At 47.3% G+C, this 72,089-nt stretch overlaps 1 protein-coding gene, 2 non-coding genes and 1 pseudogene across 6 annotated transcripts; all 4 read left to right on the forward strand.

Moving 5' to 3' along the window:
• Nucleotides 1-17,103: 17,103 nt before the first annotated feature.
• Nucleotides 17,104-20,094, forward strand: LOC100282178 (amelogenin precursor like protein). 4 transcript variants are annotated; one of them, NM_001155090.1, is made up of 5 exons: nt 17,104-17,519; nt 17,650-17,767; nt 18,364-18,482; nt 19,014-19,141; nt 19,374-19,970. In NM_001155090.1, exons 2-5 carry the CDS (start codon nt 17,697-17,699, stop codon nt 19,866-19,868), a joined length of 813 nt encoding a protein of 270 aa, NP_001148562.1. In that variant the 5' UTR covers nt 17,104-17,519; nt 17,650-17,696; the 3' UTR covers nt 19,869-19,970. The 4 variants fall into 4 exon arrangements, with proteins under 4 accessions (NP_001148562.1, XP_008676027.1, XP_008676033.1 ...); XM_008677805.4 differs by having other exon boundaries at nt 17,124-17,519; nt 17,640-17,767; nt 19,374-20,094; XM_008677811.4 differs by having other exon boundaries at nt 17,267-17,523; nt 17,640-17,767; nt 19,374-20,094.
• Nucleotides 20,095-39,726: 19,632 nt separating this feature from the next.
• LOC103635757 (40S ribosomal protein S9-2-like) lies at nt 39,727-42,027 on the forward strand (annotated as a pseudogene).
• LOC111590731 (small nucleolar RNA Z161/Z228) lies at nt 41,012-41,099 on the forward strand. The gene has a single exon (XR_004855772.1). It is a non-coding gene; the product is annotated as a small nucleolar RNA Z161/Z228 (small nucleolar RNA).
• On the forward strand, nt 41,198-41,285 carry LOC111590733 (small nucleolar RNA Z162). The gene has a single exon (XR_004855773.1). It is a non-coding gene; the product is annotated as a small nucleolar RNA Z162 (small nucleolar RNA).
• Nucleotides 42,028-72,089: the final 30,062 nt, after the last annotated feature.

Raw genomic sequence — 72,089 nt, forward strand, 5'->3', positions numbered from 1 at the left:
CTTCCCAACGACGGTAGCACCTGCAGCGCAGAGCACCGGACCTCCTTCCCAACGACGGCAGCACCTGTAGCGGCCTACCAGAGAAAAGGACACCTGCTTCCTTCCCAACGACGGTGCCGCTCATCCGGTTCCCCGTCGACGCTCGTGGCCCGTGCACTCCCAACGACGGCGCAACTGCTCTAGCTCCCCTTCAACCTGGTAAATCAGCTTACAGGTACTTTTTTTCTTTAAGAAAACAAGAGTACCTTCTTCATATAAATTAGTCCAAATTAGTATGTAACAATCCACGCGGTAAACAACAGTATGTAACAATTCCTCCTTTTCAAATGACACTTGTGTTTAGTAGCATGTCGCGTGCGAGCAACCCCTTCAATGCAGGACATGGATGGCCCAGGTATGGGTCTGTGCTGCTCACCCGCTGCCCTGAGTGCGAACGTCCAGAGCCACTAGTGAGGCTCGTATCGAAAAGGTCAGAGAATGGCAACTTTGGTAGTGAATTCGTTAAGTGTGAAAGCAAGCCACGCCCAGGGAAGGTATGTCTTTGTTTTGCTGATTACTACTTTTTTGATGGTTACTACTTTATTACTGCTCAATTATGTTTATTTTTGTGGTCTAGGTTCAGGAAAAATGCAAAATTTTCATGTGGATGGATGATTACATTAAGATGGTCGAAGGGACAGGGTTTACTAGCGGCCTGGGGGAGATGATGGCGTGTAATTATGGGGACGAACGAGTGGCGGCGAACTATGACATGTTTACTGCAGAACTGAAGAAGTTGAATAACAACTTGAGCGACTTGAAGAAGATGTTTGGAGTTTTGTATGCTTCCATGATTTTTATTGCCTTGCTTTTCTTTGTTATGAACTATGGTTGCAAGCGTTAAATATGTATATGTATGATGGACCTCCTTGTGATGCCATTCTAGATGACCGAGAAGTTGTGTATTGTCCTTTTAATATGGAGAGTATATGTATTATGGACCTCCTGTTCTGGATTATGGTTCTGGACTATGCTTTTCTTTGTTATGAACTATGGTTCTGAAAAATGAGTTCTATATTGAATTTGGTCCTTTTTTGAACTTGTGATTCTATTTGTTTGTTGCCTGTAGTAGAGAACATTTGTATGGCAACACATTTATTTGCATGTAAAGATGACCTCCTGTTCTGGAAACCAACACATTCCTTATTTGTATGGCAACACATTTATTTGTAGTGGCGGCAAACACGGTTACTGATTCAGATATAGAAGCACCTGATGAGCCTATGACATAGAGGACACACACTACACCACGCAAACAGATATAAAAATAAAAAAATGGGGCAAAAAAGAGGGCTGGAACCAAGTACCTCACACAAATCACATAGAGGACACACCACTACACCACACAAAGACTATTGAAGAGATAGGGAAGTGTAGCTATTTGACATGCTTCTATTATCTGAGCTACATTTCATAGTTTTGTGTGGTTTCTTTCCAAGGAAAATGTACAATTTGTTCATCTATCCACTACAAACTTACTTCATGCAGAGACGTCCCTTTTTCTGGACTATTTACTATTTTGTGGGTTAAATGCCTTCCTAGCCAAAAATAAATAAATAAATAGCAAATTTGGTCAAAAATTAGTGAAACTTGGAATGGAGTCATGTTTTGGCCTTATTTACTTAAGGTAAAACATTCAGAGGATTATGCAAAAGTTTGAATATAGGTGCTTCACAAACGGACACATACCTCACTAAGTTTCATGACATTGGACTACAACTACATGGTTTGAGCTACATTTCATAGTTTTGTGTGGTTTCTTTCCAAGGAAAATGTACAATTTATTCATCTATCCACTACAAACTTACTTCATGCAGAGATGTCCCCCTTTTTTGGACTATTTACTATTTTGTGGGTTAAATGCCTTCCTAGCCATAAATAAATAAATAAATAAATAGCAAATTTGGCCAAAAAATAGTGAAACTTGGCATGGAGTCATGTTTTGGCCTTATTTACTTAAGGTAAAAAATTCAGAGGATTATGCAAAAGTTTGAATATAGGTGCTTCACAAACGGACACATACCTCACTAAGTTTCATGACATTGGACTACAACTACATGGTTTGAGCTACATTTCATAGTTTTGTGTGGTTTCTTTCCAAGGAAAATGTACAATTTGTTCATCTATCCACTACAAACTTACTTCATGCAGAGATGTCCCTTTTTTGGACTATTTACTATTTTGTGGGTTAAATGCCTTCCTAGCCAAAAACAAATAAATAAATAGCAATTTTGGTCAAAAATTAGTGAAACTTGGCATGGAGTCATGTTTTGGCCTTATTTACTTAAGGTAAAAATGGATAAAATATATTTTAATCGGACCTCTGATTCAGTGAATATAGTTTAATTGGACAAAATGCAAAAAAAGGCCCAAGGAAGGATCGAACCTAGCACCTCAAAAACCTAACTACTAACACAAACCACTGAGCCATTTGTAAGTCACGTATGTTTTGACAAAGCAACTATATTTGACCAATTACATGTGTGGGGATTCAAGGAACAGCAAACCGAGCACTCCATTTCAAGTCTGCACAAGCAACAGCTAAAGTCTCCTCTTCATCACCCTCTCCTTGCTCATCCACCCCCATAGCTATGTTTTCCTCCTCCTCCTCTTCATCAGCCTCTTCAAATTGTGCTCCTGTGACAATATCTCCATCATAGTCCTCAAACTCTAGCATATCCCACTTGTCAACAAACTCAGGATACTGCCTCTCATCATCATCTGGTGCAGCAACTACTTCTATTGGTTCAACCTCATCATTGAGAATAATATGATCCATCCTATTTTACAGGAAATAACGGCGTTAAGAACCCATATGAGCAAAGGGTGGCAAAACCTATACAACAACTATACAATGGAGCCACTTGCCTCGGCAGCCGAAGCGTGGGGCACAGAACACCGGGAGGCAGCTGTCGGGCAACAGAGCCACTGGAGACACGGAGCAGCAGAGGCAGCGGAGCCGCTGGAGGCCGACCGCGGATCCGTCGGCCCGGAGCTTAGGACGCGGAGAGCAGAGGCACGGAGGAGCAGTAGAGGCAGCAGGCCACCGAGCCGCGTTCGCGCGCAGGCCGCCTGCCTCTGAGCCGCGTCCGCCCGCTGGCCGCCGCGCCCAGCTGCTTCCGCGCGCGCAGGCCGCCGCGCCCGCAGGCAGCCGAGACGAGCAGCTTCCGCGCGCGCCGAGCCGCTTCCGCGCGCGCAGGCCGCCGCGCCGAGCCGCTTCCGTGCGCTGCGCAGGCCGTCGCGTCCGCGCGCCGGAGCGCCGCGCCCGCAGGTTGCCGCGCCGAGCCGCGTCCGCGCACGCAGGAGTGCCGCGCCGAGCTCGGATTCGGGGAGGGAATCGGGGTTCGGGGAATCGGTCGGATAGAGAGGAAAATGACTGAGACAAATTTGGGTCCACACGTCAGTCGACGGCAAGTGACGGAAACAGCGTGGGAGGGCATGAATGAGGAAAGGAGAGAGGCATGGGTATGGTTGAGGTCGTCCGGAAACTAAGGGTAGCAATGAGGTCTGTGCCAAAACTAAGGATACAGATGTAAAAAACCCTAATAAGAAGGATACATGTTCTACTGTTTCTCATGCCTTCTTGTTTGTTACCTAGATGACAAGGTTATAATCTGTCCCGAGTCATTGTATTTGTTTTTTTAAGGCCGAGTGGTTGGTTGTTTTTAGGGTATAATCGAATCAGATAGGATTGTATTTGTTTTTTAAGGTTGAGTGGTTGGTTGTTTTTAGGGTGTAATCGAATCAGATACTGACGAATATTGCTTGTACCATATTTGTTTTTATATTTTTCTTTTCGAATTCGGATTGGATATAAATATTATCAGTAGCGGATCTAGACAAAACAACCATTGGTGTCATCTACATTAAATTATAAAATCATCAACTCATTTAAGTACTAACAAATATACATTCTAATAGAGATTACTATAATTCATCGGTGTCAGAGGACACCACAAAAAGGGCCTAGATCCGCCCCTGAGTATTATTGTCGAGGTGTGTCGGATAAGATATGAATAGATATCAATATCTTGAATATTCAACTTTGAGTACAATAATATGAATATAAATTGAATACGGATCAGATACTGAGTACCCCCAAATCAAATACGGACTGAACACCAGTCCTCTAAGGGCTAGTTTGGCAACTACACTTTCCCAAGAGATTGTCATTTTCCAAAGGGAAAATAAACTAATTTTTTTTGGGAAAATAAAAATCTCTTGAGAAAACTGAGTTGTCAAACTAGCTATAAGACGAATCAATAAATACGGATAAATAATATCTGTATCATTTACGTCTTTAGTTGGTTTGTTTTTGCATACCAAAAGGAGACGTTGAGATGGAAGTGATATATGTCCTGTGGGGGATAGATATCCCCTGGGTCCACTAAAGAAGTAAAAGGCCTCACGAACGGCCCAAGGGCCCAATAATTCGTAAGGTCATTCTTTCGTGGGCCTAGGGAGAGACAGCCAACAAAGGAGACGTGAGACTGATTAGTGCAAACAAAGGCGGCCCACAACGTCGAACGAATGGATCACAACAGAGACCCGACTTTCCCGCGCTGAAGCCTTCATGCAACAGAGCCATGCGAGGATAAGTCGGCGAAGGTTACGTAGGGATAAACTCAGGAGGTTCACTATCTTTTAGCTACTTGTTGTTATCGTATCACATGTATTGCTCCACGGCCGAGTATATAAGGCCTAGGGGGCACCCCTTCAGATCGATCGACCCTGTTCTACAGAGCCACCCACAAAAACTCTCTGCGTCCTCTATCCAGAGAATCCTCTTGTAACCACGCTCATATACTCACCAGGACGTAGGGTGTTACGCACTTCTAAGCGGCCCGAACCTGCAAATCTTGTCCATTGTCCCTCGTGCGATCGGCACGAACCATTTTGCTACAGTCGTCGACACCGTCCTACTCCTAAAAGCACCTTGAGGGGCAACCCCGGGTGTGCGGTCGGACCCAAAACACCGACAGCTGGCGCGCCAGGTAGGGGGTGTGTCGACGATCCAAGTTAGCTCAATGGCCGTCACCTTCCACAGCAAGATTACCATGCGTCCCGGATCCACATTCTGCTTCGGGACGATCTCATCCGTGGCGGACGGAGAGGGAGTTCTACGCCGCCTCGCGGATCTACCGGAACAGAAGTCTCCTCCAACAAACTCCGAAAATGCTGGAAAAACGCTACCTCCGGCTCTTCGGAACAAGATCGTCTCCGGGGAGGCTGGAGCTAGAAGCTCGCTGACCCGGAAGACTCCGCTGTCTACTTCCCCGACGAAAGAATGGACACAGATCATGAGAAGGAAGGAGATCAAGGAGAGGCCGGTCGATCTTCCCGTTCCTCCGACCTCAAAGGAGAACGGAAAGAAAGTCGCCGCGGCAGCAATACCGCTCTACCCCGACGTCCTCTTCATCGGGAGAGCAGAGTCGCCCGCCGTCTCCGACGATGAACCGACCGCGCCTGGAGAAGAACCACCTCAGCGAGAATCCCGCCGACGAAGGAATCGACGCAGGAATGTTCGACGACATCACGCAGCTGGAGAACGGGATCCGGAGCAGCCTGTCTCGCGAGACGAGGTCTCAGAGATAGGAGAAACTCCGGAAGAACGCGTCTTCAGGGAACGAAGGAACTCCCGACGACGAGATCGCCGTCGGACTCAGGAGCAAGCCGAGCAAGATGCAAGGCAACGACGCGAGAATCCGCTCTTCGGGCGCAACCTGAACCCCGACTTCGCCCGAGCTATGAATACGCCGAGCGAGGTCGGAGGCGTTCTGGCCCGGATAGCTGACGGACTTCCTCGGACCCCCGATGCCGAGGGATACCGACGCCTGTTCACTCAGGCAGCCAACCATCTTCTACCACAAGCCCCCGACCAAGAAGGTGGATAAGTTTCAATGGACTTCAGAGGCGCAGGAAGCTCTAGACGCACTGAAGAAATTCCTGACAACGCCGCCAGTATTGAAACCGCCCCGGCGAGCTACGCCGACTCAGCCGGCTGAAGATCTGCTGTTATATATCTCTTGCACGACTCACGTGGTAAGCACTGCGTTGGTAGTCGAGCGAGTGGAAGAAGGGCATGCCTACCCGGTACAACATCCCGTCTATTTCATCAGTGAGGTTCTAGGCCCATCGAAGAAAAAGTATCCTCAAGTTCAGAAGCTATTATATGCAGTACTTCTAACTGCCCGCAAGCTGCGCCACTACTTCGACGACCACAAAGTCATAGTAGTTACTGGTTTTCCAATAGGGGACATTCTTCACAACAAGGAAGCCATTGGCCGAATAGCCAAGTGGGCTTGCGAGTTGGGGTCCCATGATATCGAGTTCCGACCTCGCACTGCCATCAAAACTCAAGCACTGGTCGACTTCGTATCAGAGTGGACAGAACAGCAAGTGCCGGATAATCCAGAAACCGCAGAAGTATGGCGAATGTATTTTGATGGCTCGCTGAAGCTGCAGGGAGCAGGAGCAGGAATTCTCTTCACTGCACCTGGAGGCGAACACCTCAAGTACGCTCTCCAATTGCTATTCCCGGCCTCTAACAACGCAGCCGAGTATGAAGCTTTGATACACGGACTAAACATCGCCATATCGCTGGGTGTCAAGAGACTGATGGTGTACGGGGATTCTCTGGTAGTCATCAGTCAGATAAACAAGGAATGGGATTGTTCAAGTGATTCAATGGGAAGATACTGCGCCGCCGTCCGAAAGCTAGAAGATAAATTCGAAGGCCTGGAGTTCCATCATATAGAAAGAGATCGGAACACGGCGGCTGATGTACTGTCCAAGCTCGGATCCGGTCGGACTCAAGTCCCGCCCGGGGTCTTCATGCAAGAAATCAATCAGCCGAGCATCTCGACGGATCAAATAGAAGAGTGCAACATCATAGACCAACCCGAGTCAGACTCTGATGACTGGAGGCAACCGATTATTAAGTATATAAAGAATGAAGAAGAGCCAGATGACAAGAACTCGGCAGAGCGCATTGCCAGACAATCAGCTCACTATACACTCATTGGGGAGGTATTATACCGGAGGGGCGCGTCAGGCGTCCTCATGAAGTGCGTTCTCCCGTCCACCGGGAAACAACTTCTGGAGGAAGTCCATGCAGGGCAGTGCGGAGTACATGCAGCATCCAGAACATTAGTCGGGAAGGTTTTCAGGTCAGGATTCTATTGGCCGACGGCAAAGAATGATGCAGCCGAGCTAGTTCAGAGATGCGAAGCTTGCCAGTACCTGTCAAAACAACAGCACATGCCAGCACAGCAGCTACAAACCATACCAGTAACTTGGCCTTTTGCATGCTGGGGATTGGATATGATTGGACCTTTTAAGAAAGCTCAAGGAGGATACACCCATGTATTGGTGGCAATTGACAAGTTCACTAAATGGATAGAGTTTCAGCCCATTGCCTCCTTAACCTCTGCTAAAGCCGTGGAATTCATACAAAACATAATATTCAGATTTGGGATACCGAACAGCATCATCACTGACTTGGGATCCAACTTCACCAGTTCATAATTCTTTGACTTCTGCGAGCAAAAAAGCATTCAGATCAAGTATGCATCTGTAGCCCATCCGAGAGCCAACGGGTAGGTTGAGCGAGCCAACGGAATGATATTGGAAGCACTTAGAAAAAGGGTCTTTGATAAAAATGAAAAATTCGCAGGAAAATGGATAAGAGAATTGCCTTATGTTGTTTGGAGCTTGAGAACTCAACCTAGCCGGGCCCTGCATGGAAACACTCCTTTCTTTATGGTCTATGGGTCGGAGGCAGTGCTACCTGCTGATCTCAAGTTTGGGGCGCCAAGATTGATCTTCGAAAGCATAGCAGAAGCCGAAGCCACTAGGCTGGAGGATATCGACGTACTCGAGGAAGAGCGACTGAATGCGGTGATTCAATCAGCACGATACCAGCAGACTCTAAGGCGCTACCACGACAAAGCTGTGCGGCAACGTTTCTTTTCGATGGGAGACCTCGTCCTCCGCCGAATTCTAACGGGGGAGGGACGGCACAAGTTATCACCCTTATGGGAGGGACCTTTCATAGTAGCAGAAGTCACTCGTCCCGGATCATATCGCCTCACCCAAATGGATGGTACAGAAGTCGGGAACTCCTGGAACATAGAGCACCTCCGAAAGTTTTACCCATAGCTGTATCTCAAAACAGCCAGGGTGACCATGTATTCTGTATAAAGGAAATACGTCATCAATAAAGAGAGATTTCAAAGATACTTGACTCATTTATGATTGACTTGCATTCTTACTTAACTCGGGGTGACCACTATGCCCTACGAACGGAGCAATCGGCTTAAGTTGGCAACGACTTAAGGCGGTGCAACATGCTCACGCTTACTTAACTCGGGGTGACCACTATGCCCTACGAACGGAGCAATCGGCTTAAGTCGGCAACGACTTAAGGCGGTGCAACATGCTCACGCTTACTTAACTCGGGGTGACCACTATGCCCTACGAACGGAGCAATCGGCTTAAGTCGGCAACGACTTAAGGCGGTGCAACATGCTCACGCTTACTTAACTCGGGGTGACCACTATGCCCTACGAACGGAGCAATCGGCTCAAGTCGGCAACGACTTAAGGCGGTGCAACATGCTCACGCTTACTTAACTCGGGGTGACCACTATGCCCTACGAACGGAGCAATCGGCTTAAGTCGGCAACGACTTAAGGCGGTGCAACATGCTCACGCTTACTTAACTCGGGGTGACCACTATGCCCTACGAACGGAGCAATCGATTTAAGTCGGCAACGACTTGAGGCGGTGCAACATGCTCACGCTTACTCTACCGGGGGTGACCACTATGCCCTACTAACGGAAGTTACCGGCTAAAAGTAATTGATGGCTTGAATCAGTATAGCGTACTCACGCTTATGCAGTTCAAGGGGTGATCTCCATATCCCACAAACAAACTTCATAATCATCATGCAGCGTAACCACAAACTTGCAAACTAATAAATTCTGATACAATAAGGGAGTAATCACGTCATTCGAATGATAAGCCGATACTTGATCATGCTAACTGCGCGCTCAGAGCACGCGAACTGTTTCTTTATTTTCTAATGTCTTTCTCAGGAACGACTGACGAAGAAGGGCGATTCGAGGAATCAGGGGCAGCATTCACGTCGGCTTTTATATCTTCAGGGACAGCCACGCCGGGTCTTCTCATCAAGATTCGTCCTGCTCGAATGGCCTTGTCCAGGGCCTTATCGCGCTGAGTTTTAAAAGTGACAGCAGCTTCTTCAGCAACTTTAACAGCCTGCTGAGCAGTTTCTAACTCCTGAGCAATGGATTTCTTAGAAGCTCGGAGTCCCTTGATGGTGGCGTCCTTTGCCGATAGCAACTGTGTAAGGCGGGCTACTTCATCCGAGGATTCTTGCAGTTGACGGCGCTGATTGTCAAGCTCCTCCATCGTAAAACGATGGCTCCTCTCCAAGATGGTCAGCGAGTTGCTGGAATCTCGGTACAATCTGTCCAAGTTATCGCGAGAAGCGGCAAGGATACGGTTTTCCTCCTACAAGCAAAAATTAACTCATTCAGAATCCAAGAGCATCATAAGGCGAAGCACAGATTCGTAAGCTACCTTCTCAGAGTCAAGCTGGACATGAAGGGAGGAACTCAGAGCGTTGGCATCATCCAAAGCCGCAGAGACCTGACTCAACTCGATCTGACTTTGAGAATACTTCTCCTCGAAGTCAGCGCATCGTCGAGCCATTTCGGCTTGATCTTGAGAGTGTTTTTCTTCAAGAACTGTGATCTGCCGAGTCATCCCTATCAAGAAGTATTCAAACAAAATGAGGTCAGAAGGTAAAACAATCCACGGGCAAGAACAAAGAAGAAGAAGAAAGGACACTAACCAGCATTAGCGGCTTCCAACTCAGATACACGACTCTGAAGCAACACCGGATTCCAACGCTCAAGAGATGAAGCCACCTCCGGGATGGAAGCACCCTGCGACTTCAGCTGGCCGACCATTCCATCCACCAAAGCCTGATAAGAAGAGCGGATGATCATAATGGCAACAATTCACGCAACATAAAGATCCAACTAAAGCACAGCACAGCACCTGGAGGTTGGAGAAAAGCGAAGGGATCCCCAAGTCATTCGAAATCGGCTGATGACCAGGTGCCAGACCCCCACTCGAAGCAGTTTGCAGCAGACCAGCAGGAACAAGCTCAGTACATTCAGCAGAGTTTAACTCCAGACCAGTGGGGATGCTGCCCTCCAAAGCGACCCCCTGATCCGGAGTCCGAGCCACCATCATGCCGCCAGAGTGTGGAGGTGAACCCACATGAACATCCATGGAAGTGCAGGAGGGAGACCCCGCTCGGACACCCTCGGGGGCTGGGTCAAGGTTGGCACTGCCCACTTGAGCCGGGTCACCCCCGGCAACACCCTCGGGGGCTGGGTAGTGGCCTACACTCCTCGCCTGAGTTGAGTCCTCCCCGGCGACACCCTCGGGGGCTGGGCACGTGTCAGCACTATTCAAAGGATCCAAGCTCTCTGCCGTGACCACCTCTAAGGTCGACGGGCCTTCAGCTGTTTCCACAGGATCAGGACGGTCCAAGTCATTATCCCGACCCTCGAGATCGTGCTCTAAGGTCGACGAGGCACGGGACGACCTCAACCCAGCATCTGGCACGGCGGCACAAGCTTCTGTTGCATCAACGTCTGCAGGTTCCATCAGCAAGTTCTCAGGGACCATATCCTCTAGAGCTTGATCAAAATTGGCCATGGACAGTTCTTGCAGACCAATAAGAGTAGACAAGGCAGGAGAAGGAACCCCACTACTACCACCGCTAGCGACGAACTGCCGACTGTTCTTCCGAGTTAATGGAGTTTCATTCTCTTCCTCCTCATCTTCCACGGCAACAGCACAAACAGCATCCTCATTGAGGTCAGCAGCAGGCGGAGCGCACCCATTGGGATCAATGTCAGCAAGACCAGTTGCAGTCATTTCTTCGGCAGTAGGAGCTAAGGTGCTGGCATCCTCATCAAAGCTAGACACTCGCCGGAGGCGTCTTCTTTTCCTTTTCTGCTCATCAGCAGAAGGCTCGGGCTGACTGGTTCGGCTGGGACGCCTCGGGCGAGTATTGGCAGGTTTCGAGACATCCAAGGTCGCATCAACCTCTGGAAGCGGCACCACTATCAATGTACCATCAGGAGCAGTATCAGATGAATCCTCAGCTAGCAGATCGAGCATGTCATTTATGTCTGCGTCACTAGGGTTCAGGGGCACTTCAAAATAAATCTGACGTTCATCATCAGGTATCTCCCCGAGCGAAGCAACTAAGGAGCGGACCTCTTCAGCAGAAGGTCGAACTCTAAGACCCAAATTGCTATCTGTCACGGGCGGATTGGACACAAAAAGAGTGAAATCTTTGGGAGAAGGCAGGTTCCAAGCCGAGTAGGCCACTGGAGCTCCAACGTTTGAAACCTTACCCCTAAGGATCATCTCAAGTCGGCTCACCAAATCAACAGAAGGAATTCTCCTATTAGTAACTCGAGTTGAGTCGGCCAGCCCTCGGTAAAGATATGCCGGATAGGCCCTGTCCTTCAGCGGCTGAATGTTTTTGAAAACAAAATCTGTGACCACGGCTTCGGCAGTCAGACCTCTCTCTTTCAGTAATCCAACCTCAGTAAGCAACACGCCCGCCTCGGCTACTTCTTGGTCCGTGGGAGACTCAGTCCAACTCGGAGTACGAACATCTGCCTGTCTCCCTGAGCGAGGAGGGAGAGAATTTCCATAATTATCCATTATAAACCACTCCAGACGCTAACCTTTAATGCTGTCCTTGAGGGGTATCTCGAGATACTCGGTCTTCCGCCCCCGGCGCATCTCTAAACTGGCACCTCCGACCAATTGATGCTGCCCCCCGGCCATTCCAGGACGGCAGTGATACAGATACTTCCACAAGCCAAAATGCGGCAGCACGCCAAGATAAGCTTTGCAAAGGTGAACGAAAATAGAGATTTGGAGAATGGAGTTAGGGTTCAAGTGAGTCAGGTTGATGTGATAAAAGTCAAGGATACCACGGAAAAAAGGAGATATGGGAAGGCCGAGGCCGCGAAGAAGAAAAGGAGTGTAAACCACTGACTCGTGGGTATCTTCGGTTGGGATAGTGGTCCCGTGGCAAGAACGCTAAGAACAGAGTTCCCGTGGAGGGAGAACCCCGATGGAAACAAGGCGGAGAAGCTCAACTTCAGAAATCACAGACATATGGTTACCTGCGAAGGGTAACTGACTGTTGGGGTCGATGGCGGGGATCACTGCAGCAGACGAGTTCGCGGTCTTCCTCTTGGGCGCCATCTTGTTTCTCGCTGGCGAAACAGAGCAGGAGGCGAGCGGCAGAGAAGACTCAGATGCGGAAATGCAAGAACTAGGGCACGGAAAGCAAAGGCGGCTAAAAGCGCGACTCTTAAGGGATATTCTTGAGCCAGATACCTTTTCAAAAGTGCCCAGTCATCACCCGGCGGTCATTTCCGAAATCCCAGCATGCCACGTGGATATCTAACAGTTATTTCCAAGAAAGCCGATGTGCCACCTCATCACTCGGCCGTTTTCCTCAAATTAACTCGAGAAGCTGGCTATCACTCGGCGCTGCCTCTAAAACGCCGACCACGTGTTCGATCGCTCGGCATTACTTCTAAAAAGCCGACGCCGACCTTCGATCACTTGGCGCTGCCTCTAAAGCGCCGACCACGTGTTCGATTGCTCGGCATTACTTCTAAAATGCCGACGCCGACCTTCAATCACTCGGCGCTACATCTAAAGCGCCGACCACACGTTCAATCACTCGGCGCTGCATCTAAAGCGCCGACCACGTGTTCAATCGCTCGGCATTACTTCTAAAATGCCGACGCCGACCTTCAATGACTCGGCGCTGCCTCTAAAACGCCGACCACGTGTTCGATCGCTCGGCATTACTTCTAAAATGCCGACGCCGACCTTCAATCACTCGGCGCTGCCTCTAAAACGCCGACCACGTGTTCAATCGCTCGGCATTACTTCTAAAATGCCGACGCCAACCTTCAATCACTCGGCGTTATTTCTAAAATACCAGCCCCGTATTTTGTCACTTGGCATTACTTCTAAAATGCCGATGCCGACCTTCTATCATTCGGCATTGCCTCTAAAACGCTGGTCTTGTGTTCGATTGCTCAGTGTTACTTCTAAAACGCTGATGTCAATCTTCACTATCGCTCGGCGCTGTTTCTACTATATCAAAAGAATCGTTTCAACATTCAGCAAAAGCAGTGACAAGTCATCAAAAAGAGGGGATAAACGACAATCTTCATTAAAGGGAAGTTGACGAGCTTACAAACCAACTCTTTATGAGTTGGTACTTCCCTAATTCTACTCTACACTACTACTACTACTAAATTATACTAATTACTACTACATTATTCTAGCTATACTATACTAATATCTAAGAAGACCAGTGGCACCTAGCCACTGGCCCTGCCCCTGCCGCCGCCGCCGCCCTTGGTGCTGCCCCTGCTGCTGCCCTTGGTGCTGTCCCTGCCGTCGCCGCCGCCTCTGCCGCTGCCGTCGCCGTCGTCGTCATCATCATCGTCGTCGTCGTCGTCGTCTTCACCCTCGTCGCCGCCGTCCGAGTCCTCCTCATCCGAGGAGTACTCCGATTCATCCGAGCCTTCGAGCCCGGCGCGCTCGACGGCCCGGATGTATGTCCAGACCTCCGCGGCTATCCCCTGGGAGTCGTCCGAGTCATCGGACGACGCCGGGGGAGAGACGGGAGCCGGAGACCCCTCGGGCTCGGAGGAGAACTCCTCCTCCGAGTACTCTGAATCACCAAACTCCTCCGATGGAGGAGTCGGCTCACGCTTGCGCTTGTTGTTCTTGCCCATGGTTAAAGCTTTGGGAGAGAAGAAAGGGAAGAGGCAGTAAGGAGCAGCGAAGAGATGTGAAGAAACCAGAGAAGCAAAGGGGTTATTTATAGAAGGGAAAGGCAACCGCTCACTTCTAACCGTGGTCATTGAACAGTCGCAAGGCATTCAATAAGCACTTCCACCCACCCGAAGACACGTCAGACGGCGGACGCCGTTTCATGCAACACTACACCCATTGGGACTCCAGTCAACAGCGCGAAGGATATGATTACACTAGCCGTCCCATCGCATTACTACTCAGAGGCAACTGGCTAAAACACTCAGCGTACCAAGCCGTCCCTTGCCCACACCCATTCGGGGGGGACGCCCAGGAATTATCGGTATATTTTTCAAACGGTCACATCTGTGCAGAGCATGCAGTGAATACCTCAAGACAAAAATGAGATATCAGTAAGGATCAGAGGAAAGCCAAATATAACCAGCAAAGTACAAGATATGGCCGACAGAAGCGACGTGAAGACTAGACAGAGAACGTCTGTCAAACGTCCAATCAATCGCAGAAGCAAATAAATTGCACTACCTAGCAAGATATGGATGGATTGCAAACTCGGCTGCTAAAGACAAAATATACGCTGACCTGGGCAGCAAAATATTGATGACATAATGCTGACCTCCAAAGCATAAATAGCCTCATGCCAGTTTCCACAGGAGAAAGGAAAACCTTCGAATGGATTATCCTTAAAAAATCCATTTGAAGGTCGGGGGCTACACCCATTGGGTGCACCGGAGGTGCACCCCATGGAATATTATTCTAAACCGATACAACGCCGACTTCTAAGGCGTAGAGCAAGATTGAAAAGACTAAATCCTCAATCGAGATACAGGAGCGCGAATGGAGATAACCTTTGGAAGAAGACCTTCGAGTAGATTATCTTCTAAAAATCTACTCAAAGGTCGGGGGCTACACCCATTGGGTGCACCTCCGGTGCACCCAATGAATTCCGGAGTCTTACAATCCAAAATGCCGACCTCTAAGGCACAAGCACAAAGCCAACCTTTGGTCGGACGAGTGATCAAAACCAGAGAAGACAGCAAGGAATCGTTTTTTGGACCTTGGATCTTTGAGTTGATTACCTCTAAATCAACCCAAAGATCGGGGGCTTGTGGGGGATAGATATCCCCTGGGTCCACTAAAGAAGTAAAAGGCCTCACGAACGGCCCAAGGGCCCAATAATTCGTAAGGTCATTCTTTCGTGGGCCTAGGGAGAGACAGCCAACAAAGGAGACGTGAGACTGATTAGTGCAAACAAAGGCGGCCCACAACGTCGAACGAATGGATCACAACAGAGACCCGACTTTCCCGCGCTGAAGCCTTCATGCAACAGAGCCATGCGAGGATAAGTCGGCGAAGGTTACGTAGGGATAAACTCAGGAGGTTCACTATCTTTTAGCTACTTGTTGTTATCGTATCACATGTATTGCTCCACGGCCGAGTATATAAGGCCTAGGGGGCACCCCTTCAGATCGATCGACCCTGTTCTACAGAGCCACCCACAAAAACTCTCTGCGTCCTCTATCCAGAGAATCCTCTTGTAACCACGCTCATATACTCACCAGGACGTAGGGTGTTACGCACTTCTAAGCGGCCCGAACCTGCAAATCTTGTCCATTGTCCCTCGTGCGATCGGCACGAACCATTTTGCTACAGTCGTCGACACCGTCCTACTCCTAAAAGCACCTTGAGGGGCAACCCCGGGTGTGCGGTCGGACCCAAAACACCGACATGTCCAATCTATCCTCTCAGGCCGTATATATACCTGTAAATCCAATGAGAGATGCTTGCAGCAGGACGACTCTATGGAAATGCCAGTTTGGAATATATATGCAATGTACGTAACTACGTACTCATCTTAATGTCGACACTTACTATCCATGGCCCTAAGATATACTCCCTCCGGTGCAGTAAATGTAGTCGTTTAGGACATGATTGTGCATACCAAGGAGTGATTAATTATCATGGAGTTTTCTCTGTTTGCCCTTATTAAATAGGGATATGGGTAACGTGTTTCACACTATCTTTGGATAGATTTTTTTTGTGTCAACTCTCATGTTTCACGCTTCCTTTGGACAGATTTTGATTTGAACTTACCTCTAGATGAGTTTGGCGCGGTTGTAGAGAACCACCGACGAAAAGAGATGACAAAAGATATGAGGAAACAAGTGTACCAAGCGTTGTTGGCTAGAAGCAATAACGGGAGACTCCACAAGAAAGATACCCAAATTGTTGCCAACCAATTTGATCTCCACCTTCGGTCAGTGCAGCGCGTATGGAACAGAGGTAAAATGCAACTTGCAAACTCGGTGCCGGTTGTGGTTGCTAGTCTAAAAAAGGGAAGAGTTGGTCGTAAAGCAATTCCTCTGCTGCTGAGTCCGGCACGAGCTCGAAGGAGTCCAGCGTGAGCTCGAAGGAGTCCGGCGCGACCTCGAAGGAGTCCAGCACGAGCTCGAAGGAGTCCAACGTGGATTCTGAGTCAGACGCGACGGAGTCCAGTGACATCTCGGAGTCCAGCGACATCTCGGAGTCCAGCGAGGACGAGACGTCATCCTTGGCCACGGCGAGCGCAGAGTCGGAGTCCATGGCGAGGCGCGAGCAAGGAAAGCGAATGCGAGACGCGAGCAGAGTCGTGCGGTGTTTGCATGTCAGGCGCGCGGTGTTTGCATGTTTGGCGTGGGCGTTAATGCATCACGTTGGTTTCCTTGCATCGTGCGGTGTTTGCATGCGAGACGGAGTAATAATGCATGGCGTGCGGTGTTAATGCATGGCAACGGGCGACGCAGAAAACGAAGCAACGGGCGACGCAATTACTCAGGGGCAGTGACGTCCAAATTCTAGACCCATGCGTGCTACGATTTCTTTTGTGCACGTTCGGTCACACGCAGAATGACTTCCTTTACTGTACCGGAGGGAGTACATGTGATCTCCGGGCATGTGGTTTATTTTACTCTGGTCTCTGGGACTCTCATGATGATGATCATGTCAGCGGTGCCAACGATTGTGGATCGCGATGACACGACAGCGTAGGAGATGTTGATGGGCTGAGTCGGACGAGACGCCAGCAGGATGGCCCTTGGCGCGAGCCAGATGCCAACAGCCCTGTGGATGTGGGTGGCAGCGTGGAGGCTCGTGGCCGCCACACCCGCTGCAGCGTTACAGGAGGCGCATGCGCCTAGCCGTGGAGGAGCACGCGGCGGCACGCGCCAGGCGGGAGCGCCGGAGGGTGCCGCCCACGCGTCCACGCGTGCCCCTCCCCCAGCCTGCCACCTCCCGCACGCCCTCCTGGCCCGCGCGGGTAGGCCGAGCCCACCGGCGCCCAACGGAACGGCACGAGCCGTTACGTGGCCGCGCCGCGCGCGACCCACCGCCTTCTTCTTTTCTGTTTCTTTTTCTCCCCCTCCAGCCGCCCGTCCTCTCGGTCTCCGACCACGACTGTGCGCCTTCCTAAGTAACCCTAGCTCGGCGCCCTCCCTCCGCGACATCCAAGCCCGGCAATCTCATCGTCGCGCTTGCACCGTTACGCAGTGCGACCTCTGCGTCTTCGAATCCAGGTAGGTAGGTAGACTTGCCTGCTGTTGGTGGCCGGAGGGCCGCTGTTGCCACGCCGCCTCAGGGGAGATGGATGGGCATGGGCTAATTGATTGGTTTATTGGTCCGCTCATGGTTCGTAGGTCTCTGCAGGAAGGTAGAGAGGAGGAGGAGGTTTGTGGCAGGATTTGACCAGCCCAATGGTTCCATCCGAGATGGGGAGCGTCGCCACCGCCGTCAGCACGCCTGCTGCGGACAAGCTGCTCCATGGGTAAGAGGCCTGTTTGGAAACAAGAGCTAATTGCTAGCTATTTAAAAATGACCCCTAGCTCCGTATCCATAGTGTATCCAAACTAACAACTGACTTAACTTTTTTAACTAGTTGTTAGCCAACCTTAGCTAATTTGAGCTAATTTCTAGTCCAATTAGTAACACTAAGTCTCCTCGGACCGGAATGGAACTTTCAAGATTCAATTCCTTTTGGGGTGTCGGTGTTTCCATTGGGTGGTACAGTATGTTGCAGAGTTTTGTCTGCGTGTGTTGTCTTGTGTCCTCCGGTGGACTATAGAGTTAATGGCACTATGCAACAATATTGGTATCCAAGAAGTTAGTTCTCGTAACAAAGTAATGGGATTAGTTTAGGATTAAGCACGGCTTGGATAGAAATGGGCATGAAAACGGCTGCTAAATTTCTGAATTCTGGATTAACTCCTATCAGTTAGGCACTTAGGCTGCTGTATAATTTTATTGCTGTTTCCTGCCAATTTGATTCTTTTCGTGGGAATGAAGTGGACATGAAAGCGGCTGCATGCTTGTGTCGACGACTTCTTGCTGAAAATGGTGTTCTGTCTACCTCGTCTCGTATAGGCCTATCTCTGGCAAGAAGTGCAAGAAACCAGGCCCGAGGAAGATTCATAAGGCTGAGAGGGAGAAGCTTAAACGAGACCACCTAAATGATCTCTTTGTTGAGCTGGGTAATATGCTAGGTGAGCACTTTATTGCGAACCCCATAATTTCAGGTGCCCAATCTGCGAATGGCCTACTCTTCTTTGTTTCAGCGTTGCAATCTTAAGTACCATTGCTTCAGAGTTCATGTTTGTTGTTTCATGTTTAAATGTTATGTATGACATGCCAGTTGTCACATACCACTTTCTGAAATGTAGCTGTTTTACATGTTGCGATTGAGGCCAGGCTCAGGTGTTTTTTTCAGTTCCACCACTGTCAAAACTTTGTTTGGTATAATAGTCTTGTCTTCCCAAGAGAGCATGAGCATGGACCATTGAGAGTATACGAATATGCCTAACATCTTATAATTTATTAGACTTGAATTTTCTTGTTTTTTTAATTGAAACTTGCATTCATGTTTAACCTTGAACCCTGACCATGCACTTTGTGTGTTTTGACTTTTGAACACAACCCTGCACCTGCTCTTTCCTTTGTACTCATAACGCTTTATACTGCTCAAAATTTGCTACGGGGCTTTTTTTTGGCTTATCACATTTAGCATGCCTTTGCAGAAGCAGATAGACAGAACAATGGGAAAGCATGCATACTGACTGACACTACTCGGATACTAAGAGACCTGCTTGTTCAAGTAGACTCTCTTCGAAAGGAACATAGCGACCTACAAAACGAATCTCATTATGTAAGCCTTTTTCTTTTAGTATGTCAACTAAGATTTGGTTTATTGGCAGTTGTGCTGTTGCCCTTTATCTAGCAAACTTTGTTATCTGATTTTATCCAGTGTAAATGCTTTATACAAATGCCTAAACCAACTCATCACTTTGTTGAATATTTGGCTTGTCACGCTACCTTTGTTGCATCTTCCAGCATGGTTCAACAGTTATTTTCATCCAGATTTCCTTTCCGGGAAACAGGTAACAATGGAGAGGGATGAGATGCAGGATGAAAACGGCGTGCTCCGCAAAGAAATTTCAGAGCTTCAAAACGAGTTGACAATGCGGGTTTCAGGCAGTCCAGCAGGTTGGGGCCATGGCACCGCCAGATCAGATCCCCCTCTTCCTCACTCAACCGCAGTGTTCTCGTCGGAGCAGGCGATGCAACCACCCACCATTGCAAGCGTTGTATTCCCGTTGCAGCAGCCACTGGCACCATCAGCAATGACCAAACCACCTCATGCTGCACCACCACTCGAACTGAAGCTCTTTCCAGAAGTGGCATCTGCCGAAGGCCATGAGCCGTGTGAAGACCACAAAGCTCCCAACCATGTGGCACGACCACAGGCAAGGTACCCAACGCAATCAGCCTCATGGCCCGTAAACCTGTTCTCTGGCCTTCCACGAATGGAAGATGAGCAATGCAGTAGCAGCACAAGCGGCAGCAGCAGAGAGGATAACACAGATATAGAATGAGTGGATCAGCTCCTACAATCAAAGAGTCTCTGTTTTGAGTCTAGTGGATGTAAATTTGAATCTCCTTTTTGGATTTCAGAACGATAGATTATACTCTGTTGGAAATAGGACCCCTCCCATTGCAAGTCTTTGTTGGAATCTCTATAAATGCGAATCAATCTTACTGGCACTTTGCATGCCGAAGCTATGGTCTGGGATAATCAATGTTTAGATACAGTTTAGCAAAGCTTGGCCAGTGGCCATCAAAACAGAATGTTGCATAACATCTGATAATTGTCAACTATAGAATAAGGGGATGTTTGGTTTTTAGAGACTAATTTTTAGTCCATTCATTTTAGTCTTTATGTTTGTCAATTTAGAAACTAAAATGGAGGGAATAAAAATTAGTCTCTATAAATCAAACACTTTGAAGTCTTTATGTTTGTCAATTTAGAAACTAAAATTAAGGGACTAAAAATTAGTCTCTAGAAACCAAACACCCCTAAGAGCAACGCTAACGGGTTATATATAAATTCTAGCTAAATATAAAGTTTAGAGAGTAAGAGCAACGCTAACGGGTTATATATAAATTCTAGCTAAATATAAAGTTTAGAGAGGGTTTTTTAAAATAGATAGCTTCCTGAAAGCTTGTATATAAATCCTAGCTAAATATAAACTTTGGAGAGGACTTTTTAAAATAGATAGCTTCCTAAAAGGCATGAGTACCAATAGACTATCTAAATTAAATGTTGACTCGGCTTTTGTGCATGCCTGGTTGCGCATGATGGCAGGAATTTCTACATTGCACACTCCGATTGCTGATTTGGAATTGGAATGCCAGGACTTTGTGAACATGCATGTCATTTTATGATATTTCAAACTGTCTGTAATATTCAAACTAAATTTATGTTGTGCTGATGATTAAAAATATTATACCCACATACAGATAATTGTTCTTGTTCACAACATATCAGTTTCCTGATGATTAACAGTAAATTACAACTTGGAATGACGTGTGATCTGTTTCAAACCCTAGATTGCAGATTGAAACTTGGAGTGCATCTCCAAGCATCTCTAGAATTACAACTTGTGTTTTTGATGGGGCATCTCCAAGCATCTCTAGAATTATTGAAGATATCAAAGATGATGCTAAATTTTGGGGCTTGGCTGGGGCGTCTTTGAGCCTTATGGCCATAGCTCAGTGAATGGGGGAGAGGTCGTCTGGATCCTTTTATGTATGCTTGTTACTTGCCTTCATAAGCTTCATAAGGAGGTGTTATATTTGGCCCATCTTTAGACCTTAAACTTTTGTTTGCTTCTTAATACAATGATATGCAGCTCCTGCGTGTTCGAGAAAAAAAAAAACTTAGTGTCAATTTCAGACTGAAACTTGGAGTGCCAGATTGCAGACTTAAACTTGCAGTGCCAGATTGCAGACTGGACTTGGAGGGCCACGACATTTCAAACCTACAGATAACCTTGGCAAAAATGTAATATTTAAAACATATGTTCACTGCATTTATTTTATGATGGAAGACAAACTCAGGCAAACATTCTAAAATGTTATATCTGGTATAGTTGGAGAGGTGTATCTTGGGGACAACACCTTACTGAAACAACTTGATGCAGCTCATAAGATCAGTATAAACCATATGTCTCCCAAAGTAGTCCAGACATTCGGGCATTCGGGCTCTAGAAAAAGGATGCGGACACAGTTACATTAGGCACATATGCAGAGATACCAGAGCATCCATTCACTTGAACATAAATGTGTGCATACACTATGAGGCTGCTGTCTGCTGACATAAAAACCAACACCTGTTATTCAACAGTTAGCTATGGACTGAAATCATGCAAAATTTCAGAAACCTACAATACATACAAGTGTTGATCATATATTGGTTACTGTAAATATTTTGTTTTGTATGTCTGACAGTAGTTCTGCATTTGTCTTTTTCTATAGTACTCATATATTGGTGGATGTAACACCTCAAAATACTATTTTGGGATTTAGGAAAAATTCACCAAAAAGGTTTCAATTAAGATACCTTTTAAAAATGATTTTATTATCTTTTTAAAAATGGTAAATGGTGATGTTATATTTTAATTATTTTAAAGTTGGATTTGAATCTCAAAAGAGGACAATTTTTTTAAGAAAAGAAAACATAAAGGAACTGGATAAGGATTGGGTTTCGAAACTTTCCCTTGTAATGTGTAAGGATTGGGTCACAAGGGACTAGATCTAGGGGAAAGGACCACATTCTTGGGGGTGGTTCAGAGCCATGTAGCCGCTTAGCCCGGTCATATACCCTACGCTTGCATGCTCCGCTATCCTAAAACAGTTGTTCCAATGTCTAGGGCTTGGCCCCTAGAGACCTAAACCTTATCCTGACCAAGGGATAGGTCTTGAAATCCTGCTCGGCAAGGTCCAGAAGCATAATCCAGAGGATTGAAGGCAATCATAACACCCCATAGGTACGGTTAAGCACCATAACACAGGGTTGTGTGCAGGGACGTCTTTTTAATCCAGGTCACCAGGCGAGGGGGTGGGTCGGAGCTGTCACAAGGAGGGACGGTCCCACCCACTACTCCCCTCACAAGGCGAGGCCCGGTGCTGCCACATATTCTACGCCACGAGACGTGAGCCATCGGGGAAGCCCGACACAATCCTCTAAAATATAGTGCGCCTTTGCATTAACTGCGAATGAGACGTATATTTGCCCGCTCCAGTGGCAAGCGGTGCGCCCGTAGTACGCAGGCCGCACAGTAACTCGCGCGTTACCAAGACAAGACCTCCGACTCTCTACGCGTCGTGGGTTGTCGCCATCATGACTCCCAAAATAGCATGCGAGGCAAAGTGTGACAGACGGAGAAGACAGGACGACGTCGCTAGAGCATCCCTACACACAGTAGCGCTTCAGCCTACGCCACAACCTACTCCTACGCTTTGCCCTGATTAGACGAGTCGAGGGCGCGACAAGCCAGGAGATCTACAAGAAGATCGGGAGAAGACATCTGTTCCCCACGAACCGCGCCAGCATCTAGCAGATGCGCTCGCGCGCACCTAGAAAGGCAAACACTCAACCAGAAAACTAAGAAATGGATTCACACCCGGTGCGTGACGAACCATCGCAGAAAAGGGTCCATCCCTTACACCACATAAACCCCCAAGCAATCCATATGGATTACTCAGGGGCTCGGGGGCTACATCTAGCAGATGCGCTTGCTCGCGTCTAAAAAGACAACCGCTCAAGAAAAGCCTCTGCGCAACTCCAAGGACTTACACAAAGGCTCGAGGCTGCTATCGGGTACTTAGGAACCGGGTGCCTGAAGAGGGCCAAAATGCATCACAAAGACGGTCCACTAAACGACCAGTCCGCCTGCCAAGTGACTCGTCATGGCGGTCCAAAAGGCCTCTCGAAGACGGCCCAACAAGCCGACCAACTCGTCTGTCGAGCAAACCGGCGAGGCAGGATTGCCGACCAACCCGCTCGACCAACCTGCCCGCAGAGCAACTCGGCGAGGCAAGATTGCCGACCAACCCGCTCGCCGAACAACACTATCGAGCAAACCCGACGAGGCGGGGCTGTCGAGCAAACCCGGCGAGGCGGGGCTGCCGAGCAACCCAACAAGACGACACCCGACTCTCTGGCGAGCACGTCTAAAGGAGGGAAGAGTCGACCTAGCACTATCAAGCCACGACAGCGCGATGAGACGGATCATCACGAGGCCATGACGAAACCGTGGGAACAGTACCGAAGGGCCTCTGTCAAGCATGACGTCGGATACGTTCTGGAGAGTATCCCCGCTGACCGGTGGGACCTGTCAACTCCAGCCACGGGGACCTCAGCATCGGGGTCTCTACAGTGACCCATACACCAGAAGGGATGCGACAATACGTCGTACCAGGCATACGCCTACGCATGATGGAAGGTGACGAAGAGGGAATGACGGAAGATGAAACTGTACTGAAGACGTCCCTAAACCTCACCACGAGCCGACTCGGCAGGACCCACCAAGCAGCACTACGTTTGTTTTAGAATAGCTACAGGAGCTCGTATGTTGAACGAATAAGACACGGCGCCATACCAGGGGTACGATAGCGCACGACCTAGCAGACGAGACCATAAGGGCTACGCCGCCAGAAATAGGAGGCCGGACTCCACCCGGCAGAATACAAGTTCTCATTATAAAGTCTAGCCTTGGGCTATAGAAGGGCAAGACAACCCCATCTTCACGACATCGACAAAACTACACACAAGCACTCAATTGTAACACACTCCGAGCAATACTACACTGAATTAGGCCTCCGGCCTGAACCAGTATAACCTCGGTCTCAAATCCACCTTCGAGCCCCCCACACCATTTGGAGTGAGACTGCGCTAATACCCGTGCCGAGCAAATCTTATTGTCCCCTGTTTTTTTAATCCACGACAACTTGGATGACAAGCGTTTCAGATTCTCAAGTGAATCACTAGAATCCCTAGCAAACGTTTTTTTCCCCGGTGAAACGATTCTCCGTAAAACTTAGAAACGTTTCTCAATCTTGAAGGAATGAGAATCACCCATATAGGTGTTTCCTACCGATTTTAATTGATTTTAACAAAAATGTGAAGGATATCCAAACGGTTTCACCAATTCTTTGCTAAGTGATTTTATTTTAACTTAAAAAATCTAGATTGAATCTAGATCCGAAATATCTCCATTAAATATATACGGCTCTCGTAAACAATACAACCACATCGAAGCCCCATGAGGATAACCAGAACAAAATGGCCCAGAGTTTGGCCCATATGGGTTATGGTTAGGCTGTCTCCATAACGTCCTCTAAATTCTATTCTCTAAAAAAATATTTTTTATCCTTTACAGAACCCTTTAAAAAATTTCGTTCTCTATATCTTCGCTGTGGGGGATAGATATCCCCTGGGTCCACTAAAGAAGTAAAAGGCCTCACGAAAGGCCCAAGGGCCCAATAATTCGTAAGGTCATTCTTTCGTGGGCCTAGGGAAAGACAACCAACAAAGAAGACGTGAGACTGATTAGTGCAAACACAGGCGGCCCGCAACGTCGAACGAATGAATCACAACAGAGACCCGACTTTCCCGCGCTGAAGCCCCCATGCAACAGAGCCATGCGAGGATAAGTCGGCGAAGGTTACGTAAGGATAAACTCAAGAGGTTCACTATCTTTTAGCTACTTGTTGTTATCATATCACATGTACTGCTCCACGGCCGAGTATATAAGGCCTAGGGGGCACCCCTTCAGATCGATCAACCCTGTTCTACTTAGCCACCCACAAAAACTCTATGCGCCCTCTATCCAGAGAATCCTCTTGTAACCACGCTCATATACTCACCAGGACGTAGGGTGTTACGCACTTCTAAGCGGCCCGAACCTGCAAATCTTGTCCATTGTCCCTCGTGCGATCGGCACGAACCATTTTGCTACAGTCGTCGACACCGTCCTACTCCTAAAAACACCTTGAGGGGCAACCCCGGGTGTGCGGTCGGACCCAAAACACCGACAGCTGGCGCGCCAGGTAGGGGGTGTGTCGACGATCCAAGCTAGCTCAATGGCCGTCACCTTCCACAGCAAGATCACCATGCGTCCCGGATCCATATTCTGCTTCGGGACAATCTCATCCGTGGCGGACGAAGAAGGAATTCTACACCGCCTCGCGGATCTGCCGGAACAGAAGTCTCCTCCAACAAACTCCGAAAATGCTGGAAAGACGCTACCTCCGGCTCTTCGGAACAAGATCGTCTCCGGGGAGGCTGGAGCTAGAAGCTCGCTGACCCGGAAGACTCCGCTGTCTACTTCCCCGACGAAAGAATGGACACAGGTCATGAGAAGGAAGGAGATCAGGGAGAGGCCAGTCGTTCTTCCCGTTCCTCCGACCTCAAAGGAGAACGGAAAGAAAGTCGTCGCGGCAGCAATACCGTTCTACCCCGACGTCCTCTTCATCGGGAGGGCAGAGTCGCCCGCCGTCTCCGACGATGAACCGACCGCGCCTGGAGAGGAACCGCCTCAGCGAGAATCCCGCCGACGAAGGAATCGACGCAGGAACGTTCGACGACATCACGCAGCTGGAGAACGGGATCCGGAGCAGCCTGTCTCGCGAGACGAGGTCTCAGAGATAGGAGAAACTCCGGAAGAACGCGTCTTCAGGGAACGAAGGAACTCCCGACGTCGTGACCGCCGTCGGACTCAGGAGCAAGCCGAGCAAGATGCAAGGCAACGACGCGAGAATCCGCTCTTCGGGCGCAACTTGAACCCCGACTTCGCCCGAGCTATGAACACACCGAGCGAAGTCGGAGGCGTTCTAGCCCGGATAGCTGACGGACTTCCTCGGACTCCCGACGCCGAGGGATACCGGCGCCTGTTCACCCAGGCAGCCAACCATCTTCTACCGCTCGCTCACCCGCCGAACGATTTGCGACACGCCATCAACAGTCGCCGAGACGCGCGAAGCTCTATCAATGCTTCGCGCGAACGGCGGCACGAGAACGAAATTCGCCGTCGGGAGGAGTATGATCGAGATCATGGCTTCCCGACTCAAAGCCAGGCCACCCGAACTGAGTCGGCGACAGCTTCAACTGGTGGAACCACCCGGGGACGGTCGAGGAACCACCACCGCCACTCCCCTCCCCGGGACAGACGACATCCTCGACGACAGGAGGACACGTGCGGAGTATCCGCCCTTACTCCGCGCCTTAGGGCCATCCAATGGCCTCCCAACTTCAAGGTATCCAATGTCGACAAATATGAACCTAAGCAGGATCCAGGGGGCTGGTTAGCCGTCTACACCACCGCTGCTCGGGCTGCCGGGGCATCCGAAGACGTCATGACTGCGTATCTGCCCATCGTCCTCGGGCAAGACGCGCTGCAGTGGCTACGACATCTACCCCGACACTGCATCGACGACTGTGGAGACTTCAGTCGACGTTTCACCGCCAACTTCCAATCTCTCTCCGACAAGCCAGCGCAACCATGGGACCTCAAATCCATCAAGCGCCGGGGGGATGAGACTCTCCGGTCATACCTTAAAAGGTTCCAGACCATGAGAAACCGCATCCCCGAGGTCACGGAGGCGGCCGTGATCGAGGACTTCTACAGAGGATCTAACGACTCGGCTTTCGTCCGAGCCATACTGCAAAAGGCGCCGACTACCTCCGAGGAGCTGTTCCGGGAAGCCGACCTCTACATCACCGCTGATGAGCGGGCCCAGGACCTCATCGGAGGAGCAAAGCCCGCACCGGCAGCACCACGACGCGACGCGAACCAGCCACCCGACAAGCGCTGGGAGAAGAGGCCTCGCAAAGAGGTACACGCCGCCGGACCACCCGCCTCTCGCGCCCGAGGAGGACCTCGTGGAGGCGAACGCACGCTGGACGACATCCTCGACGCCCAATGCCCGTACCACAAGGACATGCGACACACTCTCCGCAACTGCCGGGATTTCAAGCACTCCGTCGGGCATGGCCGACCCTTTCAACCTCTACCGCCTCCTCCGCCGAGGGGAGGACCAGATGAACCACGACAGCCTCATCAGCTGGAGGAGGGGGGAGGAGGAGCTTTCCCGCGCGTTGACAGGGAGGTCAACGTCATCTTCGGCGGGCATGGGTCGCAAGAGAACAAGAGACAACAAAAGCTCAACGACCGCCAGATACTGGTGGCGACCACCGGCCCTCCCGCCCCGTACCGGTGGTCGGAGCACCCAATCACGTTCACTCGGGAGGATCAATGGCTCAACTTCGACCACCCGGGCAAATACCCGCTCCTCGTCGATCCGGTGATCCGAGAGAGCCGGGTGAAGAAGGTGCTAGTGGACGGGGGGAGCAGCATCAACGTCACCTTCCCCCGTACGCTCCAAGGCTTGGGAGTTCACCTCAAAGAGCTCCACGAGTCGGACACTCCTTTCTTCGGCATCGTGCCGACGGAAGGGGAATACCCGCTGGGCCACATCTACATGCCGGTCACCTTCGGGACTCCGGATAACTACAGAACCGAGTTCCTGAGGTTCGAGGTGGCGAACTTCGACTGCGGGTACAACGCCATCATCAGGAGGCCGGGGCTGGCCAAATTCATGGCCATCCCACACTATACATACATGATACTGAAGATGCCGGGACCGCAAGGAATCATAACTGTACGCGCCGATTTCCAAGGCGCCGCAGAATGTTTCCGAGTGGCCATCCAAGCAGCCCTCACCACCAAGACGTCGGTGGTTCCTTCTACACCGGCGAACTCTAAGCCTGAGGAAGACCTCGCCGTGCCGGCGAACGAAGCTCAGGCCGCGACCTCTATGCGGCCGACTGAAGAAACCAAGCGGATCAACCTGGGGTTCGCTGATGAGCGCAAGACGGCCATCATCAGCTCCAGTTTGAGCGACAAATAGGAAAGCGCGCTCGTCCAGTTCCTGCAAGATAACCGAGACGTATTCGCATGGCAACCTGCGGATATGCCGGGAGTCCCAAGAGAACTGGCCGAGCACAAATTGAAGGTCTATCCCCAGGCGAGGCCGATCCGGCAAAAGCTGCGTCGTTTCACGCCCGACAAGAGAGAGGCCATTCGTGCCGAGTTAGCTCGCTTGGTCGCGGCCGGATTTATTAGAGAAGTATTACACCCCGAGTGGTTAGCCAACCCTGTTCTTGTACTCAAAAAGAATAAAGTGGATTGGCGCATGTGCGTCGACTATACTGATCTCAACAAACACTGTCCGAAGGATCCCTTCGGGCTCCCGAGGATAGATCAGGTGGTGGATTCCACCGCTGGATGTTCGATGCTGTCTTTCTTAGATTGCTATTCTGGGTATCATCAGATTAGTTTGGCAAAAGAAGACGAGGAAAAAACGGCGTTCATCACCCCGTTTGGTGCTTTCTGTTATACCTCCATGCCGTTCGGCCTCAAAAACGCTGGAGCGACTTATCAGAGAGCTATTCAAACATGCTTAGCCGATCACTGGGGCAAGCGTGTGGAGGCTTACGTAGACGACGTGGTGATTAAAACGGAGAATCCGGAAAACTTCATCGAAGACTTACAGCTGGTTTTCAACAGCCTGAGAAGATATAGATGGAAGCTCAATCCTGAGAAATGCGTCTTCGGGGTACCAGCAGGAAAGTTACTCGGATTTATTGTCAGCCACCGGGGAATTGAAGCTAATCCAGATAAGATTGAAGCTATCATGAAGATGGAAGCTCCTCGATCGCAAAAGAAGGTTCAGCGACTCACTGGATGTATGGCAGCCCTGAGCAGATTCATATCCAGGCTGGGAGAAAAAGGTCTGCCATTCTATAAACTGCTGAAGAAGGTGGATAAGTTTCAATGGACTTTAGAGGCACAAGAAGCTCTAGACGCACTGAAGAAATTCCTGACAACACCGCCAGTATTGAAACCGCCCCGGCGAGCTACGCCGACTCAGCCGGCTGAAGATCTGCTGTTATATATCTCTTGCACGACTCACGTGGTAAGCACTGCGTTGGTAGTCGAGCGAGTGGAAGAAGGGCATGCCTACCCGGTACAACATCCTGTCTACTTCATCAGTGAGGTTCTAGGCCCATCGAAGAAAAAGTATCCTCAAGTTCAGAAGCTATTATATGCAGTACTTCTGACTGCCCGCAAGCTGCGCCACTACTTTGACGACCACAAAGTCATAGTAGTTACTGGTTTTCCAATAGGGGACATTCTTCACAACAAGGAAGCCATTGGCCGAATAGCCAAGTGGGCTTGCGAGTTGGGATCCCATGATATCGAGTTCCGACCTCGCACTGCCATCAAAACTCAAGCACTGGTCGATTTCGTATCAGAGTGGACAGAACAGCAAGTGCCGGATAATCCAGAAACCGCAGAAGTATGGCGAATGTATTTTGATGGCTCGCTGAAGCTGCAGGGAGCAGGAGCAGGAATTCTCTTCACTGCACCTGGAGGCGAACACCTCAAGTATGCTCTCCAATTGCTATTCCCGGCCTCTAACAACGCAGCCGAGTATGAAGCTTTGATACACGGACTAAACATCGCTATATCACTGGGTGTCAAGAGACTGATGGTGTACGGAGATTCTCTGGTAGTCATCAGTCAGATAAACAAGGAATGAGATTGTTCAAGTGATTCAATGGGAAGATACTGCGCCGCCGTCCGAAAGCTAGAAGATAAATTCGAAGGTCTGGAGTTTCATCATATAGAAAGAGATCGGAACACGGCGGCTGATGTACTGTCCAAGCTTGGATCCGGTCGGACTCAAGTCCCGCCCGGGGTCTTTGTGCAAGAAATTCTCCAGCCGAGCATCTCGACGGATCAAATAGAAGAGTGCATTATCATAGATCAACCCGAGTCAGACTCTGATGACTGGAGGCAACCGATTATTAAGTATATAAAGAATGAAGAAGAGCCAGATGACAAGAACTCGGCAGAGCGCATTGCCAGACAATCAGCTCACTATACACTCATTGGGGAGGTATTATACAGGAGGGGCGCGTCAGGCGTCCTCATGAAGTGCGTTCTCCCGTCCACCGGGAAGCAACTTCTGGAGGAAATCCATGCAGGGCAGTGTGGAGTACACGCAGCATCCAGAACATTAGTCGGGAAGGTTTTCAGGTCAGGATTCTATTGGCCGACGGCGAAGAATGACGCAGCCGAGTTAGTTCAGAGATGCGAAGCTTGCCAATACCTGTCAAAGCAACAACACATGCCAGCACAGCAGCTACAAACCATACCAGTAACTTGGCCTTTCGCATGCTGGGGATTGGATATGATTGGACCTTTCAAGAAAGCTCAAGGAGGATACACCCATGTATTGGTGGCAATTGACAAATTCACTAAATGGATAGAGTTCCAGCCCATTGCCTCTTTAACCTCTGCTAAAGCCGTGGAATTCATACAAAGCATAATATTCAGATTTGGGATACCAAACAGTATCATCACTGACTTGGGATCCAACTTCACCAGTTCAGAATTCTTTGACTTCTGCGAGCAAAAAAGCATTCAGATCAAGTATGCATCTGTAGCCCATCCAAGAGCCAACGGGCAGGTTGAGCGAGCCAACGGAATGATATTGGAGGCACTTAGAAAAAGGGTCTTTGATAAAAATGAAAAATTCGCAGGAAAATGGATAAGAGAATTGCCTTATGTTGTTTGGAGCTTGAGAACCCAACCTAGCCGGGCCCTGCATGGAAACACTCCTTTCTTCATGGTCTATGGGTCGGAGGCAGTGCTACCTGCTGATCTCAAGTTTGGGGCGCCAAGATTGATCTTCGAAAGCATAGCAGAAGCCGAAGCCACTAGGCTGGAGGATATTGACGTACTTGAGGAAGAACGACTGAACGCAGTGATTCAATCAGCACGATACCAGCAGACTCTAAGGCGCTACCACGACAAAGCTGTACGGCAACGTTTCTTTTCGATGGGAGACCTCGTCCTCCGCCGAATTCTAACGGGGGAGGGACGGCACAAGTTATCACCCTTATGGGAAGGACCTTTCATAGTAGCAGAAGTCACTCGTCCCGGATCATATCGCCTCACCCAAATGGATGGCACGGAAGTTGGGAACTCCTGGAACATAGAGCACCTCCGAAAGTTTTACCCCTAGCTGTATTTCAAAACAGTCGGAGCGACCATGTATTCTGTATAATGGAAATACGTCATCAATAAAGAGAGATTTCAAAGATACTTGGCTCATTTATGATTGACTTGCATTCTTACTTAACTCGGGGTGACCACTATGCCCTACAAACGGAGCAATCGACTTAAGTCGGCAACGACTTAAGGCGGTGCAACATGCTCACGCTTATTTAACTCGGGGTGACCACTATGCCCTACAAACGGAGCAATCGACTTAAGTCGGCAGCGACTTAAGGCGGTGCAACATGCTCACGCTTACTTAACTCGGGGTGACCACTATGCCCTACAAACGGAGCAATCGACTTAAGTCGGCAACGACTTAAGGCGGTGCAACATGCTCACGCTTACTTAACTCGGGGTGACCACTATGCCCTACAAACGGAGCAATCGACTTAAGTCGGCAACGACTTAAGGCGGTGCAACATGCTCACGCTTGCTTTACCTAGGGTGACCACTATACCCTACTAACGGAAGTTACCGGCTAAAAGTCATTGACGGCTTAAACCAGTATAGCATACTCGCGCTTATGCAGTTCAAGGGATGATCTCCATATCCCACAAACAAACTTCATAATCATCGTGCAGCGTTACCACAAACTTACAAACTAATAAATTCTGATACAATAAGGGAGTAATCACATCATTCGAATGATAAGCCGATAACCTCTAACGAGTACTTGATCATGCTAACTGCGCGCTCAGAACACGCGAACTGTTTCTTTATTTTCCAATGTCTCTCTCAGGAACGACTGACGAAGAAGGGCGATTCGAGGAATCAGGGGCAGCATTCACATCGGCTCTTATATCTTCAGGGACAACCACGCCGGGTCTTCTCATCAAGATTCGTCCCGCCCGAATGGCCTTGTCCAGGGCCTTATCGCGCTGAGCTTTGAAAGTGACAGCAGCTTCTTCAGCAACTTTAACAGCCTGCTGAGCAGTTTCTAACTCCTGAGCAATGGATTTCTTAGAAGCTCGGAGTCCCTTGATGGTGGCATCCTTTGCCGATAGCAACTGTGTAAGGCGGGCCACTTCATCCGAGGATTCTTGCAGTTGACGGCGCTGGTTGTCAAGCTCCTCCATCGTAAAACGGTGGCTCCTCTCCAAGATGGTCAGCGAGTTGCTGGAATCTCGGTACAATCTGTCCAAGTTGTCGCGAGAAGCAGCAAGGATGCGTTTTTCTTCCTACAAGCAAAAATCAACTCATTCAGAATCCAAGAGCATGATAAGGCGAAGCACGGGTTCGTAAGCTACCTTCTCAGAGTCAAGCTGAGCATGAAGAGAAGAACTCAGAGCGTTGGCATCATCCAAAGCTGCAGAGACCTGACTCAACTCGATCTGACTTTGAGAATACTTCTCCTCGAAGTCAGCGCATCGTCGAGCCATTTCAGCTTGATCTTGGGAATGTTTTTCTTCAAGAACTGTGATCTGCCGAGTCATCCCTATCAAGAGGTATTCAAACAAAATGAGGTCAGAAGGTAAAACAACCCACGGGCAAGAACAAAGAAGAAGAAGAAAGGACACTAACCAGCATTAGTGGCCTCCAACTCAGATACACGACCCCGAAGCAACACCGGATTCCAACGCTCAAGAGATGAAGCCACCTCCGGGATGGAAGCACCCTGTGACTTCAGCTGGCCGACCATTCCATCCACCAAAGCCTGATAAGAAGAGCGGATGAACATAATGGCAACAATTCATGCAACATAAAGATCAAACTAAAGCACAGCACAGCACCTGGAGGTTGGAAAAAAGCGAAGGGATCCCCAAGTCAGGAGAAATCAGCTGACGACCAGGTGCCAGACCACCACTCGAAGCAGCTTGCAGCAGACCAGCAGGAACGAGCTCAGTACATTCAGCAGAGCTTAACGCCAGACCAGTGGGGATGCTGCCCTCCAAAGCGACCCCCCGATCCGGAGTTTGAGCCACCATCATGCCGCCAGAGTGTGGAGGTGAACCCACATGAACATCCATGGAAGTGCAGGAGGGAGACCTCGCTCGGACACCCTCGGGGGCTGGGTCAAGGTTGGCACTGCCCACTCGAGCCGGGTCACCCCCGGCAACACCCTCGGGGGCTGGGTAGTGGCCTACACTCCTCACCTGAGCTGAGTCCTCCCCGGCGACACCCTCGGGGGCTGGGCACATGTCAGCGCTATTCAAGGGATCCAAGCTCTCTGCCGTGACCACCTCTAAGGTTGACGGGCCTTCAGCTACTTCCATAGGATCAGGACGATCCAAGTCATCATCCCGACCCTCGAGATCGTGCTCTAAGGTCGACGAGGCACGAGACGACCTCAACCCAGCATCTGGCACGGCTGCACAAGTTTCTGTTGCATCAACGTCTGCAGGTTCCAACAACAAGTTCTCAGGGACCATATCTTCTAGAGCTTGATCAAAATTGGCCATGGACAGTTCTTGCAGACCAATAAGAGCAGACAAGCAACAGCGCAAGCAGCATCCTCATTGGGGTCAGCAGCAGGCGGAGCACACCCATTGGGATCAATGTCAGCAAGGCCCGTTGCAGTCATTTCTTCGGCAGCAGGGGCCAGGGTACTGGCATCCTCGTCAAAGCTGGACACTCGCCGGAGGCGTCTTCTTTTCTTCTTCTGCTCATCAGCAGAAGGCTCGGGCTGACTGGTTCGGCTAGGACGCCTCGGGCGAGTACTGACAGGTTTCGAGACATCCAAGGTCGCATCAACCTCTGGAAGGGACACCACTGCCAATGTGCCATCAGGAGCAGCATCTGATGAATCCTCAGCTAGCAGATCGAGCATGTCGTTTATGTCTGCATCACTAGGGTTCAGGGGCACTTCAAAATAAATCTGTCGTTCATCATCAGGTATCTCCCCGAGCGAAGCAACTAAGGAACGGACCTCTTCAGCAGAGGGTCGCGCTCTAAGACCCAAATTGCTATCTGTCACGGGCGGATTGGACACAAAAAGAGTGAAGGCTTGGGAAGAAGGTAGGTTCCAAGCCGAGTATGCCACTGGAGCACCAACGTTTGAAACCTTACCCCTGAGGATCATTTCGAGTCGGCTTACCAAATCAACAGAAGGAATTCTCCTATTGGTAACTCGGGTTGAGTCGGCCAGCCCTCGGTAAAGATATGCCGGATAGGCCCTGTCTTTCAGCGGCTGAATGTTTTTGAAAACAAAATCTGTGACCACAGCTTCGGCAGTCAGACCTCTCTCTTTCAGTAATCCAACTTCAGTAAGCAACACGCCCGCCTCGGCTACTTCTTGGTCCGTGGGAGATTCAGTCCAACTCGGAGTACGAACGTCTGCCTGTCTCCCTGAGCGGGAAGGGAGAGAATTTCCATAGTTATCCATTATAAACCACTCCAGACGCCAACCTTTAATGCTGTCTTTGAGGGGTATCTCGAGATACTCGGTCTTCCGCCCACGGCGCATCTCCAAACTGGCGCCTCCGACCAGCTGATGTTGTCCCCCGGCCATCCCAGGACGGCAGTGATATAGATACTTCCATAAGCCAAAATGCGGCAGCACGCCAAGATAAGCTTCGCAAAGGTGAACGAAAATAGAGATTTGGAGAATGGAGTTAGGGTTCAAGTGAGTCAGGTTGATGCGATAAAAATCAAGGATGCCACGGAAAAAAAGGAGATATGGGAAGGCCGAGGCCGCGAAGAAGGAAAGGAGTGTAAACCACTGACTCGTGGGTATCTTCAGTTGGGACAGTAGTCCCGTGGCAAGCCCGCCAAGAACAGAGTTCCCGTGGAGGGAGAACCCCGACGGAGACAAGGCGGAGAAGCTCAGCTTCAGAAATTACAGACATATGGTTACCTGCGAAGGGTAACTGACTGTTGGGGTCGATGGCGGGGATCACTGCGGCAGACGAGTTCGCAGTCTTCCTCTTGGGCGCCATCTTACTTCTTGCTGGCGAAACAGAGTAGGAGGCGAGTGGCAGAGAAGATTCAGATGCGGAAATGCAAGAACTAGGGCACGGAAAGCAAAGGCGGCTAAAAGCGCGACTCTTAAGGGATATTCTTGAGCCAGATACCTTTTTAAAAAAGTGCCCAGTCATCACCCGGCGGTCATTTCCGAAATCCCAGCATGCCACGTGGATATCCAACAGTTATTTCTAAGAAAGTCGACGTGCCACCTCATCACTCGGTTTTTTTCCTCAAAGTAACTTGTGAAGCTGGCTATCACTCGGCGTTGCCTCTAAAACGCCGACCACGTGTTCAATCGCTCGGCATTACTTCTAAAGTGCCGACGCTGACTTTCAATCACTCGGCGTTGCCTCTAAAACGCCCGACACGTGTTCAATCGCTCGGCATTACTTCTAAAATGCCGACGCTGACTTTCAATAGCTCGGCGTTGACTCTAAAACGCCGATCACGTGTTCAATCGCTCGGCGTTACTTCCAAAATGCCGACGCTGACTTTCAATCACTCGGCGCTGCCTCTAAAACGCCGACCACGTGTTCAATCGCTCGGCGTTGCCTCTAAAATGCCGACGCCGACCTTCAATCACTCGGCGCTGCCTCTAAAACGCCGACCACGTGTTCAATCGCTCGGCGTTGCCTCTAAAATGCCGACGCCGACCTTCAATCACTCGGCGCTGCCTCTAAAACGCCGACCACGTGTTCAATCGCTCGGCGTTGCCTCTAAAATGCCGACGCCGACCTTCAATCACTCGGCATGTCCTCTAATACGCCGACCACGTGTTCAGTCGCTCGGCATTACTTCTAAAATGCCGACGCCAACATTCAATCACTCGGCATTATTTCTAAAATGCCGACCCCGTATTTTGTCGCTTGGCATTACTTCTAAAATGCCGATGCCGACCTTCTATCATTCGGCATTGCCTCTAAAACGCTGGTCTTGTGTTCGATTGCTCAGTGTTACTTCTAAAACGCTGATGTCAATCTTCACATTGCTCGGTGTTGTCTCTACTCTATCAAAAGAATCAGTTCAACATTCAGCAAAAGCAATGACAAGTCATCAAAAAGAGGGGATAAACGACAGTCTTCATTAAAGGGAAGTTAACGAGTTTACAAACCAACTCTTCACGAGTTGGTACTTCCCTAATTCTACTCTACATTACTACTACTACTAAACTACAATATACTACTCTACATTACTACTACTACTAAATTACACTAATTACTACTACATTATTCTAGCTATACTAAACTATACTAACATCTAAGAAGACCAGTGGCGTCTAGCCACTGGCCCTGCCCCTGCCGCCGCCGCCGCCCTTGGTGCTGCCCCTGCTGCTGCCCTTGGTGCTGCCCCTGCTGCTGCCCTTGGTGCTGCCCCTGCTGCTGTCGCCCTTGGTGCTGCCCCTGCTGCCGTCACCGCCGCCACTGCCGCTGCCGTCACCGCCGTCGTCGTCGTCGTCGTCGTCGTCGTCGTCGTCTTCACCCTCGTCGCCGCCGTCCGAGTCCTCCTCATCCGAGGAGTACTCCGACTCATCCGAGCCTTCGAGCCCGGAGCGCTCGACGGCCCGGATGTAGGACCAGACCTCCGCGGCTATCCCCTGGGAGTCGTCCGAGTCATCGGACGACACCGGGGGAGAGACGGGAGCCGGAGACCCCTCGGACTCGGAGGAGAACTCCTCCTCCGAGTATTCCGAGTCACCGAAATCCTCAGATGGAGGAGTCGGCTCGCGCTTGCGCTTGTTGTTCTTGCACATGGTGGAAGCAGATAGAGGGGAAGAAAAGAAGGCAGTAAGGAGCAGCGAAGAGATGTGAAGAAACCAGAGAAGCAAAGGGGTTATTTATAGCAGGGAAAGGCAACCGCTCACTTCTAACCGCGGTCACTGAACAGTCGCAAGGCATTCAATAAGCACTTCCACCCATCTGAAGACACGTCAGACGGCGGACGCCGTTTCATGCAACACTACACCCATTGGGACTACAGTCAACAGCGCAAAGGATATGATTACACTAGCCGTCCCATCGCATTACTACTCAGAGGCAACCGGCTAAAACACTCAGCGTACCAAGCCGTCCCTTGCCCACACCCATTGGGGGGGGACGCCCAGGAATTATCAGTATAATTTTCAAACGGTCACATCCGTGCAGGGCATGCAGTGAATACCTCAAGACAAAAATGAGATATCAGTAAGGATCAGAGGAAATCCAAATATAACCAGCAAAGTACAAGATATGGCCGACAGAAGCGACGTGAAGACTAGACAGAGAACGTCCGTCAAACGTCCAGTCAATCGCAGAAGCAAATAAATTGCACTACCTAGCAAGATATGGATGGATTGCAAACTCGGCTGCTAAAGACAAAATATACGCTGATCTTGGCAGCAAAATATTGATGACATAATGCTGACCTCCAAAGCATAATGCAAAATAGCCTCATGCCAGTTTCCGCAAGTGAAAGGAAGACCTTCGAATGGATTATCCTTAAAAAATCCATTTGAAGGTCGGGGGCTACACCCATTGGGTGCACCTCCGGTGCACCCCATGGAATATTATTCTAAACCGGTATAGCGCCGACTTCTAAGGCGTAGAGCAAGATTGAAAAGACTAATCCTCAACCGAGATGCAGGAGCGCGAATGGAGATAACCTTTGGAAGAAGACCTTCGAGTAGATTATCTTCTAAAATCTACTCAAAGGTCGGGGGCTACACCCATTGGGTGCACCTCCGGTGCACCCAATGAATTCCGGAGTCTTACAATCCAAAATGCCGACCTCTAAGGCACAAGCACAAAGCCAAACTTTGGTTGGACGAGTGATCAGAGCCAGAGAAGACAGCAGGGAATCATTTTTTGGACCTTGGATCTTTGAGTTGATTACCTCTAAATCAACCCAAAGATCGGGGGCTTGTGGGGGATAGATATCCCCTGGGTCCACTAAAGAAGTAAAAGGCCTCACGAAAGGCCCAAGGGCCCAATAATTCGTAAGGTCATTCTTTCGTGGGCCTAGGGAAAGACAACCAACAAAGAAGACGTGAGACTGATTAGTGCAAACACAGGCGGCCCGCAACGTCGAACGAATGAATCACAACAGAGACCCGACTTTCCCGCGCTGAAGCCCCCATGCAACAGAGCCATGCGAGGATAAGTCGGCGAAGGTTACGTAAGGATAAACTCAAGAGGTTCACTATCTTTTAGCTACTTGTTGTTATCATATCACATGTACTGCTCCACGGCCGAGTATATAAGGCCTAGGGGGCACCCCTTCAGATCGATCAACCCTGTTCTACTTAGCCACCCACAAAAACTCTCTGCGCCCTCTATCCAGAGAATCCTCTTGTAACCACGCTCATATACTCACCAGGACGTAGGGTGTTACGCACTTCTAAGCGGCCCGAACCTGCAAATCTTGTCCATTGTCCCTCGTGCGATCGACACGAACCATTTTGCTACAGTCGTCGACACCGTCCTACTCCTAAAAACACCTTGAGGGGCAACCCCGGGTGTGCGGTCGGACCCAAAACACCGACATTCGCCAACTCCAACAATGTCCTCTAAATTCGGTACTCTATATCTACAGTGATAACAAAATTTATATACTTATTTTTTAATAATCATTTTTTATATTAATACAATTTGAACTTATGTACGTAATGGAAAAATGAAATTATTTATTTCTAGAAATTTTATAAAAATGAATTAGGAACTAATTATAATAATTACATTTTGCAATCGATATTACTAATCGTTTTTTTCATAACGAAAAAATTACCGTCTACTACATGTCTATATACGTATTGGATATAAACTGATAATACTAATCTAATAATCCTAGTTAGCAAAATTGCTGCTACTATTAGGTTCACACAAAAAAAAAAGAATAGATTTAATCGGCGTCTTAGCGAAGATAGCTGAGCAGACGAACAACTACATTGAAGAGCGGCCCCAGGCTGAGCAGACGAATAACGTGCGTAAGGAGACTCTCTACGCTTAGCGTTCGTCGTACACACTCTATATTTTATCGATCCTTTTACATTACCTTGTTGAAGACGATAGAGAACGTTTCATACTCTAATGGTGTGTTTGGTTTGTGGAGTCACTCTATGCCTTATGAGATGATGCATAATAAGTTCATTTTCCATCAATTTTGGTGGAATCAACCCACTCCTCATGTATATACTAATTTTTTAACTTATGAGGAATGTGGTTACGATGGATCAACCCATTCTATTCCATAAATCAAATAAAAAAAATAAGGAATGAGAAGAAGATGGACCACTTTATTTCTCAAACTAAACCCACTATAAATTTAGAGTCCATTTAACGTCTATTGTTGGAGACAGTCTTAGGTTTTAGCGCATATAAGAACGCCGCCTCTAACCCTCCACAGTCCCTCTCGCCTTCCCCTTCACAAGTCACAGTCACAGCACATCTCGCGGCGGCTGCGTCGGCGGCGACAGAGGCAGGCGGCGGAGGCAGCGTCAGCCATGGTGCACGTGAGCTTCTATCGCAACTGTAAGCGGCCAGCTGTCTTGCTATTGACATGATCCGTTTGATCTCATAGCGCAATGGCGAGAGGATCTGTTGTTAAGGGCTAACTATGTTCTTGAGTTTATTTCTCTGTCATTTGAATCTGGAAGATAGCAACTGTAAATGCCTCACTGTATTTTTAATCTGCAAACTTAGATTTGATGCCTATCAAGATATTTACAGTCAAATATAGGTTGGTGGTCTGAGTGCCTAACTGTGGCTGGTTAGTCTGTTAGGTGTTTATTTATCATAATCAATATAGAAACTTTAAAAGCAAAGATTCATTACAATGAGTTTACAATGCTCGCCATGCTGCTTGGATTTTGGGAATATTTTTTAGGCATTCTTTCCTGAATGCATTCATAACCAGACATGCATTAGAGTTGGATATTGAATGAATTGATATGTTATGATCGCGGTACTATCAATTTAGAGTTGTTGTGTTTGTGCATTTTGCTGATGATCAGGATATCTTCGTTATTTATTTTTGCTCGTTCCAACAATGTGTGACACGCAGATGGTAAGACTTTCAAGAAACCAAGGCGTCCTTATGAGAAGGAGCGTCTTGATGCTGAGCTGAAATTGGTGGGTGAGTATGGCCTGAGATGCAAGCGTGAACTGTGCCGTGTGCAGTATGCCCTCAGCCGCATCCGAAATGCTGCAAGGGAGCTGCTCACCCTTGATGAGAAGAACCCCGCCGTATCCTTGAGGGTGAGGCACTCCTGCGCCGCATGAACCGATATGGTCTTCTCAGTGAGGGCCAGAACAAGCTTGATTACATGCTTGCACTCACTGTTGAGAACTTCCTGCAGCGCCGCCTTCAGACCATTGTCTTCAAGAATGGCATGGCAAAGTCCATCCATCATGCGTGTGCTCATCAGGCAGCGCCACATTAGGTACAAACAATAACATTTCTTCCCCTGGAGATTATGTTTTGTGGTATTACTATTAACTAGTAACACAATTAGTTGAACAAAGCTAATGTCATGGAACATGTACTATTTACATCTGTATTTTACCGAGTAACTTTTCTTACAAGGTTGGGGGTGTACATCAATTTATGCGAGCACAATGATTTATAAGTGCTGTTGTAAATTTTACTATCCATCTTCCTGTTTGTCTTTTGGGCCATATGATGAGACTTTGTGCAACTCACGACGGTCGTCTGAGACACTTTGTGTGTAATGTTGCAGTCCTATTTTCTCTGATGCTCCCTTCGTCTTTGTTTCTGATGCATTTAGCATTTTTGTGTTTCTTCATCTGTTTACATTTTACACTTTCCTGTGAGGCGCAGACTCAGCTGTTATATTTGGTGGCACAGTGAGGAACTAATTTTGCTAATGTATCTATGAGGTCAGAAGGCCAGTGAATCGAATGTCCTTTTCATTCTGAGTGCCAATGTTTCTGTTTTTTTCCTTTTTGCTGCAAACAGTTCTTATGTGAGAAACTGAGAACTAGGCAGCTGACTTAGGGACGCTGTTAACATGTTGGTTTACTGCTGATTATTTTATTTGTTATCTTTACCAAATACTGCTATAATGCATAGAACCTTCACCTGGACTACTTTCAAGCTATTTGTTACCTGAGTCTTGCTTCTTAACTAGTTCAGATGTATGAATTGAAGTTATCTCGATTTTAATGCAAAAATACATCTACACTCTTTGGAATCCACAGCAGTGGTGGTGATTCCATTGAGCCATACCTGTCGTGATCATGTTACGTTTTTTTTATGTTCTTGATACAATGTTTTCTTAGTTGCATGTTCAATAGCATGCATTATTTGTTGGCAGCAATTTCACCCCAATGTAACTCGTCTATTTCTGCAGAGTTGGGAGGCAACTTGTCAACATCCCCTCATTCATGGTGAAACTTGACTCAGAGAAGCACATTGACTTCTCCCTTACCAGCCCGCTCGGTGGTGGCGAACCTGGAAGGGTGAAGAGAAAGAACCAAAAGAAGGCTTCTGGTGGAGGCGGTGATGATGAGGAGGAAGAGTGATCGTGTGATGCTAACTCTTTGTTTTGTTAGAGCCTAATTTTGCTGGCTTTGATAGGACCTAATTTTGTTACATGAAAACAAAAGTTGGCTGTCGAGTTTTTCTCTCTCTCTGAAATTGCAATTTAAATTCTTGAGAACTGCAATTGTCGACTCTCGTTACCGAAGTTTTAAATGTGGAGGTTTCTCCGACGCTCAATGGGTCCCTCTCGCGCCGGGGCGGAAGCTTCTCTCGACACAGCAGTGCAGCCGGCACGACGCCCCTGAAGTTCGCGCGGCGAAAGGTGGCGGCGGAGGGTGCTATGCGGGCGATGGAGTTGATTGTGGTGGTTGCCGTCATCTATTGTTGGCAACAAATTCAGTGTATTGTGAAATTTCTATGTATTAAAATGTTCTTTAATTAAACTTTTACACACGAACGATTTCTTAGGTGCACAAAAACGGATCAACATATAGTACAACATTTTGGTTGATTGTTTTGCTGATTAACAGACAATGAGTAAATTGTCAATTTAAAAACTTGTTACTTGTTTTTTTCCAAATACATACCGGATTTAAATTTTTGTGATGTGCGAAATGGAGAAAAACTATGTAGTTTATTCTGTTATTACTGTAGACATGGAGGACTGAATTTAAAGGATGCTGCTGGAGATGGAGAAGATTTAGAGGCTGGAGAGTATTGTAAAGAACGGGGAATATTTCTTTAGAGAATGAAATTTAGGGAACGTTACTGAAGACAACCTAAGATCCTGTTTGGAACCCCTATAGCTAATAGTTAGTCAGCTAATAAGTTATTAGCTGAGTTAAACTAGCTAATGAACTAACTGGTAGTTGTGAGGTAGCTAACAATTAATTGTGGTATTAGCTGATACTGTGTGAAACCCAAAAACTATTTTTTAGTAGCTAACTATTAGTTTTAGAGGTTCTAAATAGAGCCTAAGGTTGTTTAGTTTATAAGAAATAATTTTTAGTCCCTCTATTTTATTTTATTTTAGTCTATAAGTTACCGAATGCGGAACTAAAACTCTATTTTAGTTTTCATATTTAACAATTTAAGGACTAAAATAGAATAAAAAATTAACTAAAAATAATCTTTAGAAACTAAACACCCTCTAAAGTTAAGTAATGCTTGTTTGGTTTATAGTTATAATTGTGGTTACATTTTCTTTTTTTGTGTAGGTCATACTGTCAATGACTTATAGATTTATGACAAGATTCTCTTAGACGTGCCTAGTGAAAGGGAATTAGGCTTATACCTAGTTCCTATATAATTTTGGTGGTTGAATTGCCCAACACAAATCTTTGGACTAACTAGTTTGCCCAAGTGTATAGATTATACAGGTGTAAAAGGTTCACACTCAGCCAATAAAAAGACCAAGTTTTGGATTCAACAAAGGAACAAAGTGGCAACCGAAGGCCCTCTGGTCTGGGAGCACCGGACTGTCCGGTGTACACCGTACAATGTCCGGTGCACCACCGGACAGTGTCCGGTGCACCAGAGAACTCCAACGCCAACTCGCCACCTTCGGGAATTTCCAGAGGCACTCGCGCTATAATTCACCGGACAGTGTCCGGTGCGCCAAGGAGGAGCAGCCTCAGGAACTCGCCAGCTTCGGGAAACTCCAACGGCTAGTCCGCTATAATTCACCGGACTGTCCGGTGTGCACCGGACTGTCCGGTGCGACTCCGGAGCAACGGCTATCTCCGCGCCAACGGCTACCTGCGGCGCATTAAATGCGCGCGCAGCGCGCGCAGAAGTCAGGCGCGCCCATCCTGGCACACCGGACAGCAAACAGTACCTGTCCGGTGTGCACCGGACACCCAGGCGGGCCCACAAGTCAGAAGCTCCAACGGTCAGAATCCAACGGCAGTGATGACGTGGCAGGGGGCACCGGACTGTCCGGTGTGCACCGGACTGTCCGGTGTGCCATCGAACAGACAGCCTCCCAACGGCCACTTTTGGTGGTTGGAGCTATAAATACCCCAACCACCCCACCATTCATTGCATCCAAGTTTTCCACTTCCCAACTACTACAAGAGCTCTAGCATTCAATTCTAGACACACCAAAGAGATCAAATCCTCTCCAAATTCCACACAACGCCATAGTGACTAGAGAGAGTGATTTGCTTGTGTTCTTTCGAGCTCTTGCGCTTGGATTGCTTCTTTTCTTTCTCCCTTGTTCTTGAGATCATAACTCCATTGTAATCAAGGCAAGAGGCACCAATTGTGTGGTGGCCCTTGCGGGGAAGTTTTGTTCCCGGCTTTGATTTGAGAAGAGAAGCTCACTCGATCCGAGGGATCGTTTGAGAGAGGGAAGGGTTGAAAGAGACCCGGCCTTTGTGGCCTCCTCAACGGGGAGTAGGTTTGCGAGAACCGGACCTCGGTAAAACAAATCCGCGTGTCACACTCTTTATTTGCTTACGATTTGTTTTGCGCCCTCTCTCGCGGACTCGTTTATATTTCTAACGCTAACCCGGCTTGTAGTTGTGTTTATATTTGTAAATTTCAGTTTCGCCCTATTCACCCCCCCTCTAGGCGACTTTCAATTGGTATCAGAGTCGGTGCTTCATTAGAGCCTAACCGCTCGAAGTGATGTCGGGAGATCACGCCAAGAAGGAGATGGAGACCGGCGAAAAGCCCACTACAAGCCACGGGAGCACTTCATCGGAAGAGTCTCGCACCAAGAGGAAGGAGAAGAAGAAGATCTCCTCCAACAAAGGGAAGGAGAAGAAATCTTCTTCTCACCACAAAGAGAAGAAGGAAAAATCTTCTTCCCACAAGCCTCGTCGGAGTGGGGACAAGCAAAAGAGGATGAGGAAAGTGGTCTACTACGAGACCGACACTTCATCAACATCGACCTCCGACTCCGATGCGCCCTCCGTAACTTCTAAACGCCAAGAGCGTAAGAAGTTTAGTAAGATCCCCCTACACTACCCTCGCATTTCTAAACATGCACCTTTACTTTCCGTCCCATTAGGCAAACCACCAACTTTTGATGGTGAAGATTATGCTAGGTGGAGTGATTTAATGCGATTTCATCTAACCTCACTCCACAAAAGTATATGGGATGTTGTTGAGTTTGGTGCACAGGTACCGTCCGTAGGGGACAAGGATTATGATGAGGATGAGGTGGCCCAAATCGAGCACTTCAACTCTCAAGCGACAACAATACTCCTCGCCTCTTTAAGTAGAGAGGAGTATAACAAAGTTCAAGGGTTGAAGAGCGCCAAAGAAGTTTGGGATGTGCTCAAAACCGCGCACGAGGGAGACGAGCTCACAAAGATCACCAAGCGGGAAACGATCGAGGGGGAGCTCGGTCGGTTCCGGCTTCGCAAAGGGGAGGAGCCACAACACATGTACAACCGGCTCAAGACCTTGGTGAACCAAGTGCGCAACCTCGGGAGCGTAAAGTGGGACGACCACGAAATGGTTAAGGTTATTCTAAGATCTCTCATTTTCCTTAACCCCACTCAAGTTCAATTAATTCGTGGTAATACTAGATATACTAAAATGACCCCCGAGGAAGTTATCGGGAATTTTGTAAGTTTTGAGTGCATGATCGAAGGCTCGAGGAAGATCAACGAGCTTGATGATCCATCCACATCCGAAGCTCAACCCGTCGCATTCAAGGCGACGGAAGAAAAGAAGGAGGAGGCTACACCAACTCGACAACCAATAGACGCCTCCAAGCTCGACAATGAGGAAATGGCGCTCGTCATCAAGAGCTTCCGCCAAATCCTCAAACAAAGGAGGGGGAAAGACTACAAGTCCCACTCCAAAAAGGTTTGCTACAAATGTGGTAAGCCCGGTCATTTTATTGCTAAATGTCCTATATCTAGTGACAGTGACCGAGGCGACGACAAGAAGGGGAGAAGAAAGGAGAAGAAGAGATATTACAAGAAGAAGGGCGGCGATGCCCATGTTTGTCGGGAGTGGGATTCCGACGAAAGCTCAAGCGACTCCTCCGACGACGAGGACGCCGCCAACATCGCCGTCACCAAGGGACTTCTCTTCCCCAACGTCGGCCACAGGTGTCTCATGGCAAAGGACGGCAAACGGAAGAAGGTTAAATCTAACTCCTCCACTAAATATGAATCTTCTAGTGACGATAATGCTAGTGATGAGGAGGATAATTTGCGTTCCCTTTTTGCCAACCTTAACATAGCTCAAAAGGAAAAATTAAATGAATTGGTTAGTGCTATTCATGAAAAGGATGACCTTTTGGATTCCCAAGAGGACCTCCTTATTAAGGAAAATAAGAAGCATGTTAAGGTTAAAAAGGCTTATGCTCTTGAAATTGAGAAATGTGAAAAGTTATCTAGTGAGCTAAGCACTTGCCGTGAGATGATTGACAACCTTAGGAATGAAAATGCTAGTTTAAATACTAAGGTTGATTCACATGTTTGCAATGTTTCAACTTCAAATCCTAGAGACAATAATGTTGATTTACTTGCTAGGATTGATGAGTTGAATGCTTCCCTAGCTAGCCTTAGAATTGAAAATGAAAAATTGCTTGCTAAGGCTAAAGATTTTGATGTTTGCAATGCTACAATTTCCGACCTTAGAACTAAGAATGACATGTTACATGCTAAGGTTGTTGAATTAAAATCTTGCAAACCCTCTACATCTATCGTTGAGCATGTATCTATTTGCACTAGATGTAGAGATATTAACATTGATGCTATTCATGATCATATGGCTTTAATTAAACAACAAAATGATCATATAGCAAAACTAGATGCTAAAATTGCCAAGCACAACTTAGAAAATGAGAAATTTAAATTTGCTCGTAGCATGCTTTATAATGGGAGACGCCCGGGCATCAAGGATGGCATTGGCTTCCAAAGGGGAGACAATGTCAAAATTAGTGCCCCACCTAAAAGATTGTCCAACTTTGTTAAGGGCAAGGCTCCCATGCCTCAGGATAACGAGGGTTACATTTTGTACCCTGCCGGTTATCCCGAGAGCAAAATTAGGAGAATTCATTCTAGGAAGTCTCACTCTGGCCCTAATCATGCTTTTATGTATAAGGGTGAGACATCTAGCTCTAGGCAACCAACTCATGCTAAGTTGCCTAGAAAGAAAACTCCTAGTGCATCAAATGATTAAAACATTTCCTTTAAAACTTTTGATGCATCTTATGTTTTAACTAACAAATCCGGCAAGGTAGTTGCCAAATATGTTGGGGGCAAGCACAAGGGGTCAAAGACTTGTGTTTGGGTACCCAAAGTTCTTGTGTCTAATGCCAAAGGACCCAAAACCATTTGGGTACCTAAAGTCAAGAACTAAACTTGTTTTGTAGGTTTATGCATCCAGGGGCTCAAGTTGGATACTCGACAGCGGGTGCACAAACCACATGACTGGGGAGAAGAAGATGTTCTCCTCCTACGAGAAAAACCAAGATCCCCAACGAGCTATCACATTCGGGGATGGAAATCAAGGTTTGGTCAAAGGTCTTGGTAAAATTGCTATATCTCCTGACCATTCCATTTCCAATGTTTTTCTTGTAGATTCTTTAGATTACAATTTGCTTTCTGTATCTCAATTATGTCAAATGGGCTACAACTGTCTATTTACTGATGTAGGTGTCACTGTCTTTAGAAGAAGTGATGATTCAATAGCATTTAAGGGTGTGTTAGAGGGTCAGCTATACTTAGTAGATTTTGAAAGAGCTGAACTCGACACATGCTTAATTGCTAAGACTAACATGGGTTGGCTCTGGCACCGCCGACTAGCCCATGTTGGAATGAAGAATCTTCATAAGCTTCTAAAGGGAGAACACATTTTAGGACTAACAAATGTTCATTTTGAGAAAGACAGGATTTGTAGCGCATGCCAAGCAGGAAAGCAAGTTGGCTCGCATCATCCGCATAAGAACATAATGACGACCGACAGGCCACTGGAGCTCCTACACATGGACCTATTCGGCCCGATCGCTTACATAAGCATCGGCGGGAGTAAGTACTGTCTTGTTATTGTGGATGATTATTCTCGCTTCACTTGGGTATTCTTTTTACAGGAAAAATCTCAAACCCAAGAGACCTTAAAGGGATTCTTGAGAAGGGCTCAAAATGAGTTCAGCTTAAGGATCAAGAAAATAAGAAGCGACAACGGGACGGAGTTCAAGAACTCTCAAATTGAAGGCTTCCTTGAGGAGGAGGGCATCAAGCATGAGTTCTCTTCTCCCTACACGCCTCAACAAAATGGTGTAGTGGAGAGGAAGAATCGAACTCTATTGGACATGGCAAGAACCATGCTTGATGAGTACAAGACTTCGGATCGGTTTTGGGCCGAGGCGGTCAACACCGCTTGCTACGCCATCAACCGGTTGTATCTACACCGAATCCTCAAGAAGACATCTTATGAACTCCTAACCGGTAAAAAGCCCAACATTTCATATTTTAGAGTCTTTGGTAGCAAATGCTTTATTCTTGTTAAAAGAGGTAGAAAATCTAAATTTGCTCCTAAGACTGTAGAAGGCTTTTTACTAGGATATGATTCAAACACAAGGGCATATAGAGTCTTTAACAAGTCCTCAGGACAAGTTGAAGTTTCTTGTGACGTTGTGTTTGATGAGACTAACGGCTCTCAAGTAGAGCAAGTTGATCTTGATGAGATAGGTATTGAAGAGGCTCCGTGCATCGCGCTAAGGAACATGTCCATTGGGGATGTGTGTCCTAAGGAATCCGAAGAGCCTCCAAATGCACAAGATCAACCATCCTCCTCCACGCAAGCATCTCCACCGACTCAAAATGAGGATGAAGCTCAAGTTGATGAAGAAGAAGATCAATCAAATGAGCCACCTCAAGATGACGGCATAGATCAAGGGGGAGATGCAAATAATCAAGACAAGGAGGATGAAGAGCAAAGGCCACCACACCCAAGAGTCCACCAAGCAATCCAACGAGATCACCCCGTCGACACCATCCTCGGCGACATTCATAAGGGGGTAACTACTCGATCTCGTGTTGCACATTTTTGTGAACATTACTCGTTTGTTTCCTCTATTGAGCCACACAGGATAGAGGAAGCACTCCTAGATTCGGATTGGGTGGTGGCAATGCAAGAGGAGCTCAACAACTTCACTAGAAATGAGGTATGGCATTTAGTTCCACGTCCTAACCAAAATGTTGTAGGAACCAAATGGGTTTTCCGCAACAAGCAAGATGAGCATGGTGTGGTGACAAGGAACAAAGCTCGACTTGTGGCCAAAGGATACTCCCAAGTCGAAGGTTTGGACTTCGGTGAAACCTATGCACCCGTAGCTAGGCTTGAGTCAATTCGCATTTTATTGGCCTATGCTACTTACCATGGCTTTAAGCTTTATCAAATGGACGTGAAAAGTGCCTTCCTCAATGGACCAATCAAGGAAGAGGTCTATGTTGAGCAACCTCCCGGCTTTGAAGACAGTGAGTATCCTAACCATGTCTATAAACTCTCTAAGGCGCTTTATGGGCTCAAGCAAGCCCCAAGAGCATGGTATGAATGCCTTAGAGATTTTCTTATTGCAAATGGATTCAAAGTCGGAAAGGCCGATCCTACACTCTTTACCAAAACACTTGAAAATGACTTGTTTGTATGCCAAATTTATGTTGATGATATTATATTTGGGTCTACTAACGAGTCTACATGTGAAGAGTTTAGTAGGATCATGACACAAAAGTTCAAGATGTCTATGATGGGGGAGTTGAAGTATTTCTTAGGATTCCAAGTGAAGCAACTCCAAGAGGGCACCTTCATTAGCCAAACGAAGTACACTCAAGACATTCTAAACAAGTTTGGGATGAAGGATGCCAAGCCCATCAAGACACCCATGGGAACTAATGGGCATCTCGACCTCGACACGGGAGGTAAGTCCGTGGATCAAAAGGTATACCGGTCGATGATAGGTTCTTTACTCTATTTATGTGCATCTCGACCAGATATTATGCTTTCCGTATGCATGTGTGCAAGATTCCAAGCCGACCCTAAGGAAGCTCACCTTACGGCCGTAAAACGAATCTTGAGATATTTAGCTTATACTCCTAAGTTTGGGCTTTGGTATCCTAGGGGATCCACATTTGATTTGATTGGTTATTCGGATGCCGATTGGGCGGGGTGTAAAATCAATAGGAAGAGCACATCGGGGACTTGCCAGTTCTTGGGAAGATCCTTGGTGTCTTGGGCTTCAAAGAAGCAAAATTCGGTTGCTCTCTCCACCGCCGAAGCCGAGTATATTGCCGCAGGCCATTGTTGCGCGCAATTGCTTTGGATGAGGCAAACCCTGCGGGACTATGGTTACAAATTAACCAAAGTCCCTTTGCTATGTGATAATGAGAGTGCAATCAAAATGGCCGACAATCCCGTCGAGCATAGCCGCACTAAACAACCCCTATAGCTAATAGTTAGTCAGCTAATAAGTTATTAGCTGAGTTAAACTAGCTAATGAACTAACTGGTAGTTGTGAGGTAGCTAACAATTAATTGTGGTATTAGCTGATACTGTGTGAAACCCAAAAACTATTTTTTAGTAGCTAACTATTAGTTTTAGAGGTTCTAAATAGAGCCTAAGGTTGTTTAGTTTATAAGAAATAATTTTTAGTCCCTCTATTTTATTTTATTTTAGTCTATAAGTTACCGAATGCGGAACTAAAACTCTATTTTAGTTTTCATATTTAACAATTTAAGGACTAAAATAGAATAAAAAATTAACTAAAAATAATCTTTAGAAACTAAACACCCTCTAAAGTTAAGTAATGCTTGTTTGGTTTATAGTTATAATTGTGGTTACATTTTCTTTTTTTGTGTAGGTCATACTGTCAATGACTTATAGATTTATGACAAGATTCTCTTAGACGTGCCTAGTGAAAGGGAATTAGGCTTATACCTAGTTCCTATATAATTTTGGTGGTTGAATTGCCCAACACAAATCTTTGGACTAACTAGTTTGCCCAAGTGTATAGATTATACAGGTGTAAAAGGTTCACACTCAGCCAATAAAAAGACCAAGTTTTGGATTCAACAAAGGAGCAAAGTGGCAACCGAAGGCCCTCTGGTCTGGGAGCACCGGACTGTCCGGTGTACACCAGACAATGTCCGGTGCACCACCGGACAGTGTCCGGTGCACCAGAGAACTCCAACGCCAACTCGCCACCTTCGGGAATTTCCAGAGGCACTCACGCTATAATTCACCGGACTGTCCGGTGCGCCAAGGAGGAGCAGCCTCAGGAACTCGCCAGCTTCGGGAAACTCCAACGGCTAGTCCGCTATAATTCACCGGACTGTCCGGTGTGCACCGGACTGTCCGGTGCGACTCCGGAGCAACGGCTATCTCCGCGCCAACGGCTACCTGCGGCGCATTAAATGCGCGCGCAGCGCGCGCAGCGCGCGCAGAAGTCAGGCGCGCCCATCCTGGCACACCGGACAGCAAACAGTACCTGTCCGGTGTGCACCGGACACCCAGGCGGGCCCACAAGTCAGAAGCTCCAACGGTCAGAATCCAACGGCAGTGATGACGTGGCAGGGGGCACCGGACTGTCCGGTGTGCACCGGACTGTCCGGTGTGCCATCGAACAGACAGCCTCCCAACGGCCACTTTTGGTGGTTGGAGCTATAAATACCCCAACCACCCCACCATTCATTGCATCCAAGTTTTCCACTTCCCAACTACTACAAGAGCTCTAGCATTCAATTCTAGACACACCAAAGAGATCAAATCCTCTCCAAATTCCACACAACGCCATAGTGACTAGAGAGAGTGATCTGCTTGTGTTCTTTCGAGCTCTTGCGCTTGGATTGCTTCTTTTCTTTCTCCCTTGTTCTTGAGATCATAACTCCAGTGTAATCAAGGCAAGAGGCACCAATTGTGTGGTGGCCCTTGCGGGGAAGTTTTGTTCTCGGCTTTGATTTGAGAAGAGAAGCTCACTCGATCCGAGGGATCGTTTGAGAGAGGGAAGGGTTGAAAGAGACCCGGCCTTTGTGGCCTCCTCAACGGGGAGTAGGTTTGCGAGAACCGAACTTCGGTAAAACAAATCCGCGTGTCACACTCTTTATTTGCTTACAATTTGTTTTGCGCCCTCTCTCGCGGACTCGTTTATATTTCTAACGCTAACCCGGCTTGTAGTTGTGTTTATATTTGTAAATTTCAGTTTCGCCCTATTCACCCCCCTCTAGGCGACTTTCACCTAGATATAGCGAAAAATTTGAGCGCTTAAATTTAAGTAAGTGTGGCCAAAAAAATACGCACCATTTTTTTAGCATCTTAGATATATACAACCAAATAGACCCGAATGAAAGGATCACGATGCCCAAGAGGGGGGTGAATTGGGCTTCTCTTAAAATTAACACTAATTAAAACCTAAGCAAGAGCTAAGCAAGAGCCCAACTTCACCCCAACAACTAGCACTAAGAGTATAATACTAGAAATGCAATAAAGCTAAGACAATACTTCAAATACTTGCTAAACAAATACACAATGTAAAGTGCTTGAATTGAGTGTGGAATGTAAAGCAAAGTTTAGAAGACTCCTCCAATTTTTCCCGAAGTATCGAAGAGTCGGCACTCTCCACTAGTCCTCGTTGGAGCACCCGCGCAAGGGTATCGCTCCCCCTTGGTCCTAGCAAGAACCAAGTGCTCACTACGAGATGATCCTTTGCCACTCCGGCGTGGTGGATCCCTCGAGACCGCTTACAAACTTGAGTCGGGTCACCAACAAGATCTTCATGGTGATCACCGAGCTCCCAACGCCACCAAGCCGTCTAGGTGATGCCGATCACCAAGAGTAACAAGCCGTAGACTTTCGCTTGACCAAGAGAAGCCTAATGCAAGTGGTGTGTGCTCTAGGTGGCTCTCACTAGCGCTAATGAGGAACAAACGCGGATTTTGATTCTCTAATCTCCTCACTAGGCTTTTGGTGCTTGCAATGCTCTAGCAATGTGCTGGAATAAATGTGGAGTGCAAGACATTGAATATGGTGGGTGGAAGGGGTATAAATAGCCCTCACCCACCAACTAGCCGTTACAGGCATCTTACTGCGCACTGGCGCACCGGACAGTCCGGTGCGCCACCGGTGCGCCAACGGTCGTTTCCAACGGCTAGTTCTGACAGCTAGCCGTTGGACTCATGGCACACCGGACAGTGAACAGTTCACTGTCCGGTGCGGTGTCCGGTGCGCCACTAAAATTCAACTCTGAAACCTGCGCTCTCGGGTTTCTGCGGAGGGAAAGCCTCTGCCCCGGACCAGCCTAGTCCCACCTGGCAGAGGGTGCACCGGACAGTCCGGTGCACACCGGACAGTCCGGTGCCCCAAGGCCAGAAACACTAACTCTTGTTTTTCAGCTGATTTTCAAATCAGTTTTCGTTCTAACTTGTGAGTGAGTTCTAGAGTGACACCTAGCACTGTGTATGAGTGTAATTGTGCACCAACACTACACTAGAACTCTCTTGGTCAAACTACTCATCGACAACCCCTCTTTATAGTACGGCTAAAATAGAATAAAAGACCTAACTAAACCGCGAGTGTCCACATCTCCTTGACACTCGGACTCCGTAGACCTTCACCTTTTGTTTCGTCGTTTTAGCCGTCGCTTCGAGTTCTTATCTACGGGATTGTTTTCACCGTTGTAGTACTTCTACCTGTCATGAGACCTAACTTACCATTTGTCTCTGCAAAACATACGTTAGTCACATATAATATTACGTTGTCATTAATCACTAAAACCAACCAGGGGCCTAGATGCTTTCAATCTCCCCCTTTTTGGTGATTGATGACAACCCTACAAGTTTTGTGAGAGTAGTTTGTTTTGAAGTTTCTGTCAATAGAGAGAATGGTTAGTTATACTCAGTAATCTTTGACAGAAAGAACGTGTACCATAATAATAATAGTGAGCGCATACACATCATCAGATTCTTGTTCATATAAAAGTGAAGTTAAATTAATGAAACAAGAACTAGAGGACTGGTGATAAAATATAAGGTGAAAACATAATACACACAGTCAATCATAAGCAACGAGAGTATATGACGAGTTTGTGAGCCAAAAACATCAAGCTAGTACAGAGAGTAGCAAGCACATATATTACATCAAAATGACTCTCTACTAACTCTCTAACTCCCCCTAGCTCTCACAACTCATATCTCTCCCCCTTTGGCGTCGAACACCAAAAGGGTACCCGAACCTAAACATCTGAAGCAGGAGGAGGCGGCGGGGGCGCATCCGGTCGGGGTCGAGGCAGCAGAGCGAACGCCGGCGGAGGGTCAGAGTCAGTCTCGGATCCAGGATCTGCGGTAGAAGCTGGAGCTGGTACTGACTCGGACTGAGGCCGCGCTGCAGGAGCTGCCGGAACAGAAGTGGTCACAGATACTGCCACAGCAGTAGTGGTAACAGCAGATGCTGGTGGCACTGGCGGCTGCGGGCAGACAGAGCTGAGAACCGGAGAGGTGAACGCCAAAGTGACCGGCCGGAGCGGAGAAGTACCAACAGGAGGTCCTGACAAAATCGATGGCACAACTGGAGCGTGAAGCGGAGGAGGTGGAGCAGACTGAACCGGAGGTACTGAGACACCAGTCTGCTGAAGCATAAGAGCCATGAATGCCCTACTCTCAGCCCGATCCTAAAGTAGCTGCTGCTGAAGTGCATCCTGCCTGTCCTGCATGTTCTGAAACATCGAGAGCATCCTCTCGGATAACCGGGCCTGCTCGGCCGCCAGGTGAGCCAGAATCGAAGCAAGAGCAGGGTCCATAGCCTGAGGAGGAGCAAGGGCAGCACTAGAACTCCCAGCCTCATGATCATGTGAGCGGGGAGGCATAGGAGGTGGAGGCGGAGGAAGAACCCCAAAATCATCATCATCATCATCATCAGCTGCTGTACCCTGAGTGTCAAACTGTCGAAGAGCTGCATCCTCGGCCTGAGAGTCAAAAACAGGAGCAGAAGCTGGCACAGGAATCTCAGGCGCAGGACGGTAGGATCCAAAAACTAGGCGAGAGGCCTCAAGGGTGCCCTGAAACCGAGGGGGCTGAATCAGCTGCGCAAAGATGTGGCACAAGTAGTGAGCATAGGGCAACTGACGACGAGCACGAATCCCATCCAAAACGGTGTCCTCGATCTCACAAATCAGGAAGTCCACAACGTCAAACTCAGAGTGGGAGACCAGGGCACCAAGGAGCCAAAGCTGAATATGAGTGGTAGCCTCCCTGTATCCCATCCTCGGCAGAAGAGTTCGTCTGATAAGCTCATATAGATACTTGGCTGCTGTAGTAAAATCTGCCGGTGAACGTCGCGACCCATATGAAAAGGGCGGGCGGAACAGAGCCGCGACGTGAGCTGTACCCGGAGCCACACCGCCGTGAGGGCGACGAGGGGGGTCAGAAGTGCCGTAGCAGAGGCTGTGAAGACGAGTCGTCGACTCGGGAAATCCAAAAAGCTGGCGGATCTGACTGGCAGTAATGGCGACATCCTCGCGCTCAAAGCGAAACCGCATCCAGTGATGATCCGGGTCAATCCAAACAGAGGCGTAAAAGACTCGTACCCACTCCTCAACATACCTGCCGCTGATAGTCAGAAGGGTCTGAAGGCCAGGCAGATAGGTGAGGTGCGCCTCAGAGTCAGCACCGGCTGCAAGCAGAAAGGCTGGAAGATCCAAAAGCCGGTGCACTCGTAGAGCTATCTGAGCAGATATCTGAGCTCTGAAAAACGATTCCTGAATACGTGTGCTGAAAAGGTCACCTGCTGCAGGGTCTCTCTGAGCTGGTAGCCAAGACTCCACGGGTACGTATCTGAACCTACGTACCCGTGCCGCTATAGCACGCTGAAGGTCAAACAGTCGAGGATCCGAAGCCAAAGGACGAACCTCAGTCTCATCGCGCTCCCGGAATCGAGGTGGAGGGACAGGAGGAGCTGAAGCGGGAGCGGGAGGAGGAGGAGGAGCAGTGGAAGCTGGCGTAGTGGAGGTAGCGGGTATGGCTGTGGAGGTGGATGGAGCAATAGGAGTGACGGGAGCAGGCAGAGTGGGTGGCGGAGTGGAAGCGGAGGTGTGAGTGGAGGAGCGAGGCCGGGAGGCGAAACAACGAACACGGTATGCAATCTGATCGGATGGAGCCTGCAGCTGATCTCCAAGCTCGGCCTGCGCAGCGGCTGCTGCAGCCGCTGCCGCTGCACGGGCTGCTCTGTCCGTACGCCGCTTCTTGCGGCCTTCCTGCTGCTCCAAGTAAACAGTCTTGCCCTTGACCTGCCTGAAGGGGCGACGAGGATCCTCATCATCGCCTCCCCCTGGCGCCGACACATTCTTCGTGCGCGGCATCCTAAACTGATGTCTGCAAATGAGAGAGAGTGACTAAGCACAGAGCGAAAAATGACCGATAGATTAGCAAAAGATGAGATGACTACCTGGAAAGCTCACACGAGAGGTGACGATCCAGGCAGGACGGGAGACGGCACACGGGCAATTAAGGTCACTGAAATGACAGAAGAGGTGAGCACGTATTAGTCACATAGTCATAAGTATATGAAATGTGAATAAATACATACACAAGAGAAATATGGCACATGAAACACAAGATGAGACGATCGAGAGGTCAAACGACGTGAAAACGACGTTTGAACGATAAATAGTGCCATAGGAGGTTTGGAATTCAAATTGAGGCACAAATCGATATGGAATTGAGCCGATACTTCACGAATAGGTTTATATAGGTGAATATGAGTGAAGTGTGTGCTTGGTTTGAATTTAGGCGAAGAAAAAAGGATTAGGGCACTCGGCTCGGAAACGATCGCTCGAAACGGGGAATTGAGTGAAATTGAAGCCTGGAAACTCGAATTGGCGTGAAATTTGGCAAGGATGTTGCTGGAAGTGTTGTGAAGGTGCCTGAAAAATTTGGGTTCAATTGGAGCATTTTTGGCTGGTTTGGGCATTTTACCGAACACGTGGTGGGCGAGAAATTAGGTTTTCGGTGAAATAGCCATTTGAGGTGGGAAATCCCTCCCGAAGGAGCTAAGAACCTGCAGGAGTGTTCAAGGAATACAGGGGAACACAAAACACAACTTGATTGCACTGGATTTCACAGGAATTGGAGTTTGGGCAAAAGAGGTGGAATGGAGTGCTCTGCTCAAAAAGAAATAGAGAGGAGGGAGAGAGAGCCAGAGCTTCTCACCTAAGGGGGGAAGGAGAGGAGCACGGTGTCGCCGGAGCTCAGTCGAAGACGGTGGCCGCCGGTGGTCGGAGATCGCCGGCGGGGGAGAGGGAGTCGCCAGAGAACTGAGAGAAAGGCTGGAGGGGGAGAACAGGGAGCCTCTGGCCCGGTCTCGGGCTGGAGGCCTTTTTTTAAAACGCGATATGGGCGCACCGGACAGTCTACAGTGCCTGTCCGGTGCACACCGGACAGCGCACAGTAGCTGTCCGGTGAACCACCGGACAGCGCACAGGAAAACGGATTTTTAGCACGCGGCTGCAGGTGCACCGGACATTGCACAGTGCAGTGTCCGGTGCACACCGGACTGTCCGATGAGCCCAGACAGAGGGGAGTTTGGAAAATTTTGAATTTTTCTATCTAAGTCCCAACCAAACCAAATCCCAACTTATAATCACACAAAATAACACTTGTTGGGACAGGTATTGGCACCCTCATATACTTTTCAAAATATTTTGCCATAGGCTAGATAATTTTTAGAGAAAATAGGCAAATGGTGAAATTTGCATTTTGGCTTGCACTAGGGGTTTTCATGAGTGATTTGAGTTTTGAATACTCCCCCTAAGTGCAGTACCTCATGCATATTTCAAGAACCAATAATTGCATAAAAAGTAAGAATTTAAGTGCTAAAAGCTTAAAACTAAGACTTGTCAAGTTTGACCCGAGTTAAGCTTTTTCACTCGCTTTGTTGGCGGTTATCTTAACTAGGTTAGACAAGCCCTAGATGCAATACAAGGAATTTAAACATGCAATGCAGGCTTGACAACACCATTTGACATTTTACATAAAATTTCTGAGATCAAGAATATTTAGTTCATTTCTCAACATGCAAAAGCGGGTCTTATCAAGAGGCTTAGTGAAAATATCCGCTAGTTGATCTTCCGACCTCACTCCTTCTAAAATGATATCTCCTTTAGCAACATGATCTCTAAGGAAGTGATGACGGATATCAATGTGCTTGGTGCGAGAGTGTTGTACAGTATTATTAGCAATTTTAACAGCACTTTCATTATCACACAACAAAGGTACCTTTTCTAGAACTACGCCGTAGTCTAGAAGAGTTTGTTTCATATATAAAATTTGTGTGCAACAAGCACCTGCGACAATGTATTCCGCTTCGGCAGTTGACAAGGCAACACTATTTTGCTTTTTGGATGTCCATGAAACTAGTGATCTACCAAGCAGATGGCATCCCCCAGAAGTACTTTTTCTATCAATTTTGCAACCGGCATAATCCGAATCGGAATAGCCAATTAAATCAAAAGTAGCTCCTTTGGGATACCACAGACCAATGCTTGTGGTGTGCCTGAGATACCTAAGAATTCTCTTAACAGCGCGAAGGTGAGCTTTCTTAGGATTAGATTGAAATCTAGCACACATGCAGACACTAAACATAATATCGGGCCTAGATGCGGTAAGGTATAATAAACTACCAATCATAGAACGGTAGAGAGTTTGATTAACCGGGTTACCTCCCTCATCTAAGTCGAGATGTCCATTTGTAGGTGAAAGGGAATTAGGCTTACACCTAGTTCCTATATAATTTTGGTGGTTGAATTGCCCAACACAAATCTTTGGACTAACTAGTTTGCCCAAGTGTATAGATTATACAGGTGTAAAAGGTTCACACTCAGCCAATAAAAAGACCAAGTTTTGGATTCAACAAAGGAGCAAAGTGGCAACCGAAGGCCCTCTGATCTGGGAGCACCGGACTGTCCGGTGCACCACCGGACAGTGTCCGGTGCACCAGAGGACTCCAACGCAAACTCGCCACCTTCGGGAAATTCCAGAGGCACTCGCGCTATAATTCACCGGACTGTCCGGTGTACACCGGACAGTGTCCGGTGCGCCAAGGAGGAGCGGCCTCAGGAACTCGCCAGCTTCGGGAAACTCCAACGGCTAGTCCGCTATAATTCACCGGACTGTCCGGTGTGCACCGGACTGTCCGGTGTGACTCCGGAGCAACGGCTATCTCCGCGCCAACGGCTACCTGCGGCGCATTAAATGCGCGCGCAGCGCGCGCAGAAGTCAGGCGCGCCTATACTGGCACACCGGACAGCCAACAGTACCTGTCCGGTGTGCACCGGACATCCAGGCGGGCCCACAAGTCAGAAGCTCCAACGGTCAGAATCCAACGGCAATGATGACGTGGCAGGGGGCACCGGACTGTCCGGTGTGCACCGGACTGTCCGGTGCGCCATCGAGCAGACAGCCTCCCAACGGCCACTTTTGGTGGTTGAGGATATAAATACCCCAACCACCCCACCATTCATTGCATCCAAGTTTTCCACTTCCCAACTACTACAAGAGCTCTAGCATTCAATTCTAGACACACCAAAGAGATCAAATCCTCTCCAAATTCCACACAACGCCATAGTGACTAGAGAGAGTGATTTGCTTGTGTTCTTTCGAGCTCTTGCGCTTGGATTGCTTTCTTCTTTCTTGATCCTTTCTTTGCAATCAAACTCACTTGTAATTGAAGCAAGAGACACCAAACTTGTGGTGGTCCTTGTGGGAACTTTGTGTTCCAAGTGATTGAGAAGAGAAAGCTCACTCGATCCGAGGGATCGTTTGAGAGAGGGAAGGGTTGAAAGAGACCCGACCTTTGTGGCCTCCTCAACGGGGAGTAGGTTTGCGAGAACCGAACCTCGGTAAAACAAATCCGCGTGTCACACTCTTTATTTGCTTGCGATTTGTTTTGCGCCCTCTCTCGCGGACTCGTTTATATTTCTAACGCTAACCCGGCTTGTAGTTGTGTTTATATTTGTAAATTTCTGTTTCGCCCTATTCACCCCCCCTCTAGGCGACTATCAATTGGTATCAGAGCCCGGTGCTTCATTAGAGCCTAATCGCTCGAAGTGATGTCGGGAGATCACGCCAAGAAGGAGATGGAGACCGGCGAAAAGCCCACTACAAGCCACGGGAGCACTTCATCGGAAGAGTCCCGCACCAAGAGGAGGGAGAAGAAGAAGAGCTCCTCCAACAAAGGGAAGGAGAAGAAATCTTCTTCTCACCACAAAGAGAAGAAGGAAAAATCTTCTTCCCACAAGCCGCATCGAAGCGGAGACAAGCAAAAGAGGATGAGGAAAGTGGTCTACTACGAGACCGACACTTCATCAACATCGACCTCCGACTCCGATGCGCCCTCCGTAACTTCTAAACGCCAAGAGCGTAAGAAGTTTAGTAAGATCCCCGTACACTACCCTCGAATTTCTAAACATGCACCTTTACTTTCCGTCCCATTAGGCAAACCACCAACTTTTGACGGTGAAGATTATGCTAGGTGGAGTGATTTAATGCGATTTCATCTAACCTCACTCCACAAAAGTATATGGGATGTTGTTGAGTTTGGTGCACAGGTATCATCCGTAGGGGATGAAGACTATGATAAGGATGAGGTGGCCCAAATCGAGCACTTCAACTCTCAAGCGACAACAATACTCCTTGCCTCACTAAGTAGAGAGGAGTATAACAAAGTACAAGGGTTGAAGAGTGCCAAGGAGGTTTGGGATGTGCTCAAAACCGCGCACGAGGGAGACGAGCTCACCAAGATCACCAAGCGGGAAACGATCGAGGGGGAGCTCGGTCGGTTCCGGCTTCGCAAAGGGGAGGAGCCACAACACATGTACAACCGGCTCAAGACCTTGGTGAACCAAGTGCGCAACCTCGGGAGCGTAAAATGGGATGACCATGAAGTGGTTAAGGTTATTCTAAGATCTCTTATTTTCCTTAACCCTACTCAAGTTCAATTAATTCGTGGTAATCCTAGATATACTAAAATGACCCCCGAGGAAGTAATCGGGCATTTTGTAAGTTTTGAGTGCATGATCGAAGGCTCGAGGAAGATCAACGAGCTTGATGATCCATCTACATCCGAAGCTCAACCCGTCGCATTCAAGGCGACGGAAGAAAAGAAGGAGGAGTCTACCCCAAGTCGACAACCAATAGACGCCTCCAAGCTTGACAATGAGGAAATGGCGCTCGTCATCAAGAGCTTCCGCCAAATCCTCAAGCAAAGGAGAGGGAAAGACTACAAGTCCCGCTCCAAGAAGGTTTGCTACAAGTGTGGTAAGCCCGGTCACTTCATAGCTAAATGTCCATTATCAAGTGACAGTGACAGGGGCGACGACAAGAAGGGGAGAAGAAAGGAGAAGAGAAGGTACTACAAGAAGAAGGGCGGCGATGCCCATGTTTGTCGGGAGTGGGACTCCGACGAAAGCTCTAGCGATTCCTCCGACGACGAGGACGCCGCCAACATCGCCGTCACCAAGGGACTTCTCTTCCCCAACGTCGGCCACAAGTGCCTCATGGCAAAGGACGGCAAAAGGAAGAAGGTAAAATCAAGATCCTCCACTAAATATGAAACCTCTAGTGATGAAAATGCTAGTGATGAGGAGGATAACTTGCGTACCCTTTTTGCCAATCTTAACATGGAACAAAAAGAAAAATTAAATGAATTAATTAGTGCTATTCATGAAAAGGATGACCTTTTGGATTCCCAAGAGGACTGTCTAATTAAAGAAAACAAGAAACATGTTAAGGTTAAAAATGCTTACGCTCTAGAAGTAGAAAAATGTCAAAAACTATCTAGTGAGCTAAGCACTTGCCATGAGATGATTGACAACCTTAGACATGAAAATGCTAGTTTAAATGCTAAGGTTGATTCACATGTTTGTAATGTTTCAATTCTCAATCCTAGAGATAATAATGATGATTTGCTTGCTAGGATTGAAGAATTGAACATTTCTCTTACTAGCCTTAGAGTAGAAAATGAAAATTTAATTGCTAAGGCTAAAGAACTAGATGTTTGCAATGCTACCATTTCCAATCTTAGAGATAAAAATGATATTCTTCATGCTAAGATTGTTGAACTTAATTCTTGCAAACCCTCTACATCTATTGTTGAGCATGTATCTATTTGTACTAGATGTAGAGATGTTGATGTTAATGCTATTCATGATCATATGGCTTTAATTAAACAACAAAATGATCATATAGCAAAACTAGATGCTAAAATTGCCGAGCACAACTTAGAAATGAGAAATTTAAATTTGCTCGTAGCATGCTTTATAATGGGAGACGCCCGGGCATCAAGGATGGCATTGGCTTCCAAAGGGGAGACAATGTCAAAATTAGTGCCCCTCGTAAAAGATTGTCTAATTTTGTTAAGGGCAAGGCTCCCATGCCTCAGGATAACGAGGGTTACATTTTATACCCTGCCGGTTATCCCGAGAGCAAGATTAGGAGAATTCATTCTAGGAAGTCTCACTCTGGCCCTAATAATGCTTTTATGTATAAGGGTGAGACATCTAGTTCTAGGCAACCAACCCGTGCTAAGTTGCCTAAGAAAACTCCTAGTGCATCAAATGAACATAGTCTTTCATTTAAAACTTTTGATGCATCTTATGTGTTGACTAACAAATCCGGTAAAGTAGTTGCCAAATATGTTGGGGGCAAACACAAGGGGTCAAAGACTTGTGTTTGGGTACCCAAAGTTCTTGTGTCTAATGCCAAAGGACCCAAAACCATTTGGGTACCTAAAGTCAAGAACTAAACTTGTTTTGTAGGTTTATGCATCCGGGGGCTCAAGTTGGATACTCGACAGCGGGTGCACAAACCACATGACAGGGGAGAAAAGGATGTTCTCCTCCTATGAGAAAAACCAAGATCCCCAACGAGCGATCACATTCGGAGATGGAAATCAAGGTTTGGTCAAAGGTTTGGGTAAAATTGCTATATCTCCTGATCATTCTATTTCCAATGTTTTTCTTGTAGATTCTTTAGATTACAATTTGCTTTCCGTTTCTCAATTATGTCAAATGGGCTACAACTGTCTATTCACTGATATAGGTGTCACTGTCTTTAGAAGAAGTGATGATTCAATAGCATTTAAGGGAGTGTTAGAGGGTCAGCTATACTTGGTAGATTTTGATAGAGCTGAACTCGACACTTGCTTAATTGCTAAGACTAACATGGGTTGGCTCTGGCACCGCCGACTAGCTCATGTTGGGATGAAGAATCTTCATAAGCTTCTAAAGGGAGAACACATTTTAGGACTAACAAATGTTCATTTTGAGAAAGACAGGATTTGTAGCGCATGCCAAGCAGGAAAGCAAGTTGGCACTCATCATCCGCATAAGAACATAATGACGACCGACAGGCCACTGGAGCTCCTACACATGGACCTATTCGGCCCGATCGCTTACATAAGCATCGGCGGGAGTAAGTACTGTCTAGTTATTGTGGATGATTATTCTCGCTTCACTTGGGTATTCTTTTTACAGGAAAAATCTCAAACCCAAGAGACCTTAAAGGGATTCTTGAGACGGGCTCAAAATGAGTTCGGCTTAAGGATCAAGAAAATTAGAAGCGACAACGGGACGGAGTTCAAGAACTCTCAAATCGAAGGCTTCCTTGAGGAGGAGGGCATCAAGCATGAGTTCTCTTCTCCCTACACGCCACAACAAAATGGTGTAGTGGAGAGGAAGAATAGAACTCTATTGGACATGGCAAGGACCATGCTTGATGAGTACAAGACTTCGGATCGGTTTTGGGCCGAGGCGGTCAACACCGCTTGCTACGCCATCAACCGGTTATATCTACACCGAATCCTCAAGAAGACATCATACGAACTCCTAACCGGTAAAAAGCCCAATATTTCATATTTTAGAGTCTCTGGTAGCAAATGCTTTATACTTGTTAAAAGAGGTAGAAAATCTAAATTTGCTCCTAAGACTGTAGAAGGCTTTTTACTAGGATATGATTCAAACACAAGGGCATATAGAGTCTTTAACAAGTCCTCGGGACTAGTTGAAGTTTCTTGTGACGTTGTGTTTGATGAGACTAATGGCTCTCAAGTAGAGCAAGTTGATCTTGATGAGATAGGTGAAGAAGAGGCTCCATGCATCGCGCTAAGGAACATGTCCATTGGGGATGTGTGTCCTAAGGAATCCGAAGAGCCTCCAAATGCACAAGATCAACCATCCTCCTCCACGCAAGCATCTCCACCAACGCAAAATGAGGATGAAGCTCAAGTTGATGAAGTAGAAGATCAAGCAAATGAGCCACCTCAAGATGATGGCATTGATCAAGGGGGAGATGCAAATGAGGAAGACAAGGAGGAAGAGGAACAAAGGCCGCCACACCCAAGAGTCCACCAAGCAATACAACGAGATCACCCCGTCGACACCATCCTCGGCGACATTCATAAGGGGGTAACTACTCGATCTCGTGTTGCCCATTTTTGTGAACATTACTCGTTTGTTTCCTCTATTGAGCCACACAGGGTGGAGGAAGCACTCCAAGATTCGGATTGGGTGGTGGCGATGCAAGAGGAGCTCAACAACTTCACTAGAAATGAGGTATGGCATTTAGTTCCACGTCCTAACCAAAATGTTGTAGGAACCAAATGGGTCTTCCGCAACAAGCAAGATGAGCATGGTGTGGTGACAAGGAACAAAGCTCGACTTGTGGCCAAAGGATACTCCCAAGTCGAAGGTTTGGATTTCGGTGAAACCTATGCACCCGTAGCTAGGCTTGAGTCAATTCGCATATTATTGGCCTATGCTACTTACCATGGCTTTAAGCTCTATCAAATGGACGTGAAAAGTGCCTTCCTCAATGGACCAATCAAGGAAGAGGTCTATGTTGAGCAACCTCCCGGCTTTGAAGACAGTGAGTATCCTAACCATGTCTATAAGCTCTCTAAGGCGCTTTATGGGCTCAAGCAAGCCCCAAGAGCATGGTATGAATGCCTTAGAGATTTTCTTATTGCTAATGGCTTCAAAGTCGGAAAGGCCGATCCTACACTCTTTACTAAAACTCTTGAAAATGACTTGTTTGTATGCCAAATCTATGTTGATGATATTATATTTGGGTCTACTAATGAGTCTACATGTGAAGAGTTTAATAGGATCATGACACAGAAGTTCGAGATGTCTATGATGGGGGAGTTGAAGTATTTTCTCGGATTCCAAGTCAAACAACTCCAAGAGGGCACCTTCATCAGCCAAACAAAATACACTCAAGACATTTTAACCAAGTTTGGGATGAAGGATGCCAAGCCCATCAAGACACCCATGGGAACCAATGGGCATCTCGACCTGGACACGGGAGGTAAGTCCGTGGATCAAAAGGTATACCGGTCGATGATAGGTTCTTTACTCTACTTATGTGCATCTCGACCGGATATTATGCTTTCCGTATGCATGTGTGCAAGATTCCAAGCCGACCCTAAGGAAGCTCACCTTACGGCCGTGAAACGAATCTTGAGATATTTGGCTTATACACCTAAGTTTGGGCTTTGGTATCCTAGGGGATCCACATTTGATTTGATTGGTTATTCGGATGCCGATTGGGCGGGGTGCAAAATCAATAGGAAGAGCACATCGGGGACTTGTCAGTTCTTGGGAAGATCCTTGGTGTCTTGGGCTTCAAAGAAGCAAAATTCGGTCGCTCTTTCCACCGCCGAAGCCGAGTATATTGCCGCAGGCCATTGTTGCGCGCAATTGCTTTGGATGAGGCAAACCCTGCGGGACTACGGTTACAAATTAACCAAAGTCCCTTTGCTATGTGATAATGAGAGTGCAATCAAGATGGCCGACAATCCCGTCGAGCATAGCCGCACTAAACACATAGCCATTCGGTATCATTTTCTTAGGGATCACCAACAAAAGGGAGATATCGAGATTTCTTACATTAATACTAAAGATCAATTAGCCGATATCTTTACCAAGCCTCTTGATGAACAATCTTTTAACAAACTTAGGCATGAGCTCAATATTCTTGATTCTAGGAATTTCTTTTGTTAACTTGCATACATAGCTCTTTTATATACCTTTGATCATGTCCCCTTCATATGCTATGACTAATGTGTTTTCAAGTCTATTTCACACCAAGTCATAGGTGTATTGAAAGGGAATTGGAGTCTTCGGTGAATACAAAGGCTTCCACTCCGTAACTCATTCCTCGCCGACGCTCCAAGTCACTCTCCATTCTTGGGGGAGAAAAGCATGAGCATCAAAGAAAAGGACTTTGTCTTTGGGGGAGAGAGTAAGAGCCCAAAGCAAAAGGATCGGACTTCGTCTTTGGTATAATCTTAACTCATTTATTTATGACCAAAGAGGAAGATAGCACTTCGAGGGCTCTAATGATTCCGTTTTTTGGCGATTCATGCCAAAAAGGGGGAGAAATGAGCCCAAAGCAAAAGGACCGCACCACCACCTATTTCAAATTTCAAAAACTCAGTATTGAATATTTTTCATTTGGTATCCTATTGTGTTCAAAAGGGGGAGAAAGTAGTATTTCAAAATGATACATCAAAACCCTCTTGAACACTAAGAGGAGGATCTCTTTTAGGGGGAGTTTTGTTTAGTCAAAGGAAAAGCATTTGAAACAGGGGAGAAAATTTCAAATCTTGAAAATGCTTTGCAAATCTTATTCATTTACCTTTGACTATTTGCAAAAGAGCTTTGAAAAGGATTTACAAAAGATTTTGCAAAAACAAAACATGTGGTGCAAGCGTGGTCCAAAATGTTAAATAAGAAAGAAACAATCCATGCATATCTTGTAAGTATTTATATTGGCTCAATTCCAAGCAACCTTTACACTTACATTATGCAAACTAGTTCAATTATGCACTTCTATATTTGCTTTGGTTTGTGTTGGCATCAATCACCAAAAAGGGGGAGATTGAAAGGGAATTAGGCTTACACCTAGTTCCTATATAATTTTGGTGGTTGAATTGCCCAACACAAATCTTTGGACTAACTAGTTTGCCCAAGTGTATAGATTATACAGGTGTAAAAGGTTCACACTCAGCCAATAAAAAGACCAAGTTTTGGATTCAACAAAGGAGCAAAGTGGCAACCGAAGGCCCTCTGATCTGGGAGCACCGGACTGTCCGGTGTACACCGGACAGTGTCCGGTGCACCACCGGACAGTGTCCGGTGCACCAGAGGACTCCAACGCAAACTCGCCACCTTCGGGAAATTCCAGAGGCACTCGCGCTATAATTCACCGGACTGTCCGGTGTACACCGGACAGTGTCCGGTGCGCCAAGGAGGAGCGGCCTCAGGAACTCGCCAGCTTCGGGAAACTCCAACGGCTAGTCCGCTATAATTCACCGGACTGTCCGGTGTGCACCGGACTGTCCGGTGTGACTCCGGAGCAACGACTATCTCCGCGCCAACGGCTACCTGCGGCGCATTAAATGCGCGCGCAGCGCGCGCAGAAGTCAGGCGCGCCCATACTGGCACACCGGACAGCCAACAGTACCTGTCCGGTGTGCACCGGACATCCAGGCGGGCCCACAAGTCAGAAGCTCCAACGGTCAGAATCCAACGGCAGTGATGACGTGGCAGGGGGCACCGGACTGTCCGGTGTGCACCGGACTGTCCGGTGCGCCATCGAGCAGACAGCCTCCCAACGGCCACTTTTGGTGGTTGAGGCTATAAATACCCCAACCACCCCACCATTCATTGCATCCAAGTTTTCCACTTCCCAACTACTACAAGAGCTCTAGCATTCAATTCTAGACACACCAAAGAGATCAAATCCTCTCCAAATTCCACACAACGCCATAGTGACTAGAGAGAGTGATTTGCTTGTGTTCTTTCGAGCTCTTGCGCTTGGATTGCTTTCTTCTTTCTTGATCCTTTCTTTGCAATCAAACTCACTTGTAATTGAAGCAAAAGACACCAAACTTGTGGTGGTCCTTGTGGGAACTTTGTGTTCCATGTGATTGAGAAGAGAAAGCTCACTCGATCCGAGGGATCGTTTGAGAGAGGGAAGGGTTGAAAGAGACCCGGCCTTTGTGGCCTCCTCAACGGGGAGTAGGTTTGCGAGAACCGAACCTCGGTAAAACAAATCCGTGTGTCACACTCTTTATTTGCTTGCGATTTGTTTTGCGCCCTCTCTCGCGGACTCGTTTATATTTCTAACGCTAACCCGGCTTGTAGTTGTGTTTATATTTGTAAATTTCCGTTTCGCCCTATTCACCCCCCCTCTAGGCGACTATCAGTAGGCATGGGGGTCTTGATTGGTTTGCACTTCTCCATGTTGAACCTTTTCAACAAGTCTTTGGTATACTTCTCTTGTGAGAGAAAGTTACCATCTTTCATTTGCTTGACTTGAAAGCCGAGGAAGTATGTTAGCTCACCAATCATTGACATCTCGAACTCCTTCGACATCAACTCACCAAATTCCTTGCAATGATAGTCATTTGTCGAGCCAAAGATTATATCATCAACATATACTTGACAAATGAAAATATCACCGTTATGTTTCTTTGTGAAGAGAGTTGTGTCGACGGTCCCGATCTTGAAGCCCTTTTCGATGAGGAAGTCGCGAAGACGCTCATACCAAGCCCTTGGAGCTTGCTTTAGCCCATAAAGCGCCTTGGACAACCTGTAAGCATGGTTAGGATATCTAGGGTCTTCAAATCCAGGCGGTTGCTCAACATATACAAGTTCATTTATGAAGCCATTTAAAAATGCACTTTTTACATCTATTTGATAAAGTTTTATATCATAGCATGATGCATATGCAAGTAGGATACGGATGGCTTCCAGTCGAGCAACCGGTGCAAAGGTCTCTCTAAAATCTAAGCCTTCAACTTGAGAGAATCCCTTTGCGACAAGTCTTGCCTTGTTTCTTACAATCACACCTTGATCATCTTGTTTGTTTCTGAACACCCACTTTGTTCCAATGATTCTTGCATCTTGTGGGGGCTTCTCCAGGGTCCAAACTTCGTTACGGGTGAAGTTGTTAAGTTCTTCATGCATGGCATTCACCCAGTCCGGATCCTGTAGCGCCTCATCTATACAAGTAGGCTCAACACAAGAAACAAAAGAGTGATGTTCAATAAAAGAAGCATGTCTATGTGATCGAGTAATAACCCCTTGTGAAGGACTCCCGATGATTTGGTTTTGTGGATGAGCTTGAAGTAGTGATGAGTTTCTTCTGTCAACCACTTGGGAAGAGGATCCAGGAGCATCAACATCTTCAGCTTGTACCCTTGCTTGTTCATGAGAGACAAATGTATCTTCATTTGCATGCCTCTCATCTTTTTCATCATCTTGTGGTACATTTGATGAAGAAGGCCTGTCAATGATTTGCACCTCTTCTTCATCTTCTTTTGGTTTGATAGCTCCAATAGGCATGTTCTTCATTGCTTCCCTAAGTGGCTCATCACCTAAATCATCAAGATTTTCAAGTGCTCCTTGGGAGCCATTAGTCTCATCAAATTCCACATCATATGTTTCTTCTACCACGCCAGTGGCATGGTTGAATACTCGGTATGCTTTGGACTTTAATGAATAACCCAAAAGAAAACCAATATCACAACGTCTTTGAAACTTCCCTAGGTGATGGCGTTTCTTGTAGATGTAGCATTTGCACCCAAATACCCGGAAGAAGGAGACGTCTGGCTTTTTCCCATTTAGCAGTTCATAAGGAGTCTTCGCAAGTAGCCGGTGAGGAAATAGCCTGTTTGATGCATAACAAGCAGTGTTGACAGCTTCGGCCCAAAACCTCTCCGATGTGTTATACTCATCAATCATTGTCCTTGCAAGAGTGATCAAGGTCCTATTTTTCCTTTCAACAACTCCATTTTGTTGAGGTGTGTATGTGGCAGATACTTCATGCTTGATCCCAATTTCATAGCAGTACTCATGAATGTTGGTGTTGTCAAATTCTTTGCCATTGTCACTTCTAATCTTCTTAATCTTGCAATCAAATTCATTTTGTGCTTTCTTGGCAAACTTCTTGAATATAGATGCAACTTCAGATTTGTCATGGAGAAAGAACACCCAAGTGTATCTTGAGAAGTCATCAACAATCACTAGACAGTAGAGGTTGCCACCGGCACTGACATAATTTGTAGGTCCAAATAAATCCATATGAAGTAGTTCCAGTGGCCTTGAAGTTGACATGAAAGCTTTAGTGGGATGTGTATTAGCAACTTGCTTTCCAGCTTGACATGCACTGCATGGCTTGTCTTTTTCAAACACCACATCCTTTAATCCTCTAACCATATCTTTCTTTAATACCTTCTTGAGTGTGCTCATCCCAACATGTGCAAGCCTCCTATGCCAAAGCCATCCAAGAGAAGCTTTGGTGAAGAGGCAAGTTCTTAAGTCTGCATCTTCTGAAGTGAAATCCACCAAGTAGAGGTTGTTGTATCTAAATCCCTTGAATACCATTGATTCATCATCCATCTTTGTTACAATAACCTCTGTTGGAGTGAATAAGCATTGAAGTCTAAGATCACAAAGTTGACCCACTGATAATAAATTGAAGCTCAAAGGTGCAACTAAGAGAACATTTGATATTGATAAATCATTTGAGATTGCCACCTTGCCAAGTCCTTGCACTTTTCCTTTTGAATTGTCTCCAAATGTGATTTTATCTTGACCATCAACATTTTCATCTAGTGAGGTGAACATCCGTGGGTTGCCTGTCATATGTTGTGTGCATCCACTGTCAATAACCCAATGACTCCCACCGGTCTTGTAGTTCACCTACATCCACAGACAATTCAAGCTTGAGTTTTGAGGGCCCTATATTGCATAGGACCAGTGACTCTCTCAATTAAGGACTTTGCCACCCAGATTTGTCTAGGTCTACTCTTGTTTGGTGGACCTAGGAATGTAGCCTTAACCTTTCCATTTGCAACCTTTCTTAGAACATAGTGAGCATTGAAAGCAAATGGTCTTGAGTGCTTAGGCAAGGGAGTTGGTGGTTTAGCTTTGCAGTTGTGGGCAAAATGACCTTCATTTGCACACTCAAAGCATTTGATAGGCTTGTGAGTCTGCTTTGGCTTGTATTGAGTGATAGCTTTCTTTTGCACAAAAGCATTGTATCCAATACCACTCTTGTTATTTTTCATAACAGTGTTCATAAGCAGCTCATTTTGGAGGTATTGACCCTTGTTGAACTTTTGCACACTTGTTGCAAGATGTTCATTTTCACTTTTTAGTTTCTTGATCTCATTCTTAAGCCTTTGATTATCCACTGCCAACTCATTGTTGAAATCATTGTTCTCAATAGCAACCTTTCCTCTAGTAGTTGCATCAGTCAAGTAATTCTTCAATTTTTGGTTGTCTAAAGTCAGGACTTCAACTTTTTCAGTCAATTCAGCATGTAGACTAGTTTGCTCTTCTTGAATCAAATCATCACATGAGGTTGCTACATCAAACTTAACAACAGGGTTAATAGCCTCATGTGTTTTGCACGATAAAAGTTCATTTTCAACAAGAAGATTGTCATGATCAAATTTAATTTGAGTATAGTCTTCCTTGATCTTTACTAGTCTATTTTGCAATTCCCTATTAGCTTCATTTAATTTGTCATATTTTTCCTTAGCATCTTTTAGGGAGTTTGTGAGCTCATTTATAGTTGATGACATAGTTTTATTCTCTTCTTTTATTTCATCACTAGCCTTTATAACTATGTCATATTTGGCATTTAAAGATTCATTTTCATTTTTCAACCTATCACACTTAGCTTTTGACTTTCTAATGATTTGAGTATATTCTTTAAGCAAGTCAGCTGACTCATCATATGAAGGTGAAGCAAATTCCTCATCACTATCACTATCACTATCATCAGCAATATTAATATCATTTTGTACCTTCCGTTCACCCCTAGCCATGAGGCATAGGTGAGAAGTCGATGATGGCGATGGTGGTGGTGAAGAGAAGTCCCCGGCGATGGCGGCAACTTTTTCATCATTCTCTTCTTCACTTGAAGAAGACCCACTTGATGATTCGATGTCGGTGAGCCAGTCGCCAACAATATATGCCTTTCCATTCTTCTTCTTGTGAAACCTCTTTTGCTTCCCATCCTTCCTCTTGAAGAATTTCTTTTCCTTCTTTTCATCATCGCTTTCATCTTCTTTCTTGCCCTTGAACTTATTCTTCTTGGGCTTGTTGCATTGATGAGCAAGATGACCGAGCTCACCACAGTTGTAGCAGTCCATCTCAGAAATGGGCTTTCTTTTGTTGGAAAAGAATTTCTTCTTCCTTGAATCAAATTTGATGCCTTC

This window comes from Zea mays, chromosome 1 (genome assembly GCF_902167145.1).
Source record: "Zea mays cultivar B73 chromosome 1, Zm-B73-REFERENCE-NAM-5.0, whole genome shotgun sequence".
In the NCBI taxonomy this organism is placed as follows: Eukaryota; Viridiplantae; Streptophyta; class Magnoliopsida; order Poales; family Poaceae; genus Zea; species Zea mays.

Bases quoted from the DNA above. Each gene is read 5' to 3' on its own strand.
- LOC100282178 (NM_001155090.1), top strand. From the start codon at position 17,697: ATGGTTCCATCCGAGATGGGGAGCGTCGCCACCGCCGTCAGCACGCCT. The intron at 17,768-18,363 runs GTAAGAGGCCTG...CGTCTCGTATAG, and splicing joins GCGGACAAGCTGCTCCATGG to GCCTATCTCTGGCAAGAAGT. The intron at 19,142-19,373 runs GTAAGCCTTTTT...TCCGGGAAACAG, and splicing joins TACAAAACGAATCTCATTAT to GTAACAATGGAGAGGGATGA.